We start from the raw sequence: 72089 nt of genomic DNA, 5'->3' as shown, positions 1-72089 counted from the left end.
TCGAGCGGCGGCTGGCTTGACCGGGGTTTTGCAAAAGACAACTCACTTGACCGCAGTGGTTTGTTTTATTGAATGTTTGGAGGGCTTGTGATAGAGACAGTGAGTGTGTGTGTGAGAGTGGGCCCACAAGTATATTTCTAGTACTTCATAAAAGTGTTATTAAGAACTCTTTTTGGTGTTTAATATTAATAGAGGTATTTTATGGTACAATGAGTTTGCGGTGAATAAAAACAAAGTTAAGGAACAATACATTTAATTCAGTGATCTGAGTTAGTTCTTGGGAATCGGAGGGTCGCCGGTTCAAGTCCCGGCACGGACCAAGTCCGGAAGTTGGTCTGGTAGCTGGAGAGGTGCCAGTCCACTTCCTGAGCCCTGCCGAGGTGTTTATATTCTCAGTAAGACCACAAAAAGGAGGTGCATGCTAATCATTTCACTTTGGAATTAAAGGTGTACTGTCACCAAGTTTAAAAAGTCTCTAAATTCATAAATAGAGGGTTAACTAACATACAAAAGGGAATTAAATTTACAAATCTAGGGTTCTGCCTATTGAAAAGGGTACAGAAAGCACTACATGAGGTACAGGGATGAGGAAGGGTAATCACAATCACTGGTGTGATTGTGATTATTAATTTACTCTTTGGTTTAGTTTATTAGTTTGCAGGTTTTGTATTCATACTATTGGTGGTGGTACACTGTACATAGTTCGATTCTGGTGAATTTGTGATGGGAATATGCATTATTGGTGTAATTATTAGATAATGGCATACAAGTAATAATTTTATATATTATATACTACTGTATAATTAATACCTATTTATTTGAATTAAAAGGGGTAGGATTAGATACGTTTTAACTTCTTCCTACTCCTTTTCGGGCATTTAAGAGCAAATGAAGGATGTAGAATTTTCTTATGTTGTGTATTTATTACAGCATTTCTTCCTTGTGTGTTTTGTTTTTTTACATGTTTGAAATAAAACAAATCAAATACAATTATTTAGCACACTATCGATGTCACTGGTATTCGAAACAGAAAGGTGTTTGTATCCATATATTTCATACATATGTTTTATGAACTTTATGAGGCTTATGAGCATCTAAACAGTATAGGCGTACAAACCCTCAACATAAGTTTTAAAGAGACCATGACTACAATAATCTTATTTTCCTAAAAATGTTTCTGTATACACCCATATATAAACACTTAAACACACGCGCACACACACACACACACACACACACACACTTAAACAAACACACTATTCTGATTTTCATTTGCATAGCTCAGCATTGTCATTTATGTAAACCTCACCTCGTGTGAGGGGCTGGAGGGGGGCTTTCCCACATGATACTGCCAATCTACGACAATTCCTGGCAGTTTCAGACAGTTTAGTGGGTTGACTGTAAATTCCTGTTTATTTCAAATGCCTCTGCAATTACCTGTGACAGTTACTGTCAGAAATCCCACTTTTCATGCAGTGAGATAGAAAGAGATCCAATACTGGACATACATCAGAGGGGAATAAAACTTATACAAATACAGATGCACCTGTCAGGATCATTTGCATGATTTGCATGGTTCAACCAGCTGACCCATCTGTGGACAGCACATCTACTGACTACTTCACTTCAAATAAATCTCTCAGCAGGTGGACATTTCTAATCAATCAGTCTCTCTTTTTCTAAATCATGTTCTCTTTATTTCTTACAGAGAAAGGAGCAAACTGAACGGACTACAAATATGGATACTCTTGCAGTTTCAAGTGTGTTCAAAGGATTTTCTAAGTGGACACTGAATGATGATCGTACAACGAGGAATCAAACTCACATAAAATCCCAGGTAAGCTGACATCTGTTCGTGTTGTATAGCAGTTTTGGGGGAAAGATCATGTGGGAAAGGACTGGGGAGCTTTAAAAGAACCAATGATGCTGTTGTTAGAAATATCCACCCTTACAGCTAATTCACACATACTCCGTCACCGCCACGGTTTTGCTCCGTCGGGCGGCGCACACCCATTCACACTGGATCCGTTTCTGGAATGTCAGGGCAGCGGAGCGCACCCATGATCAGCTGTACACACATCACAGGAGAACTACAAGATCCTGCGGGAATAAAGAGAAAAACGTGCAAACAACATGTTGCGTTGTCTTTCTGAGGACGATTTGGTGTTCATTCGGTGCCGGTTTTGACATAATGTTGATAAAGTGATGAACTAGCAGATGCGCCACATTTACGGAGGCTGTCCTATTCCAATGAGATCATCCTTTAGAGGTGGACAGGAAGCCACACTTGTTAGGGTAAAGTTCTAGTGGGTACAGTTAGTCTAGATTTCTTGACGTTTAAAAGCCAACAAAACGGCCTGTTTAGTAAACGACTAAACGACTCTGCATTGTTCCTGTTCAGCTGAAGAAATGGTAAGATTATAGGTGTTATTGAACTGTGTGAATGAATGTATGTAAACTTAACGGGGAAGCAGCATTAGCATAGAGTTGACGACGATAGCTGTGCTAATATATTTTATCGATATTTTATATAACACGTCCTCACAAAGGGAGCTGCTTCATCTTGTTTGTTGGGTTTAGATTGGAGTCATTTTTTCTTGCCGATCGGACATTTTGTATTATAAGATGTCGGAGGGGCTCTCCATGTTGCTCATCAGGCAGAACACAGTAACGTTAGAACTTTCAGTGAGGCAGCCAGTGTGGAAAAAGTGTGTATTCTTTTACTTTTAATTCTTGGATTTGGAGCTTTAGTTCATTAGTGTGAGAGCTGGCAGATCGTATCATGCTGCAACCTATGGTCAATTCAGAAGACACTCTATATTTTTCATAATGTGCATAATCAATTGACTACTGTAACTCATCAAGTCTTTACCCATATTATGCCAAAATTAGTGCAGACATTGGTCAGACAGTCGACACCCCACATATCAAACTTCTTAAAGAACGGTTAAACGATAAGCCTGTAAGGACAGTAAACGTTTTACTGTAATCAGTACTGTAGGCAAAACATTTTTTATTTCGCTTAATGTTTGATCAAACTTCACCAAATTTGTCAACAGCTCTCGGGAAGGCATCATGATATTTTATGATTTTTTTCAGAATTTTAAGAGTTTTCAGGGGTGGTTCTAGACCACTTTTACTGAGGGGGGCAAACTGGGGCCAGTTGTTTTGTCAGAGGGGAACATTAAACATTAAAAATGAACAAAGCTAATTGCTTTAATATATGCCAAATAAATGCGCACATCATTAAATAACCACAACATAAAATACCATGATTTATATTTGTTTCAGTAACAGAATTAAATATAGATTGTGAGTCAAATACTGTGTGTGTTATGAGGGGGGCTCTTCCTTTTGGAGGGGTGGCCACAGGGGGGCCCAAGCTCAGTTTTACAGGGGCACTGGACCCTGTTGTAAAAATAACTTGTTAATAATTTGGTAACTCTTCAGATTAATGTCACAATATTCACCATTTACTAGTTTTTATTAGCATGCTAATTCGTAGCATACTAAGAGTTTGCCCTCAATACCTCCTAATGACTGCTCATTGATAGTAAGTTAGGCAGTTTTTGAACATGAATTAAGATCTTAATGTGCTTTGCTTAGTATGGTCCCTGGGGGACAATACAGTATTTTACTGTAAATCACAATTATTGTCTTCCTGTTTTATACTCAGGTTCAACCGATACAGGCGATGATCCTGAGGCTGATGATCCTTGGAGGCGATCCCGTAGTCTATCCCGAGGAGGATCCTGAGGACGATCTTAGAGGCGATCTTGGAAGCGATCCTGGAGATGATCCCGTGGGCGATCTCGAGGAGGATCCTGAGAGAGATCCTCAGGGAGATGATGATATATGATGATGATGAATAATGAGGGTGATTACGCTTATTATTATTATTTTTTTTTTTAAACAATATTTGTACTCCAATTTTTATATTATTCACATACTACTGAACTACAATAAACAAATCTTACACACACATAAATACAAACAGACATACATTTACATTAATAAAAACTCAAACCAATAAAACAGACAATCATGTGCTCCATTGACCAAGACATTCCAATTAAGGTTTCCACACACTTTTAAATTCATCGTCATCTCCCTAATACGCTTATCAAAGGCACATCAGTTTTCCTCCAGGATATGGCCCTCATCCTTCTAGCCCGTAGGAGTCCAAAGTCAATTAAAGTCAATTGCTTTGAGTTGACGATAAATTATTTTGGAAATATTCCTAATATACACATCTTTGCTTGACAGGAGACTGTTATTCAAACCATCTCAGAGATGATATGAACAGGGCACTGGTGGCACAGTGGCGCAGTGGTTAGTGCGCGCACCCCATGTATGGAGGCTGTGGTCTTCCAAATGGGCGGCCCAGGTTCAACTCCAGCCTGTGTCTACTTTCCCACATGTCATTCTCTCTACTCTCCCTATATTTTCGACTCTATCCCACTGTCCTATCTCTCCATTAAAGACAAAAAAAATATATATATATATATATTTTGAACAACAGTATTGTTTCAGTTTTGAACAATCCCATACACAGTGAAACAGAGTACATTTTTCTACTGAACATTTCATACAAGTATCTGGAACATCAGGTGACCAGCAATTTAGCTTGACCGGGGTGATATAGGTTCTCATCAACCATTTGTATTGTAATAATTGTGTGATTAACCTTTTAATAATGTCTATATGACCAATCATTTATATGGGCATTGTCGTCCATTGTTCAAACTGCTCCATGGTTTTATTAACGAGTGGGTCATAATTTGCTGGTACAATTTTTTTAATATCTGGGATGATTTTAATACCAAGGTAAGTAAATCCCTCCACATTTATAAATTGTGTTTTCATGATTGGTTTCAATCTCTCTTTGTTCAACAATAGAAATTACGATTTTGAATTGTTAATCTCATTGTCATGATTTGGTCTGTTTAGTTTTGTTTTTCACAGTTTAGATGTTTTTATCTTTTAGGTCTCATTGTTCCCTGGTGTATGTTCTAGTGTGTCTTGATGTTTCACTCTTGAGTTTAACAGTGTCTTCAGTGTTTCATGTATTTATTTTGTAGATGTCCTCAGTGTTTCTTGTGTTTAATCCTGCCTCTGTGTGTTTCCCTCCATGTTGATTACCCTCATTGTCTTCACCTGTGTCATTAGTCTCACCTGTGTCATTAGTCTCACCTGTGTCATTAGTCTTACCCCATGTCTATTTAGTCTCTGTGTTTCTTCCCTTCTGTGTCAGTTTATTGTTGTATGTTGGTCCTTGTCAGATGGAAGTTTTTGCTCGTTCTCCTGTGAGTCCTTGTGGCTCCCTTTGTTACCTTTTGGTTTTTGTTGATTAGTAAGTCTTGTTTTTGACTTTTTGTTTAAATAAATATTTTTAGTTATTCTGCACTGGGGTCCTTCTCCCTTGTTTTCCCACAATTGTGACACTCATCTGTCATGGTGTTAGTTTCGTGTTCACCTGTGACATACAGTATGAACACTCAACCGACTACCTGACCAATTAACCCAAATGATCAATTATCACCACCTTCAAATTAAGTAAATATATAAACCAAACCCATTGAAATACAATACATAAAAACACACACACTGAATTGGCTCCTACAAAGACCATACTCATTGTTATGTTACAAAAAGCAGGTAAAAGGCAGGCTGTCCACCAGGCCTAAGAGAGCTCAGGAGCTACCAAGAAAATATGTGGTTAGTAACTGATTCTTATAGGTGTCACAGCCTGTAGAGCGGTGTACTTCAGGGTTTAAGGTGCAATTAGAGTCCCCTCCAATAATATACATTCCTAGCACAGTGGATAGAGTAAGGAAGAGATCTTCAAAATCTTTTGGTTGTCCTCATTCGGCCCGTATACACTGATTTAGTTTAGCATGAGAGAGGATGTTACCATGAGCAATGACATATCAACTGGGTCTTGGATTATATCATCCGGTATCATTTTTGTGAACATGTATAATTACACCTCTTGCATAATTATTGAATGTTGCTATATTACTTACACAGGCCATCTATTTTGTATCAATTTAACATCTGTAAAATTACATTAATAAAGTTATGTTGCTTTTAGTCTAGTGAAATTATCATATATTATGGAGCCTGAAGTGGAAAGATAAATATCAACCCATGACATTCAAAATATAGGTTGATAAATTAAATGCAGGTTGAGACATAAGCTGCCCTTGTGGCTATTAATCAGGAAGGTTTATTCAAATAACTGTGACTATAACTTTATTTTTTGCTTCTATTTTCTGTTTAGACTCGTCCCAGTGTTCATCACTCTCCCCTTCCTCCGGTCAGTCTACCCATTCAGGACGACCTGTAGACAGCTGAGTGAGTTTCTTTTTTATCTTTGACATTTGCTAACCTGGAACAATATGCAGTAGATGCAGCACACGAGTACAAGTTATGATGGCTTGATTTAAAATGATCTGCATCTGTTTTCTAGGAATAAACCAGTCTCTGTGGGATAAGGACGATGATGGGTTCAGGAGGAGTTCAATGGCCTGAAAGGGACACACACTTTGGGTGTAACATTCAAACTCTCTGCCTGTGGTCACACAGGAATTCTTCAGCCTGTTGTCCCAGCTCAGGTTAAAGTAAGTGTGCATACAGAAAGACAATATACTGACTGATTTTGTTCCTAAATTTTCACATTTAACCCCTATTATCGACATGTGATGTTCTGTGTGAGATACCCCTGTGTGAAAGTTTATGTCACTAAAACTAGATTTTTTTGCATCTGTGTTTTATGTCTAGATGCTCAGACTCAACAAACGATGACAGCCTGGGCAGTGTCTGACGTTGCCTTCGCCCAGGTGGTGAAGAAATGGCTCCCTTATCCACCGACGAGTCATTCTAAGGTAGATAAACAGAATCCAATTCAATCAGGCAACGGGAAGATAAGACTCTGTATGAAAAGTGCAGTTAATAGTTAACATTGTTACTTTCCAGTAATGGTTATTTCTTGATTTAGTATTTTAATTTCTTACATTCTGTCTTCACTCAACCAGAAGGTCTGGGGTCAGACCTCAGCTCCTGCAGACACATGTCCTTGGGTAAGACATTGAACACCAAGTGGCTTAGCCAACGGTGTGTGAATGGCTATCAAGGGGTTTAGTTAATACTGCACAGCCTCATCAGTGTGTGAATGTGGTCTGAACGGGACGTGGTGTTAAAGCAGCTTTGAGTAATCTAGAAGACTAGAGATACTTTGTTAGTCCAAGTCCCCATTTACTACTTTGGGGCGGCTGTTGCTCAGTTGGTACAGACGGTCGTCTATCAACTGGAAAGGCGGGGTTTTGATACTCAGATCCTGCAGCTTTGTCCACGTGTCAAGACACTTAACCCATGTTGCTCCCGCTGCTTTGTCTGCGGTGTATGAATTTGTATGAATGGATTAGTTACTTCTGATAGTCTCTTTACACAGCAGTGTAAACCATCAGTGTGTGAATGTGTAGGTGTGACCTGCGGTGTAAAAGAGCTTTTAGCAGTCAGAAGACTAGAAAAGTGCTTTTTAAAGCTCAAGTCCAATTTGAGAGTTAATCTTCCCATCCATCCATCCATCCATAATCATTACTGCTTTTCCCGTTCGGGGTTGCCGGGGGGCTGGAGCCGATCCCAGCTATCATTGGGCGGGAGGCTGGGTACACTCTGGACTGTTCACCAGACAATCAAAGGGCTGGCATATAGAGACAGACAACCAGCCACACTCACATTCACACCTACGTCACCCATTAACCTAACAAGCATGTTTTTGGACTGTGAGAGGAAGCCGGAGTACCCGGAGGGCCCAGAGTTATTCATACCTGTGGTAAAAGTGGGAATTAGCATTCCTACCTTTACTATTTAAATAACTGACAATGCACAAGACCATATAGCCATATCTCATAATATGCTGTTTCCTGTAAGTACATGTGGTGCACTGATAACTGAGGACAGATGAAGAGTTGGTGTCCTTTATGTTTGATCTCCTTTGTTCTGTTATAGTCAAGATTTTAGACACAAATCAGTTTTATTAATGATCGACTTAATTAGTCCTTCATTCTGTGAAACTGCCAAAAGCATTCTAGCCATAAGGTCATTTGATTTCATGATAAGTTAATGGACCGAAGTTGATCTCACACGGCAGCCATTTGGAAACTCTGCCAAGACTTCAGAACATTTAGACCTGCCGTTACTCATGAGGGTGAGTACAAATCAAATAAGTGCAGAGGAGGAAGGAGACAGGAGTGAACTCTTCCACAGACAGGTGTCTCGTTCAAGCATGATGATGAGATAACGGTTATGAATCAGTGTTGGAACTCCAAAACTGCAGACCATTAGCTTACGTAAGAAGATAATTCAAGAAATCAGACAAGGAGATGATTCTATAGAGTAGAATCTCTTTACTGTATGAATACACCTGATCAGTTCCATCTACACAGTTTCACTGATTTATACCTGCCATGTGTACCAAACAAGAGCTCTGTGTCTTAAGTCATTGCATGTATTCTGTTAAGACTCAGCACAAAAGTAAGGACCCAAAAGCAAGACTCTTAACACACAAGCACAATTAAACAGTTTTTTAAAAGTGCAACAAAACTAATAGTGCAAAAGGGGACAAGGCGGAGGAGTGTCCAAATCCTGTCGGGGAGACGGTGAATGCAGGCAGACAGGCACGAGCATGTATCACAGGATCACTGAGGCAGAGAGACACAGAGGTTAGAGTTTGAGCAAACCAGCGACACATGAGCATGAGTTGACACAGAACTATAAGTTATACAGAGAGCCAATATGAGTGATAATACCTCAGAGAGATATAGGATACTCAAGCGACGAGTGGTGAAAGACCTGAGTGGATATACTGCTTGATGATGAGGGGTAGATTATCTGCACCTGGGCAGTCTGTAGAGATAACCACACCCACCTGCACTCATGCTGCATTCAGGTGCTGCTTGGGTGTTCCAAGTTTCTGAGTTTGGAAGTCGTTCTTCCGACTTCAGTGTGTTCAAGTGATTTCAGTTTGGAAAGTCCGAATGTTCCAACAACAGCACAAAACAGTGTTGATGCCATGAAGAAGATCAGTGAAATGTCTCTGTTAAAAGTGATATTTGAGCAAAAAGTTGATGTGCAATACCTGAATTAATAAAAAAGTATGTTTACATCAACAAAACATATTTTCCCCCCATGAGATGATGGTTGTGACGTCAAGTCGGGAAGTCGGGCACCTCATTCTTTTCCGAGTTTCCGAGTTGTTGTTCCAACTTGAGCAGGTGTTCATATGTGCATTTTACAACTGGTAAAGTTGTTTTTCCGATGTGTCCGACACTACATGAATGCAGCTTCACACACACATGGGAGGAGAAACAGAGGGTTGAGACAGACAGAGGGAAACTAATGCTGCATTCAGGTGCTGCTCGGGTGGTCCAAGCTTCCGAGTTTGGAAGTCATTCTTCTGACTTCAGTGTGTTCAAGTGATTTCAGTTTGGAAAGTCTGAATGTTGTGTTGTGTGGTCTTTTTGATTCTTTGATTTTCTGAAATTTTCAAAATCCAAAACAAAAAACACCAACCAGAATTGACAGTATTTAAAGCTGAATACTGAATGTCATACAGTATACAGCTTTAATGTCATTCCTCATATAGTTTCAAAAATACCAAGAACATGTCCTGTACATTTTATTTTATTTAATCCCTGGTTCTTCCCTGGAGGTTTTAGGGTGACATTTCAAAGTCCCTAAGAAACTGAACTTTTCAAAAATACTTTATTAAATAAAGTCAAGATTCGATTCAAATCTTGTTATAGGCTACATACAACAACAACAAGAGGAGATGTGGCAGGAGACTTAAAATTCAAGTTCATGAAGAACAGAAATGTGCCTCAGTTATTAGTAAATAACATTCAATAATGTGACAGGAGGAAATTAAATAGTAATACTAAAGTGGTGGAAGTCTGGTCATTATTTTGATATGGAATTTTTGGGGCCGATACCGATATCGGGGAGGAAAAAAATTGATACAGATGTATTGGCTGATATATTTCTTTGAGATAGATAGATGTAGCATATATATTCTGTTAATCCCTTGAATGCAGTTATCAAACACTTGTGGAAAAGATATATAATGAAGGGAAGATGGTCACTCAACTGGAAACTAACTGTGCATGTACATGCATCACCGCTCGACACTCTGGAGAGTGATGATAATGATTGTTGTAATGCATATGGCGCCCTCTGCTGGTGACCACCAGAAAGAGAACTGCTAGTGTAATTCAATGAAACTCAAATAAAAAACTAATTGACTGGTGAATAACTCTCATAATATCGGCGCATATCTGAAATAAAATTAGCTGGTACCAATCGTCACTGGATATGCTAATGCTAATCTGTGGATATTATTGGCAGGCTGGTTGGGCGAAGACCTCTGGTCTAAATGTTGTGATGAATTCAAACTTTTTGTGACATGTTAAGCCTATTTTATTTTCTTCCTTTACTTTTTATCTGACCATTTCATTTTATGGATATGGAATCCAAATATTGCTCAATCAAAAAAAAAATTAAAGGAAAATTAAAAAGACAGTTTTATAATTTGACATTTGAAATGTTTTACAGGAAGATGTTTGGAAGGAAGTTTGTATGTTTAAATACTCAGATTTTACTTTATTGGAAAATCCATTTTATAAATAAATGAAAATCTAACACAGGAACGCTGGATTAAAACCAGGATTAATCATTAATCGATTAATGATTAATAATCAATTAATGCACAAAATGCACATCTTTTTCTCAGTTTATGTTTTATTGAAACCATTTTAGTAGCACAGTAGTTACTTGAAACATTAATGATTAAATACAAACAGTGATAGGGGAATATATGTGTGAGAGGGGGATTACTTGTGTGTGTGAAGGGTTGAATGAATTATGGCTTGTACAGCCCCTCATACTGCTTAGTAAAATGCCAGTAATCAGTATTAACTAAACCCACTGATAGCCATTTCCACACCGTTGGCTAAGCCACTTGGGAGCCGTTTGGTGTTCAATGTCTTACCCAAGGACATGTGTCTGCAGGAGCTGAGGTCTGACCCCAGACCTTCTGGTTGAGTGAAGACAGAATGTAAGAAATTAAAATACTAAATAAATAAATAACCACAAATTTGGAAAGTAACGATGTTAACTGTTTTGCGCACTTTTCATAAAGAGTCTTATCTTCCTGTTGCCTAATTGAATTGGATTCTGTTTATCTACCCTAGAATGAGGCTCACAGTTTGCATCGTCTGTGTCAGGCACAGCCCTAAGGTGAGCTTAAAGACCCCACCCAGGGGTGCTGTGGTGATGAAATACTCCCACAGTCATTTAACCTAATAACCTAATAATTGTGTTGTGGTCAGTGGATATAACAGAGTTAGGACTCCAGGCCATTAAGTCAGTCTTCCAGCGCACCCTGAGGTCAGAGATTCTCCAGTTGTTACCCATCACCCTGACGCGTAAGGACTTTGAAGTCAACAATTAACACTCTCTGGTTGTGCTTTGGGTAGAAAAATATTCCCCTGAATGTGTCACTCTCTCAAGAAGACTTTGTTTCCATTTAGAAAAATGTTTTTGTAGCTGTGATCAAAATGTAATTATCAATCACTCTATCTTTATTTCCATAGCACCAATTCATAACAAATGTTATCTGAAGACACTTAACAGAAAGAGTCTGTAAAAGAGCTTACTCTTTGTTATATGATCTACAAGGACCCGCCAGGAATCCATCATGAGCTCTAAAAAACATTTAGCAAAGTTACAGTGGAGAGAAAAATACTTCCTTTAAGAGGCAGAAACCTCGAGAAGAACCAGACTCATGATGAAAAGACAGAGCATCAACAACAACAGTGTATAACTTTAATGTCAGTAATAATGGTAAAAGTAAAAGTATGTTTAGTGTTAGCCGTAACAGCTAATCATCCAGCCCTAGGAGAAAGTTTAACTCCTGCCTTTTAAATGAAATGCAGGTGAATTGATATCCTCTTATATCCCATGAATAACATTTGTTATGCACTTATTTCATTCAATAATTTATATCTCCTGAATATAACCTTCACCACGCATATCCAATCAGTTCAATTAGAGTTCGGTCCAAACACACTCATTATTACTGTTAACACTCAGACAAGTTTATTTTCAGTCTTCGCCCTTCATACCAACTTTCACTAATATCAGTGACGACTATTCAGTTAAATTTTATATTTGGGGCAGTTTAATAAATAATAGAATATTTTTGCAGTTCTTGTTAAGTGTTCAGGTAAGAGCAGGATTACTTCTCCAGGAATCACAGGGCATATTGTAGCTGATAGGCCCCTTTTAACCACACTTCCTCCCACTCTTCATGTTTCAAAATGCTTCTTCTTTTTTTTGCAAGGCTGCAATATGACCTTGCCTCAGGTTTGCACATAAATGATAATTTGTAAATTGATTTTAATAACGTTGAAAACAGGAACAGAACTTAAGGGGAAGAGATGTTGAAACTGCAACTCGGGTTCGATCCCCAGCTCCTGCAGCAACATGTCTGATGTGTCCTTGGGCTTCAACAAGTTTCATTCACTAAATGATATTTCACCATTTTGTTTCCGTTACCTAACTTACTGAAATAGCCATCATAAATATTTGTCACCATCAAACCCTGTTCCTCTGAAGGTTAGACAGACAGAGACAGTGGATTACTTCAGCATGACACCAGAGATCAGATTAAACAGCTGGTATGCTCGGTATGGGTGTCATGAAGATGTGAATCACTATGAGAGGAATTCAAGTTTTACCTTTTGAGACTGTGAGTGAAAACAGAAAGAATAAAGTACATTATGCCCATATGCTACACCAAAGACCTGCCATAGAACTGCCTCTCATTGTCCCATACTGTCAGGATCATTTAAGGAGAGAACTTGACAGACAACTCATCAAACCACACAGACGACTTGATTCTTGTCTTTAAAATAAACACACAGCAGTATTGTAAGGGTGCTGGGATCTGTTTACTATGACTAATAAAGAGTCCTCTTGTGTGCACCTTTTATCAGACTGATGTTGCTCGTGTCTTGTTCTGTGGTGTGCTGGGAGAGAGGAAGCCCACACAGCAGACTAAAACAGAAACAAGCTAATTAGGAAGGCCAGCTCCATCATAGGGACAAAAGAAAACAGTTTTCAAGAAAGACAAAACACAGCATGATGGAAACCTTCGTCAAGAATCACGTCTGCCAGTATCTGAGGAGAGACATCGGAACCAAGAGGAGGGGTCTCCATCCACCTTCGACCCCCTCACCAACACCAACACCTGTGAAGTCTCATCGCCCTGGCCCCCTCGAACCCCGATCAGATCATCATCTTCCTCCCTAATCAGCCTATCTCCCTCCTCCCCCCACCTGGAGTTCACTGACCAGATGAAGGAGCTGGTCAATGCTGGATTAAAAAGTACCCCCCGCCCTTCTCCCTTTTTCTCTTCCATAAACACCAGACGGCGCCCACCATCGCCCATTCCGAGACGGCTCTCACCCCCCCCGTCCCTCCGCGGGTGCGTCATGTTTTGTCTCCTCAGCTTGATAAGGATGAAATGCAGAACCTTCAGAGGTCAAACTGATGTGTTTTGGGTCCAGGCTGCAAGGATATCAGCAGTCATGACTCTCTCCAGGATAAGCCGGGGCCCTGCACGTCAGTAGGTTCCAAAATCTCTGTGATGATAGGTAATAGAAGAATAAAGGGGACTCAACTGAGGGGTCTCAAAGGGGACTCAAACTGAGCCACAACCTGTCCCAAAAACGTTAGCAGATGAAGCCTGTAGGACCCTAAAGCTGGCTCTACTAAACATTAGATCACTGGCAGGGAAATCATTTTTAATCAATGATTTTATTAGTGAGCACAAGCTTGATTTTATGTTTTTTACTGAAGTGGTTAGATCAAAATAACAGTGCAGCTGTTCTTATCGAGTCAACCCCTCCCAACTTCAGTTTTGTAAGCGAGGCTGGAGTGCATAAGAGAGGAGGAGGAGTTGCAGTTTTGTTTAATGACTCCTTCCTTTTGCTTCTTTTGAATATGTGGCCCTTCAGTCCACCCCCAGAGCAATGTTCCTAAATATTTACAAGCCACCTAAATACTGTGCAAACTTTTTCGATGATTTCACTGAACTGCTGTCTGTGATCTGTATTGACTTTGACTGTGTTATTATTGTTGGTGATTTTAACATCCATGTTGATAACCCCCAGGACAGAGGGACTAAAGAACTGTTTCACACTCTTGATAGCTTTGGGCTGACTCAGCACGTGACAGACCCCACACACAACAGAGGGCACACTCTGGACTTAATCATCTCCAAGGGCTTGGACATCTCCAAGGTTGTTGTTTCAGATGTTACCCTCTCTGATCACTCCTGTGTTTTATTTGAGAGTACTATGTCAGTGTACAAAAGTATTCAAACAAAAGTGATCACAAAACGGTGTGTCACTGAAAACACCAGTGAAATCTTTAACCAGGTTTTCTCTTCCACACCTGCCCTGTCCTGGGGCTCAGTCAGTGAGTTGGTAGATAACTTAAATTCTAAAATCACAAATGTTATTGATTCCATTGTTCCCACTAAGGTGAAGGTTGTCTCTGGTAAGAAAAAATCTCCATGGAGAAATTCAACACTGGTAAGAAACGGAAAAAAAGGGTTGTCGGAAAGCTCAATGCAGGTGGCGTAAAACTAATCTCCAGATTCATTATGACATCTACAAAGAGAGACTTCACACTTATAATTCACAACTGAGGAATGCAAGGCAATCTTTCTTCTCTGACATCATCACCAGAAACAATAATAATGCTCGTGCCCTGTTTGCTACTGTCGACAGGCTAACAAACCCTCCTGTGTCAATAGCATCTGAATTTCATTCTACCAGGGCCTGTAATACATTTTCCACCTTCTTTACTGAAAAAATCCAGAAAATTAGACAAACTGTCAGTAACTCATCATCAGGATCAGGATATGTGCTGTGTCCATTTAAAACCAACTTAAGCACCATGACACAATTTAATCAAATCAACCTTCAAAATCTGGAGGACATTATACAATTAAATTCCTCCTCCTGCTGTCTTGATATTCTGCAAACAGGTTTTTTCAAAAAAGTCTCCCAAGTCATGGCTCCAGATCTGTTACAAATTGTAAACCTGTCTCTTCTCTCAGGTGTCTTCCCACAGGCCCTGAAAACAGCAGTCACTATTAAAAAAGAACAATCTAGACAAGTCAATAATGAACAATTACAGGCCGATATCAAATCTTCCTTTTTTAAGTAAAATAATCGAAAAAGCTGTTTGTCAACAGTTAAATAACTTCTTGACATTGAGCGACTGTTTCAATGTCTTCCAGTCAGGTTTTCGACAGAATCACAGCACTGAGACAGCTCTGGTTAAAGAGTTTAATGACATCCGTTTAAACACAGACAGTGGCAGAACCTCAGTCTTAGTTTTACTTGATCTCAGTGCTGCGTTCGACACAGTTGACCACAATATATTACTCGACCGACTGGAAAACTTGGTGGGAGTTTCTGGCACAGTACTAAACTGTTTTGAATCCTACTTAAAGGACAGGGACTTCTTCGTGTCTATAGGTAACTTCAAATCTGAGCAAACAAAAATTACTTGTGGAGTTCCCCAAGGTTCCATCCTGGGGCCTCTTCTGTTTAACCTCTACATGCTCCCACTAGCTCAGATTATAAAAAACAATAAAATAAGTTATCATAACTACGCAGAAGACACACAAATATATATTACAATGTCGCCAGGCAACCATGGTCCCATAAAAGCACTGGGTAAATGCATAGAACAAATCAATGAGTGGATGTGCAAACATTTTCTCCAGCTAAACAAAGACAAAACTGAGGTTGTTGTTTTTGGAGCAAAGGAGGAGTGACGAAGAGTCAGCAATCAGCTTCAGTCAGTAAGACTTAAAACCACAGACCAGGTAAGAAATCTGGGGCGTAGTGATGGACTCAGACCTCAACTTTAAAAGCCACAAAGCCACATTAAGACAATTACAAAGTCAGCCTACTATCACCTGAAGAACATATCAAGAATTAGAGGACTTATGTCCCAGCAGGACCTGGAAAAACTTGTCCACGCTTTTATCTTCAGTTGTCTTGATTACTGTAACAGTGTCTTTACAGGTCTGCCTAAAACATCAGTCAGACAACTGCAGCTGATCCAGAACGCTGCTGCTAGAGTCCTCACCAAGACCAAAAAAATGGATCACATCAGTCCAGATCTGAGGTCCTTACACTGGCTCCCAGTCTGTCAGAGAATAGATTTTAAAATACTGCTGCTGGTTTATAAAGCGCTTAAAGGTTTAGGGCCAAAATACATTAGTGACCTCCTGATTAACTACGAACCATCCAGACCGCTCAGGTCGTCTGGGACAGGTCTGCTCTCTGTTCCCAGAGTCAGAACCAAACATGGAGAAGCAGCGTTCAGTTTCTATGCTCCTTATATCTGGAACAAACTCCCAGAAAACTGCAGGTCTGCTGAAACTCTCAGCACTTTTAAATCAAGGTTGAAGACACACCTGTTCACAGCTGCCTTTCATTAAACAATTTTAATAAGATTTTAAATTTTAACTCTGCACTGTAACTTTTAACTCTTTATATTTTTACTTCATTTATTTTAATGAAATTGATTTCATTTGAATTATTTTATTTGAACATATGTTCCGATTTAATAATTCCAATTTTTTTTTTTTTTAATATTCTATTTTAATGTTTCTTTTCTTTCCTCTGTCATGATGCTTTTGTTGTCTTGTGTGAAGCACTTTGAATTGTCTTGTTGTTGAAATGTGGTATATAAATAAACTTGCCTTGCCTTGCCTAAAGGTGAATCACATTTCTAGTCTAGTTTTTAAAAACAGATCTTAGAATTTTTGATGTCTTGTTTTTATGTCTGAATGGTCTGTGTTCAGTTTTTATGTGGTGTCTTGACTGTGATTACAGTTGCTGCTGTGGCGTTGTAATTTCCTGCAAAGGATGAATAAAGTATCCATCTATATATCTCTATCTGAGTGAAGACTGTTCACAGCACACACTCCCTCTGAGAGCTGAAAAAGAACTCATGATGATGATGAACTTCTCTAAAATCTGGAAACATGACAGGGTGGAGTCACAAAACTCTGATTTGTTCGTTTGTTGTTCAACCAGTTGGAACACCCTAACGAATCTGTCAACAGCACATCTTTATCAACGTGATTTCTCTCGGCAAGACATTAACCACCTGAAGGAATGTCGGTAAACATGACGAGGACTCTGGGATTTTTGAACGAGGTAAATGATCTTCATTTTTCAATTCAAAGTCTGTTTTCGTGCGTGCGTTCGTGCGTGCGTGAATTTGCCGTGAGTTATAAGTGGTTACTTGTGCTTCTCTTTAATAACTTATATTTAAGAGGATCAGATATAAGGGTTGGTCCATGAAGATTGTAAAGTCAACATGTGACTCAAGTTCAGACATTCAAAGTTCAGCTTGCGAAAACTAAACATTCAATCTCTCTTTTTCTAAATCATATTCTTTTTATTTTAGTTAGGTTTAGGTTATTAGTTTGCAGGTTTTGTATTCATACTATTGGTGGTGGTACACTGTACAATCTACGACAATTCCTGGCAGTTTCAGACAGTTTAGTGGGTTGACTGTAAATTCCTGTTTATTTCAAATGCCTCTGCAATTACCTGTGACAGTTACTGTCAGAAATCCCACTTTTCATGCAGTGAGCTAGAAAGAGATTCAATACTGGACATACATCAGAGGGGAATAAAACTTATACAAATACAGATGCACCTGTCAGGATCATTTGCATGATTTGCATGGTTCAACCAGCTGACCCATCTGTGGACAGCACATCTACTGACTACTTCACTTCAAATAAATCTCTCAGCAGGTGGACATTTCTAATCAATCAATCTCTCTTTTTCTAAATCATGTTCTTTTTATTTCTTACAGAGAAAGGAGCAAACTGAACGGACTACAAATATGGATACTCTTGCAGTTTCAAGTGTGTTCTGGGGGGCTTTCACTGACTCACTCTCCCACAAAAACCATCTTTATTTTCTGGTCTTCAAAGGAGGAAGTGGACACTGAATGATGATCATACAATGAGGAATCAAACTTATGAAACAAACTGGTGTGAACACAAATGATCAGAAATCTTTAAAACCAGGACTGCAGTTAAAGCAGCTCGGCTGAAGTGAAGTGAAGCAGATGGGATCACAAAAAAAGTGAAAAAAGACTTTAAATATCATGGATGAGACGAAGACACAAAGTTACATCAAACATCAAGATGAAGACACAATGAAAGTGTTTCCCAGTCACTTCTGTCATGGGAACATTCAACAACGTCTGGATTTGTGGCCACATTTTCTTCATGACCATGTATCTCCAATCCCTTTGAAACCACAGAAGATAATGTGTTTTATAAAACGTACAGCTCAACATCTAAGGTAAGCTGAAATCTGATTGTGGGAAATGATTGGGGAGCTTTAAAAGAACCAAAGATGCTGTTGTTAGATAATATCCTTATTCAAGCCTAGTGGTTAGTGGATGTGCCCCATGTACAGAGGCTGTAGTCCTCAAAGCAGGCTGCCCGGGTTTGTATCCAACCTGTGGATCCTTTTCCCACATGTCATTCCCCCCTCTCTCTCTCCCTCTCCCAGATCTCTGACTCTATCCACTGTCCTATCTCTAAATAAAGGCATAAAAAGTAAAAAAAATAACATAAAAAAAGAGTCAGTGAGAGCTGTAAACGCAGCTCAGTGTCTAAGACGATTCATGAATTTATTGACCCTACATGAGCTTCAGTTTGTTGCCTGTATGGATCCAAAGCTTCAATAGTTTAGTACGATGACAAACCAGGAAATGAAATCAAAGGATGGTTCCTTAGCAACTTTCCTATTATCACATAAGACAACACGTCATATCAGGTGATCGGGAGGCCATGTTTATTAGTTTACCTAGTAGCTCCTGAAGTCAAAAAGCCAAAGAAGGCATTACGTTAGTAAACAAGACTCCGGCTGTTGAAATGGTAAGATTATAGGTGTTAAAGTATATAAGTATATATATATAAGTATACCTGTTTAGGTGTTATAGAACTGTCTGAATGAATGTTTATGTAAATTTACCAGGCTAATAATTTATTAGCCTGGTAAATAATTAATAATTAATGCTAATTGCTAATATTAGCATAGCATTGACGACGATAGCTGTGCTAATGTGCTTTATCGATCTTTTTGTAAAACGTCTTCACAAAGGGAGCTGGTTCGTCCAGTCATTTAATGAGTCAACACTTAATAAGGGCAACGTGTTAGTCTGGCTCGGAGAATCAGATTGGAGTCCTTGCCGGTCGGACATTTTGTATTATAAGATGTCGGAGGGGAGTCTCCATGAGGCTCATCAGGCAGAACGTTATAACTTTCAGTGAAGCAGTTGGTGTGGAAACAGTTTTCTTTTACTCTTTATTCTTGGATTTTGATCTTGTGTTTATTTCATACTGTTGACTTGTGTTCTGTGTTTATATTTTTAGAACTGGACATTTTTATAATATTAACCCTTAACTAGCTGTTAGCAGAGGCCTACTAGCTGTTAGCAGAGGCCTACTAGCTGTTAGCAGAGGCCTACAAACTGCATGACCATAATCTATAGCTAACAGGTCATTAACTAAGAGTTTTCCCTCCTAATGATAATCATTGATAGTAAGTTAAGAAGTTGTCGAACATGAATTATGATGTTAATATGATTTTCCTTACTTCTACCTTATAAGATCATAATTCATGGTAAACAACTTGCTAACTTCCTATCAATGAGCAGTCATTAGGAGGGCAAACTCTTAGTTAATGACCTGTTAGTTATAGACTATGGTCAGGTAGAATAAGGTACTAATAGGTGCTTAATAATTACTAATAAGAAGCCAGTATGCTACTAATTAGCATGCTAATAAGCAAAATGGGAAAATGTTTAACATGTTAAATGTTACCAATAATTATAATATAAATCACAATAATTGTTGTGCTGTTTTTTACTCAGGCTAGACCGACAGAACCCGATGGGTTATCAACTCCAGTGAGTATGATTACACACACACACACACACACACACACACACACACACACACACACACTCACATTATAAACAACTGTATTTGATATTTGATATATTATTAAAACAGTATAAAGATATCTGTCCTCTCATTATCATATGAATCATGTTTGATCTCCTACAGGTCCAGTGTGTCGATGACCCTGCTGGTTTGAATGGAGTCGTGGTGTTTGGAGAGAGAACATATCCATTACCTAATGTAAGTGTTTACTAACTGAAATGAACATTGATGCGATACAGAACATTTTCTGTTTGGTATCGCATTGTACTTTTAAAAACAAAAACGTGTCCACTTCTGGACACTTTTCAAACTTGTCAGTGGCTAAATACCTCCGACAACGACACTACTTCTTTTTTTCTTCTTCTTGTATTTGAGTTCAATCTTCTTGAATTGTTTGTTTCTTAAGGAATAACAGGAAGTATAAATCAAGAAAACCTTCGACACACGACAGCATTTATAGCCTAAGCTCATTTGCCTTGTCCATCCCTAGAGTTCAGCATTTATCCTGCGTGCCGTATAGAGACCCTCTGACTTTACCTTTCTGTCCCCTGTGCTTGCTGCAGCCTCAGTTTGGGAACTATCATCCAAACCATGGCGACGACTATGTGGGAGGAGTGTCTGCGCATCAGCGGCGCTCAGGTAAATATGGATAGTTCATCTTTATAATCTATGAAATGTGTTCTACTTGTGAGTTTTATTTCTAAAATCAGAATTTAAACTGTTTTCAGAGGAGGTTCTTCACCAGGCAGAGATCTTTCTGCTCCAGAGACGCATGACATCTAGGGGAAGATCGAACGAGCCCCTGAACCCTTGTCCACTCTGCCATAGTGACACCACCAACAGAGGACCCCAGAGCAGGTACTTTCCGTCTTTAAGGTCACATACTATGCAAAATGCACGTTACCATGGTTTTCTAACACTAATAAGTGTCACTAGTCTGTCTACAAATCCCCAATGATGAGAAAAGTCCATCCTCTCCGTCTTCTGCCTGCTCCACTTTTCCGAAAATGTGTGCTCAAACAGGCCGTTTGGAGATTTTCCCTTCATGACATCACAAAGGGCAGTAACCCCTCCCCCAGGTGGGTGTTTGTTCTGCCCTCTGTTTCTGCCTTTCCACCGTAAACAATAGCATTATTACTTAGAGAGTAAATGCATGTAAACACACTATCAGCTGATCAGCAGAGCATGGAGACAGAAGGAGAGGTAGAGAGGGAGTGTCTTCCTTCTTGAACTTACACTGAGCTCCATATATGTTACTACAATCGTAACTTTAACCACCCCATATTTGAACACTTACATTAATAGTTTTTTAATGTTTTCCCACCCAACGGTCTGGGGACTTTTATGAGAATCAAACAGTCTCATTATTATTAAAGGGGACATTTTATGATAAATCCACTTGTACAGTGTTTTTGAACAGATATCTGGGTAACCTGAGTGTCTACCGACCTACAAAATGTGAAATAAACCCATCCAGTCCTTTGTTTGTGGTCTGCATGAGTCTTACAACACAGAGAAAAATGCTCTGTTTCAAATGTGCTCTCCTTGTGATGTCACAGTGGGATTCGGGTAAAAAAAAAATCCCCTCCCCTCCCCTGATATCTCCACCCATGGACTCCACCCCCAGCCTAGAACAAAACTTTTATGCAGGTCGGCCATTTTTATTCTCGCTACAGAGGAGTGATGTCTACGGGGAAAACTCAGGGGGGGGTTCATTTCATTTAAAGAGACACACACACCAAAACGGAGCATTCTGAGAAAGCTGGTTTATACAGGGTCACAAACCTCCTCTGGTGCTTGATTCATGTTATATTTTCCCCAAAGCACAGCACAGATGTTTCATTTAGACCAGAGGGGACTGTTTGAAAAGGTGGAGAAGGGATATAATATGTCCTCTTTAACAAGCAAATGTCAAGTTTCAGAACTCGTAAAATACAATACACAAAACAATGCAATGAGTGATTTGTATCTGTATCTGTGCCTCTAATTTACTACTTGTTTATCATGATTTGTATGTCAACTTATCCTTTTTAAATTGACAACTCTGTACTCTGAACCAAACCGTCACTTTGAATGTACAAATATTATATATATTAATTTAAATGATCAATCTACGCACACTCTTAATGTAAAACTGAATACTCTACCTCATGTAAATTAACCCATCTGTCACATAACTGCATTTTTTATTATGTTACTTCAGCATCTTTTGCAAAAAAAAAGCTATGAATGATTTAACTCATCGCACCGGAGCGACGACAGACAGAGAGACCATTTTCTTGGCTCGTGCCACTTCAGCTAGTGCAGCACGGATAAGGTCTACCTGCTGAAGGTGTTTACAAACTGATGTCTTATTGTCTTCAGTCTAAGATGATTAAAATAAGTTGGCTGTGGTTCTTACTCTTGGGCAGAGGAGCAGCTGCGAATGCTTTTTCTCCCGACAGGCAGTCAGAGAATCTCAGCTTCTGCTCCGCAAAAGCTCCGAGCAATAAACACATTTAATTCCGGAACGTTTTTCACAATAAAAGTCCCTTATTGCCATCTCTCTGATGTGCTTTTATTTTGAAGATTTATCAGGAAGTTGGGTGTTATAAGCTGCAGCACCTTAACACATCTCAGATGTGCGAAAATGAAAATACTTCAAACCAAACAGACTAAGTTAGAAGCTTCAGTAGCCTGCATAGAGGTAAACACAGCTCATTTTTAAAACATCTAATACAAAATAAAATAGGCTCATTTTAAAACAATAAATGGATTATCTTTCAGCTCAAGTTTAGTTGCAGCCTTTGAGGACAATTTGAGTCTAAGCAGCCTCAGAATAATAGAACTAAAAACACCAAAATACGCTTCACACTGTTTAAAAATTTGTTTTTTCTTATTATTAAATACAGGCAAGCAACATCCACATAACAGTATACAATTTGACAAACCACAACAACAACAACAATAACAAAAAACAAACAAAAAGAATCAATCTGACAGTTGGACAGAAAAAAAAACAGAATAGACTAAAATGTAATTATTAGGATCCCTTCAGTATTCATAAATTCAACAAAACATTTTCAATCCCAGTACAGTTTACATACAAATCTGCATGACATGCAGATCTAGCCCCCAGCTAAAGGAGGCTCTGCACCACCCGAGACCCGTCAGCCCTCAGCCTCAGTCAGTGGATCCCCCTCTCCATCTTTACACTGTTCATGAGTGAGACAAAGACACTTTTAGTATTTTCTTAAACAGTTTAAACATTCCCTTCATAAAACAGCTGATGACTTGAACATTACAAGCCTTGATTATTAAATTATCATGTGTAGTATGTGTGCGTGAAATAAAATCCATGACTCGTCTGAAGGCCTTCAATCATTTTTAGATTTGAAGTTTGATGTTTATCCTAAATGATCCGAGTCAGAGGCAGGCATTATTAATACAGAAACATTTTTCTCTCCTCTTGTTTGCAGCTGGAGTCTGAATAGTCCAATGATGGCTGCTTGGATCCCATTGATGCTGCTGATACTTTATGAATTATTTATTCATAACTAATCCAATCTATCAGCCTGCCATATTGGAGGGAACTTGGACCTGTTCATCTGGACCCTTTCTTGGTGTTCAAACACAATCTTTGTTAGCTCAGGTGACCTCAAGAGAAGAAGGAAAAAAAACGTTTTAAAGGCTAGTTGGATGAATGGAGGTCAGATTGTTCATTTCTGATGCATTCAATGAAATCAGGATGCCTGAATTACTGAAAAGCTGTACATAATAGTATGTATTTATCATGTGTGTATTTGTTTTAAATTATAATTTTATTATTTTTTTAAATAAAGTAAATTAAATCCATGTTTCTCTTATTGAAATCTATCATCTCTGTTGGTTTTGCACTGTAAAATATGTTGTACTGATTTAAAAACACATGTACAAGTACACAAGTAAATGGACTTAGGAAACACATCACGTCACACCTACACATTCACACACTGATGGAAGACGCTGATATGTAAAGTGACCATAAGTGTTAACTATGACATTCATATACATTCATGTTGAGGAAATTAAAACAACTTGACGTCACACAAGAAATGATTCAGTGACACTCGTGGCTTAAGTTGAAATGAAGATTTATGAAAGACTCCGAAGTCAATTCTGCCAGACTGTCCCAAAGGCTCTGCATTTATCCAAAAGTTATTATTAACGTCAAAGTCATATTGCCTCACCTAAACTAGGATGTTATGTCTTAAGACTATTTAAAGCAGACACTGAGCCGAACAACATTGCAGATATGAGAGACCCTCTCACCACACTGTGACAGTAGTGAATGTCCTGCGTTCAGACCTTAGCCTAATGATGTAGAAATATGTCAGTATTCATCAAGAATATGTTTTAATACTCATAGTATTGGTAGTAAAATGTTTCCTGTGAGTATCATCACAGCTGCATTAATGTGTTGATTGATATAGCTGTTTCAGGTTGTTGTGTGTGTGTGTGTGTGTGTGTGTGAGTTCAGAACAGCTGGCAACAACAACCTGCAGCCACAGGTTGGATTTGACCCTGGGCCGACCGTGTTGAGGACTACAGCCTCCATACATGAGACGCGCTCACTAACCACTGTGCCACCAGCGCCCCATCTCTTTACTTTAAATGAAAACAACAACAACAACAACAACAACAACAACAACAACACATGGTCCTTTGACACGAGAAGTGGGAGGAGATTATCACCATCATCACTCAGTAAAGAGGAGGAGACACTCAGGCCTCGTGTTTACCTGACATTTTTTCTTCCGGCGCTGGCTGAGCGCTCTTGAGCGTTTGGGTGAAGCGTTTGTCCTCCGAGGAATAAAATACATCCGTCCTGTTTCTATGTCAACAGTCTGTCGACATTGGCCGCTGTATGACCGACACTGCTCCGTTGCTTTTCTACTCTTTTCTAATCTTTTTACTGTATGCTTTTTAATTCAGATCGTTTATTTTCCCGATCAGACACGGAGCGAGGAGGATGTGGGTACAAGACAAAAAACTACAGGAAACATCATACATTTGGAAAAGAGCGCCAGTGACGTCAACAGCGCCTTTCTGAACAGTTGAAAGATTTTCAACTTGAGGGCTCAGAGACGCACAAAAAAAAGCAGAGCGCTCAGAAAAAAATACTCTTGGTGCTGCACTTTTCCTCCAGGCGGACGCTTTCTTCTGCGAGCGCTCTCTCCTCATTGAAAACAATTTGAAAAAAGACGCTGGCACTCAGAAAAACAACGTTAAGTGGACACGGGGCCTTACAGGTTATTTCATTTGAGTATGTTTTACATTCCAGCAGGTGATGACGGTTGTGTTAAAAGCTTCAGTCTTAAAAAAGCTTGAAGTAAATCGCTGAGTCTGGTGTTGATTTTGATCTGGTGTATTAATGTATGTTTGACTCCTGATGTACTTAATGGATGCATTAATAAAATTGTTATTCATGTGCTTTGTTTATTTGTATCTTTTATGAAATTATGCAATATCATACTTTGATTTCTCTTTATCTGATGTACAGACGGATCATCCACCTGTTTGTTCCTCTGTGTCTCCATCCTCTCATGTGTGAACTCAATAAATGGTTAACTGGATCCTCGTGTTTCCTAAAGCCAAACTTAGTTACATAAGCTTAGTTGAAGTGATATTCTTTTTTTAAAGTACCAGCCCACGTGCAGCATTGAACCTTGTACCTGATATTTTAAGCCGCTCTAAAACAACACAATGTTCACCTACGTGTGTACTTTAATACAGCCTGAGCTGGATCCCATAATTTCCTCCAACGCTCTCTTGGCACCAAAGGAGAACATTTTCTTCTTTCTTTGTGGGCGGTGAAGACGCAGCCAAGCAAACTCCTCCTCCTACCTTTCACACATGATACAACACACTTCTCCAACATCACTTTCTCACTTTATTGGTTTAAAGGAGCAGTATGTGACTCTGACACCTAGTGTTTAAAATGGGTACTGCAGTCCAAATTAAAAACATTGTAGAGAGCAGAAGGTACATAATGTTATATGTCGTTTCACTGTTCTCTTCCATTCTTCACGTCTTCTGTAACACTACAGTCAAGGTCAACGTTTTTGACACTGCAGGCAGATATCAGCGTGAATCAAGGACACTCTCCTGCTTCAGTGCAGTGAGGATGACATGATCAGGGAGAGTCAGGCTAGAGAGCAGGGGTTTCCAACGTGTGTGAAAGTGAGTCTCCCCTCAAAGAACATTATATCTGCTGCCCCCCCTTTCAACAAAACAGCAAAGAAGCAATTATTGAACATCAGAACATCTCTGTCTCATATTTAAACATTTCAATCAGGTTCCTTAAGGCCCTGACACACCAAGCAGACAGCAAGGAACTAGTAGCCTCACGTCTTGCACTAGAACACACCGCAAAGACTACAGCCGACGGCCGACCACCAAGTATGTTCTGCGCGTGCGTGAGGGGCGGCGGTATAGCTTGTTGTTATGATACGAGAAGACCCTTTTCACACCGCTCTCGTTCACCACTCGTATTATAGGTAGTCTACTAATGGAGAATAATGTCTGATGAAAAGTAGAAAATGGCGCTGCCGTTGTCAGCTCTTGGTCTTTTAGTGGAAAAAGAAAAGAAGAGATGGAGGAGACAGATAAGGAGAAACCGCACTAATGGGTGAAAGCATGGAGACTACAGCGGCATGCTCAAGGGGCTTTACTGAACCTGTGAGAGCTGGAGAGAAATGAAACCTCCCAACAGCCAATCAGAGAGATTCCTCTCACAAAAACTAGGGCGACGGTCCAACTAGGACCGACGGCCGACGATCTCCCTGGTGTGTCAGGGTCTTTACATTTAAATATTGCAAGATAATAAGTTCAACCAAACACTCAATGAATACTTATATATTTAATGTTGGCTGGACGCTATGCCTGAACAGCTTTTCTCTTTCCACCTATTATAATCATCCTTAAAGCTGTAAGCTCTGTCGATGTATCATATCTATGATTTATGAAGTGTGAGGTCACATATGTTTATCTTTCACAGGAGGTCCATCCATCTGTTTAAGTGAACAGAGGGTTCAGCGTTTTCTTCCAGATCCACTTTTTAAGATTTTGGTTGAACTTGTCTTTAGGTCCTGACAGAAATTAATAACTCATGTTCTCTGAAAAAGGAACAAAGATAATCCATCATCTGTATCAGTTTGTAAGTCTGTAAAAACCAATGTCTGCCACGAGGTACCAATCTGATGAACCAATCACACGCCTCCCTGTCTCCCTGATCGCTCTCTTTGAGTGCTCTAGCCCACACTTAAAGAATGATCTGAGGTCTGCTTCTGGATCAACGGTGCTCGTGCATGTAAGTGAGGGGGCGTGGCTTTTGAGGGAGCACAGAGGGGAGGGGGTGAGTGCAGATGGAGCACTAAGGGAATGCTACTTTCAAAATCATGCTAGTTTTCAAAAATAACCAACCCTGCCTTTAAGGAGCACGACTGGCTAATGTGTGCACGGGATGGGACATTGTAAGGCTTGAGCACTTAAATACACACTTGAAGCCGAGGTCCTGTACAGCTGCACGTGTGTGATTAGTTTTATGGTTGCAACCCGATTGAACAGAGTGCAACTACAATGCAACCTTCAGACCTATCTCCCTCAGGCTGAATGAACCAAAAGCACCAGAGCTAATAAAGAGGAAGCTGGATTTAACATTTAAAATACTGGTAATATAAAATTTAAAACTCCTGCTCATTATGGTTTAAAATCTGGCTGAAACACTTCTTAGGAGGGACTGTGAGTGATGAAAGCATCGCACATCCTTCAGCAACATGGCAAGGTTCTGATGAGAGCACAGATGAAACTTTTGAACCCCGCTCTGCAGGTGTTTCTGTTCTGCTGCCAGGTTTCACTGAGGAGGCCTGTTCTGGATGGAAAAAAAATGCTTAAAAGTTTGTCATTACACAGTGAACACGGGATGCTATAGACAGCAAACACCTTGGTTTTAATTGGACAGCAGCGTCTTAGCCGGATGAATCATCACTCTTCACATGTCTCTGTAGCTTTCGCACCAAATGAGATTCTCCTCTTGCTCCCTCAGTGCACATTTACTGCGACAAAAACCCCCGTCACAACAGTCGACTTGCTGTAATTGGTTCTTTAAGCCGGCTCCTTCCTGTGCTGAAGGAGACCAAACAGTCTAATGATGTGTTGCAAGTATCACCTGTGTAACTGTGGAGGTCACATACAGCGGTTACTTTTCTTCATGAGCATGAGTAAAGGATGTCTGCGCCTCATCATGACCACACATCGTATCAATCTGCGGGGGTTAAGGGTGGATGTCAGAGGTTTGTCATTAGGCCATGCACACAGACATGAGCCGTTTCCACATGTGCACACTAACTGCTCCTGAGTCTCCCTGAGTGTGATGTTCACACATGCGCCTCACATTGGGAGAATATCCTTGTGGGACAGGAGGGGGATGGGGTTAGGGTTAGGGGTTAGTTAGGGTTAGAGCTGGGTGTTGTCCACAACCTCACAATTCAATTCGATTTCAATTCTTTGCTTCACTATTCGATATTGATCAATATGCTTCGATATCGATTTAATAATACACACAGATGAGAGTAATACCCAGATAACTACTCACAGTACCTTCTTTTATTTGTTAAATAATTACGTGTGCATTGTTTGTAGAGGGTAAGAAGAAACTGACTCAAAAATGTATTTTATTGTCGCATTATTCTTTAATAAACAAAGAATAAAACATTAACATACAGTATGATCTAAAGTGCACATTTGTGCCTGATCTGAATTCACAGTGCCCCCAGTGGAGAAGGGCGTCATTATTACAAAATAAATCGATCTCAGGATTAACCAGACCTAGTGGATGACGAAGAAACAGAGTCTCATATACCAGCAGTTCCCAAACAATTCTAATATTACACTAATGGGCCCTTCACAACACTTAGAACAACACAGAAGAACACAACAGCCTGAACACTGTGATATTATTCTAGTAATTGATTTCAGAAATGCTAGAAGAACACAAGTCATCTCTTGGACTACTTTGTTTTTTGTATATATTTTCACATGTGTAAAATCTGCAATCTTAAGTCATTTTTTATCCTGCTAAGTTCTCACATCAGCCCACCCGGACTTGCTGCGGAAAAATATAGGAGAAACTCAAGGTAAAGTCCAAATGGAAAACTCAGTTGTTTGCGTTCACACTTACAGAATTATTGTTTCATGAAGTAGGTTGTCAAAAACCTGAAATATTGGGGTGGACAGATGTGCAAAAACTGGAATGGCTGTTTAAGTTTGATAATTTTGTCTCAAAAGCCTGGAAAAGAATTCTGTTTCATTAGGGTTCGTCTTGCTTTTTGTATTCTCTTTTTGTTTCATGACGATGAATAGACCTCTGCACTCTGAATTTGGAACGTTTTCATTAATGGGGTCATGTAAGCTCATGCTGGCTGGGCATATAAATGTATGAATGACAAAATGATGAAATCAACGTCATACAGCTCCTCCGGCAAAGATCAGGAGTTTTCTGAAAGTGTGAATGCCTGTTAAGGTTGGCTGGTCTCTTATGTACAGTATGGGGTGGGGGAGGGCAGGTGGGGGAGACAGGGATGTAAGACAGAGGGAGAGAAAGGCTTGGAAGAAATTCTCACGCGTGAGAGACAGAAACCAGGGGAGCAATAATTCAGCCAAAGTGTTGGATGATTTAATTTCAGTGTAAATTGTTTGTAAGTGAATCCCTCCTTTGAGAATAATTGTGTAAGCACAGGAACTGTGTAAGCACAGGAACAAAAAGACGGAGGGAAGAGAGGAAGAGCAAATACCTAACAAAGTCAAACATGCATGCAGGCTATATCTGCAGAGAGAAAATATTTGATACCACTGGAAGCTAACATCTTTGTTTTTATTTATGCCTTTCTGTTCAGGAACAGCAAACTTCAGAAACAGCTAAGAGTCTTTTTTTTATGCTTCGCATCCGTCTAAATGCATCCAGCAGGAGAACAACAGATACAAGCTGCAGGCTGTGCACTCAATAATCAAAGAAACACAGAATTTAAGAAACAGCTAAATGCAAAAGAGAGCATGCACAATGAGTAACTTGGCTGTTGTGACACAATCAAGACGTAACATGTATTAAAGGTTCTTTCATATTTGGAGCATGATGGTTATTCTGCCAGTCAAAATAAGAAGGATATATGAAGCGATTACACAGATAAGAGATCCAAGCCAAGCCCGGCGAACATGCACCATGTTCAGGACTACAGACACTTCAAACACACTTGAACTGATGTGTGTTTGAAGTGATAAGACAGCAGCATCCTGTCTTCTTGAGGAGGTAAAGAGAGAAAAGCGGCTTGAGTCTAATTATTCACTGTGCTGTAAACACTCAGAGAAACTCTCATTAATTCATTTTTAACATCTGTCAAAAAAAGGCAGAAATGTTTCCAGTGAGTAGATATAAGTCACAGCTGGTAAGATATCTAAACGAAGACGACTCAAAGTAAAGGAGCATTTTCCTTCACTTGCTCCATAATACTTTTTAATAATTGTACATTAGCAGCCAAGCTTCCTAGATGATCTCTGTGTTGTATTGGATGTTATTTTAACGTTGGCTTTAAGTGACTTAAAGGGGACATATTATGAAAAATGTTTTGAACATGTATTTTGGTAACCTGAGTGTCTACTGACCCACAACATGTGAAATATACCCATCCAGTCCTTTGTTTGTGGTCTGCATGAGTCTTACAACACAGAGAAAAATTCTCTGTTTCAAATGTGCTCTCCTTGTGATGTCACAGTGGGATTCGGGTAAAAAAAAATCCCCTCCCCTCCCCTGATATCTCCACCCATGGACTCCACCCCCAGCCTAGAACAAAACTTTTATGCAGGTCGGCCATTTTTATTCTCGCTACAGAGGAGTAATGTCTACGGGGAAAACTCAGGGGGGGGGGGTTCATTTAATTTAAAGAGACACACACACCAAAACGGAGCATTCTGAGAGAGCTGGTTTATACAGGGTCACAAACCTCCTCTGGTGCTTGATTCATGTTATATTTTGACCAAAGCACAGCACAGATGTTTCATTTAGACCACAGGGGACTGTTTGAAAAGGTGGAGAAGGGGGATAATATGTCCTCTTTAAACTAGTCCATTCATGTGTTACCTCCATGTTGGATTATTGTAGTTCTTTTCTATCTGCTGCCCTAATGGTTCACTAAAGACATTTGCAGCTCGTGTACTGACTCTATGAAAAAAGGTTCCACATTACTCCTGTACTGTCTTCTCTGAACTGGCTTCCTATAAAATCTAGAATTGTATTTAAAATCCTTCTTCTCACTTACAAAGCCCTTAATGTTCAGGCACCATCTTATCTTAAAGAGCACATTATCCCTCTCCATCATCACGCCCTACAGTCTCTAAATGTAGTATGGGAGGTAGAGCATTCAAGTATCAGGCTCCTCTCCTCTGGAATCATCTTCCAGTCAGGGTCCGGGAGTCAGACACACTCTGTACTTTTAAGAGGAGACTTAAAACGTTCCTTTTTGGAGTCGCTGGTTAGTTTGAATGCGGCATGTACAGAGGATACAGTCATCAGCATAAGACACCTGTGTTCAAACTAGAGGTGTGACTTATAAACGATTAAACACTAAACGTATAGAAAAACATTTACTGAAATCGCCAACCGTTTAAACGTTAATTAGTTGTTTTTTTCAAACGTGGTAACATGTCTCTGCACGAAGCACTCCACAACAGTGGTGCATATACAAGAGGGACCTTATCGCTCTCCCTCTCTCTCTCTCTCTCTCTGCTGATGTGATTCTGCACTCTTATCCCTCCACAGGAGTCGAGAGGGAAGTTCTTTTTTTAAACGGGAGCCGTGAGATCCTCACACGCGTCAGCACTCTGCCGCTCACTCTCTCCCTTGCTCTCTCTCCACCCCTCGCTCTCTCTCTCTCTCTTTCTCGCTGTCTCTCTCACTCTCTTGTGCACGCTCTCTCTCCACCCCCTCCCTCCATTTGGGTCAACGTGTAAACATTTAGCAATTTGGTCACTTTTGCACACCACTAGTTCAAACCTGACCTGTGGCTCCTTTCCTGCATGTCATCCCCCCCCCCCCCCCCCCTCTCTCTCTCTCTCTCTCTCTCTCTCTCTCTCTCTCTCTCTCTCTCTCTCTTTCTCTCTCTCTCTCTCCCTGATTTCTGACTCCACTGTCCTATCTCTCTAATAAAGGCATAAAAAGCCCCAAATTACTTAAAGAAAAAGAACAAGTCTCTCTATTGGATTTCTCTTTTTATCTCCGTTCTCGTAATGAGTGCACAAATCTCTGAAACAAGCCACACAACAATCCACTAAACCTCAACACGACTGCTATGATTGATAAGGACATATTGAATTCATCTTGTATATTAACACATCAGTAATATACCCGTTCTGTGGACAGATTATGTCTTTGTTACACGACCGGACGAGTTGAAAGAGCATCTGTTCTTCTTGTTAGGGGGAAAAGAAGGCGGTCGGGATACAGTTTGTACTTTTAATAGAGGACGGACTATCTATTATTCAGACGATGAATATGGGAAAATCAATGCTTTAGCATATTAAGTCAGGGATAAGAGGGATGTCTGCGCTCATAAAAAGTGAGATTAAAAGTTTAGAGAGGAGGAGGAGTGAAGGCTGCATTCATCCTGACAGTAAAAAAGAAACGCAGTGCAGTGCTGACAGGGCAACGGGAGAAATTACAATGTTCATTAAGCTGTCTCTAAATCCTCACTCAGCTGGGAGCTCCACCTGACACACTGGTTAATGACGCTGTACATCACACACACACACACACACACACACACACACACACACACACACACACACACACAAACACACGCACACACACACACACACACACACACACACACACACACACACACTCATTTGAATAGACATCATTTTTGGCCTTTTGCACAATATGACATGAAAAGCAAAGAGCACAACAACCCACAAGCAAACGCAGGCAGGATTGAATTGAATGAATAATAAATAAACAGCAATCATTTTTAATAGTTGTTTAAACCTGTAGGTGGCGCTACAGGAAACATTAAAGAGTTTAAATGTGGAAATGTGCTGTGACAGTGTCTGGACTGTAACAGTTATGTTGAGTCTCCACGACATGCTGCTGTTTGATATTTACAGAAGAGAGACTCAACACTACGACTGTCACCTCCCATCCTGCAGCATATTGATTCTTTGCCCCGTATTACTCCATAAAAAGCAGCGCAGTGGTAGGGCTAAACGGAGCACAGCTGGTCCTAATTCTCTCATCGTCTGCTGTCCATTTAACCTGCCAGTCACTGAATCACCTGCCACTCAGCATCCTGTCATGCCCTGATGCCCTCAGTGTGTTCCCATCAGCTGATCCCCACAACAACAAACACACCTGAGCTCCAATAGTCACAACTCTTTTTCCTGAACTCCTTTTCATGACAATGATGGAAAACCTCATGAATACAAGATCTTGTAAGAACTTAGAAAAAATGTTTTCTATTTCTAGTTCTCTGATCATTTTTAAAAATTCTGCAACTTTGAATTCAGCTGACTTTGGGTCCCTGATTTGCACCTCAGTTGTGTCTTCTCTGCCTCAATGTCCAAGTCACAAGGTATATAGGGGGCTAATAAAATTCAAGCGCAAACCAAGCGGCAGCCTCAGGTGTTGAAAAATTAAGCCAGTGCAAAACTGCAAAATCCTGCAGTTTGTCAAGTGTCCACTTGAGGCTGGCTGCAGAAGCACCAGTTTGGTCTGGTTCAAAACACGAAATAGGCCTGAGTAGCTCATGACTTGTTTTGCGTTATTCACAATAATGCACGTAGCTGACCTGACTGACAGGCGGGCGGGATGTGGATCAGAGGTAACTACTGGAAGGTTTGTCGTTCAATCCTCCTACGGCCACATGTCCGATGTGTCCTTGGGTAACCCTGAGTATCTCACCTCCCAACTTTGTTGAAACTGATGAACACTACAGCAGCCTCTACCATCAGTGTGTCAATGTGTAGGTGTGACCTGCAGTGTAAAAACACTTTGAGTAGTCAGAATGCTAGAAAACAAATATACAGTACAAGCTCATTCCCAACAGCTTAACCCAACGTATTCAAAATGAAAGTGAAGTATATAAATGACCAACTAAATGACCAACTGACCAACGCACACAGCATTGCTTTACAGATCTTCTGAACAGCCAATTAAAATAACAAGATCCATCATCTGTTTTAATAGACCTGCTCATCAACCATTAAGCTTTAAACTAAGATTTTTACTGATGAATACATAGCTAGCTGGCTTGAATCTAAATGGTTTAATTCGTATTAAATTATATTGTAAGTGAAGCCTAAATAAATGTTGTCTTAGTTTTAGGTTTTTTTGGAAATAGCTGCACAAAAAGTTACACATAATATAAAAGCTGCATTATCTTGAACATCATTTTATTCAGCTTTTGAATGTCAATTTATAATCTGACCCTCCCACATAATAAAATGCAAAGTGTGGAGTAGATTATAAAAACAATATCATGTGAATCAGGGAAAAGTTTGAATCAACAATCCATGTTGAATCATAGCGTGACCCCAAAAAATCAAAAATCCTATCCACTATGGAGATACTGAACGAGTCACACGTGTGAAACAATCATCTCGTCAGTATCTCCACGGTGATGTCAGATAAGCTGCACATTATAATACAAATGTGGACATGAAAATGTCAGCCGTCTTCGCCATCCATCAGCGCCATGCTGATAAATTGGTCTGGTTTGAAAGAGACTTTCCTGCAGCCTAAGGACACAGTTGTTGCACCCAGGGGTGCTATTTTCATTTGAAGCCAAACCCGCCAGGCTGGAATAAACTGAGCCAGAGCTCAGCTTGGTCTCCTAATCCCATGTGGTCACCAGTTTTGTTATATTTGGATTAGCCCTTAAAACCGCTTTGTTTTGGGCCCTTTATCTTAATGGCTCATCTATGAGTGAGTGTTATATAAAAAACTTTTTTTTTTTAAATATCAGAGTCTGTGATGGTTAGATGAATCAGAGTAGATAATAGACAATAATCAGGAATAAACGGGCCTCTAAAGCTCCAGGATGACGTGTTGCATACTTTCCTTTACAGCTGTGAGAACAAACAAGGAGACAGAAATCTGTGTACTTGTGTTTTAATGTGTAAAGTTTGTTTTAAACAGCGGGGAAGCCAGTTCAAAAGCCCACCCTTCAGTTTGTGTGAGAACTATACTGACTCCGTTCTGTCGCTCATGCTGAGTGTTGACTTTCATACTGACGTTTCCTGTTTGACATATTTGACACTTTTCTTTGGTTTAACAAAGTTACATGGAGCTCCAGGGCAATCGAAACCTCCTGCTCGCTTCTTAAAAACACCAACAACTTGACACATTTCAAATCATCTGGAGTGAACTGTCACATACGAGCGTTCACACTTTGAGCTTTGACTCAGCAGGTACCAGTTTGATAGTTTTCCCATGCAGCAGATAATCCTCATTCAGTAAACAGTGACACTACACTACAGCACAGATTTGCAGAATTGACCTTTGCTGGTCAGGATTAGGGACATGGTTTTTACTGAATAGTTCTGTTTAGACTAAAATATCAGTTTGATTGTTGAAAATTGTATTTTAACGCATGAATGGTGTTTGGGTCTATGGGTGATCAACGTTTATGTTTAACTCAAGAAAAAGGTTAAATTAAATATTTAATCACCCTCAAACTTAATCTCTGACAGTAATCAGACACAAGACCAACTCCACATGAACATTTATTACAGTAATTCAGTTGAAACTTGTACCACACTACATTTCTTATTCTATTTTATTTGTCATCATAAAGACTGTGAGACATTTAAAGTTGAAGTTAATACTTTGTTGAAGGACAGGGTTGTACACTTTTTTACCCTTCAGCAGCGTTTTTGTTGTTGTTCTGTTAACTGTGTTTTGACCTTGTTTTTGTTTTCATGATTTATATTCAGAATAAACGTTGCTGTGTACTCACATGTAATACAAACTCTCACTCTCACTCATTCTGTAGATAAAACAAGTGAAGCCACAGTTCTTCAGGTACCAGACACTTTTTTAAATCACACTCCAGAGTTCATATTTCTCTACTCTTGTACTGAACTTACCTCACAAGGTCAGTGGTTTAAGACCTTCCTCTCAGCTTTGTCAACAGTCACTAGTGAACAAGGATGTTCAGACAAGATATTCACGCAGGGAGATGGATTGTGAGGATGACAGAGGAGCGGAGAGCTGCGGCCCGAGCTGCTATTAATGAGCTGTTGATTGACTTGAGAGACAAGCAGCCAGCAGGAAATGGAGGGCAGGGTTCTAGAAAAGGCTCCTCTAAAGCGAGGTTTATCAGCCCGGCTCAGAAGCGTCCGTGTGAAGAGAGCAAGGCGAGGAAGGTGTGCTTCTTATCTTTGACAGAGGTCAGCTCTCGCAAGTAAAAAGCCACAGTGGGGACGAGACAGAGAGGGATTAACTCCAATTCTAATTATGGGACGCCCGGGAAATTATGTCCCAGCCAATCAATGCGGGAGGTCACAGTAATTCCCGTTTGTGTCACAGCAGGACATCAAAGAGGAAATTGCTCACATGATAGTGCACCTCCAGCAGACAGCAGCAGTGTGCAGACATGTTTTAATCATCTGCTTTAGAATGACTGTAACGTATAGAGGACTGACTATATATGCTCACTGAATGTATTCATATGAGGAAGTCTGTGAAGGTGACATCATTTAAATACAGGGAGCAAAACTGTCATCAGCCTCATGCTGATGTTAGCTTTTGTAAAATACTAAGGCGCCTATGAGAACCACAGAGCAGCAAGCACGGCTCTAGATTCTTAGACTTGTTGATACGACTCCCCTAAAGGTAAAAACATTTTGACATCGTACAGCCCCACACCTCTGGAGTGAGGTGTTGGCAGCTTGTATTTCTCACAGGGATTGCAATCACCTCCCTAAGGCCTGACTTGCTATGCTGGTCTCCTTCTCTCAGAAAGGCCTTCATCGTCGAACTCACAGTACCCTGGGAGGACTCAGAGGATGAGGCTTATGAGGGGAAACATCTACACTATGCCGAGTTAGCTGCGGCTGGACTGTAGTTGGTCCTGTGGAGAGGGGTTGCACAGGGTTCGTGGGAACATCTACCATGATGTTGCTCAGAGACCTAGGAGTCAGAGGTTAGATCCTACGGGCAGCGACCAAAGCTATATCAGAGGCAGCGGAGAGATGCAGACAGTGACTATGGATGAAGAGGCAGGACCTCTGCTGGACCCCAAGGTAGAAGTCCAGGATGACACAGAGGAAGGTGTTGAACTCTCCTGAGACGTCGTGGGCTCATCAACAAAACGTTGAGAAAGTAGGGTGCCCACTTGAAAACCCCTCTGTGTCTTCATTCCCCAGCCAGGTGCACTCTCTTACTAGGTGCTTGCACATAAAAGATTTTTTTGTTTTACATCTTGTGCTGTGTTTCTGAAATCTCTATCTTTAATCAAAGTGTTGAAATAATAGTTACAATTTTGAGAAATTTGATTCATTGTTTCATTTAGGAAAGGAGATGAGAACATTGATAGCCTTGCAGGAGCGTTTCAAAAAGGCTGGCCAGGGGTGGCATCGCCCCCCCCTAGAAATTTGACTGGCCACCCCAGGTGCCAACCTCCAAAAATACTGAACTGTAATTGGCTATTTGCCATTTCAGAGGCGGGACTTACAGTATAATAAAAACCAACTATTAGATCTATTTTTGCAAAAGGCTGCTCGTATTTTTTGGTATTTTTCAAGTATCAATGTAGCATATTTACTTTTGTTTGTACTTTAAATTGTAAATAAAGCTTTGCACATGTATTTCTTAAGACAAATATTTAAGAAGTTTGAATTGTGTGTGACTTTAAACATAAACCTTTTTTTAGTTTTATTATTAACTCGTGTCATTAAAGAAGATCTGATTGGTGAAGTAAAAAAGGGTAAATCATTTATATTTATTTGTGTGATTTAGTGCGAACATCACATTTCAGGCCACCCCTGCAAAGGTCAGTGCCCCTCTTGGGCGACCCCAGTCGAAAAAGGTCTGGACGCACTCCAGTAGCCTTGCCTCACAGATCAGAGCTATCATCATGATGAAGTTAACGGACTCCAGCGCACATTTTGGAGGCGGGGATTAAGCAAACAGCCTCGCTCTGGTAATTGTTTGATTTTAAATTTGTTACTCTCTAAACTAGAATTATTTTCACTAAGCTCCAGCTCCATCTTCCTTCTCCATTCACAGGGAAGTAGCCAGTTGTGTTTGACACCAAGTATTCAAAATCCTATTATTAAACCTACCACATCATTAAAGTAGCCAGAAATGTATAATAACTGGAAGCTTTAAGCAGTAGACTGTGGCTTAGTTGGGGAAGGTCAGGGGTTTGATCACATGTCCGATGTGTCCTTGGGCAAGTTGCTCCCGCTGTTTAGTCGGCGACGTATGAATGTGTGTAAATGGGATGAGTTACTTCTGATGTTAACTTTCCACAGCAGCCTCTACCATCAGTGTGTGAATGTGAAGGTGCGACCTGCGGTATAAAAAGTACTTTGAGTAGTCAGAAGATTAGGAAAGCACATACAAGCTAAAGTCCATTTACCATTTAGAATACATTGATGAGACACGCTTCCAATGTCACAAACGATTAAATGGCGAGTTATCTGTAGTTTAAGTTATAAAACATCTAAAACACAGAACTGACAGCTGATCATTTCCTGAGCTGGCTACCAGATCTACCTGCTCAGGTTAGAAACAAATACCCTTCAGTATAGTACTGAGTTCATAGCCCAAGCTTTGAACTATTTCTTAAATTAATTCTTCCCCTGAAGACTTTTGGATTCATCTTTCTACGCGTTATTAACAGAAATGTTGAAATGAGTATAAAAAGAAAATCCTCCTGAAGTTCACCTGGAATTCACCTGAGGAATGGCTCTCCATCATTCAGACATTACCTGCTAATTATTTGCAGGCTGGAGAGCCACATGCAATCCTCCAGGGTTGCCTAATAATATAAATGGTGTTGATACTGTTCCTCGAAATGAGTTTAATCTAAAAAGTGATTGAATTTCAAGTAAGTAATTAAAGCAAGTAATTTGAGGAAGTCATTATCCTGATATTGGGGCCAATTATTTGTGGTGTGCAAGAAGCTTGTTAATCGAGGTGCAAGGGAGGCGAGATCCATAATCAGTCTGAACAGTCTGCTTTAATAAGGAAGCCAGAGTTTGGTTACAGCGGGGCCTAACACTGGAGTGACAGAGGAAGAGAGTTTGAAGCAACGAGCCAATCACTATCAAAAGAAAAACTAATGTAAATCCAATTCTTAATGAGACTAATTGAACCAAGAAAGACTTCTTAAAGAAATATTTGTAGCCTATACTACACCATTTTATAACATGGCTGTTTTAAATTCCCTATTCTGATTAGTTAATAAAGTTATTCTGATCTGACATTTCTCGAGAGCAGACCGCATGCTATGAGCAACATACTTTGAGAAAAACAAATAGAAAAGGGACGATAACCCCCAATTTCCACATACTCCGGGCGCTATTGTCAGCGCTGCGCTAATCTGTTTTAATTACTCTGCAAGTCTCTTTTCGACGAGTACGCGTCAAGCTGGACAGAAAAGAATGACCGGGACGGGAAGCTAGACAAGAACATATACAGAGCGTCCGGTCAATTTCAAAATAAAACACAGTATACAGACTCACGATCGTATTTTCCATCCCTTTATCAACATGATGTCAAAGCAGACACCGGATGAACAACAAAGCATCCTCGGAAAGACAAAGCAACATGTTGTTTTTCATGTTTTTCTCATGTGATCTTGTAGTTCTCCTGTGATGTGATTAAAGATGCTCATGGCTGTGGAGCAGGGTGTGCACCATCCAACCGAGCAAAACTGTGCTGCTGACGGACTTCACACAAATATGCCTGCTAACCCTGTGCAAAAGAATGTGCAAACACGTCTGTATATGCAAATTTTGTGCAAGAGACCTCAGTAAAGATTTCATCAGCAATTACACCAGCACCTGACCTGTGTCTGTAGTCTTCGAAGCAGGTGGCCTGGGTTTGAATCCCACCTGTGGTTCCTTTCCCACATGTCATTACCATCTCCCTCTTCTTGATTTCCAGCTCTATCCACGGTCCTGTCTCTCTAATGAAGGCATACAAGACATTTTTTTTTAATAATCTACCCTTCCATTGGGTATATCTACTTAACAGTATACCAACAGTTTTCTTTAAAAGCATGATTTGAGAGAAAGGCTGTTTAAAAGGTGGAGCAGCCAGTCTGGTGTGCACTGCCAGCTGCGATATACTGACAAAGCATTCTGGGATAACTCGCAGCACGGACAATTTCAAACAGCTTTTCTCCCTCAGTATGTCAAAATCAGACATTTAGAGAAAGCAGTGGTACACTGTTTAGCTAATAAACCGTATGGAAGAGCGTTTTTCATTGAAAAGACTCCTCAATTTAAGACAACAAGTGAAAGCGGTGGAGCTCAGCTGTCAGTGTAAAATTACACATCAACATTACGCTTTCTGAGATCAATATAAAAGTACAAAGGCGTCATGACGGCGAAGCTTTTGTGGCTGCACTTTGGTGGAACTGCAATCTAAAATGTGTTTTAGTGAACAACAAACAAACAAGGGCGGTAGAGGATGGAGAGTAGATGTACACATTCTGTGAACTTTTAATAAATGGATGTAAAGTTTGCTTATATGTAAAAGTTAAAGTCAGGGTTGGTAATTTTCAAAAACTAGCATGATTTTGAAAGTAGCATTCCCTCAGTGCTCCGTCTGCACCCTCTGTGCTCCCTCTAAAGCCACGCCCCCTCACTTACATGCACGAGCGCCGTTGATCCAGAAGTGGACCTCAGCTCATCTCTTGCATTGTGTAGAAACTACATTGTCTCATGTCTCATTCAGCGGTAAGTAAACACTAAACATTATCATAATACATGGTGGCTATTTTACTACTCACAACAATAAATGGCAAACTCACAGTATAAACTCTGTCATCGCTTTGAGTGTGGGCTCGTGCACAGAGGTAGAGAACGAGCAGGGAGACAGGGAGGCGTGTGATTGGTTCATCAGATTGGTACCTCGTGGCAGACATTGGTCAAAGTTTTTACAGACTAACAAACTGATACAGATGATGGATTATCTTTGTTCCTTTTAGTTATTTAGAGTTATTTATTTCTGTCAGGACCTAAAGACGATTTCAACCAAAATCTTAAATTGTGGATCTGTAGAAAATTACCAACCCTGCCTTTAAGGACTGAAACTAAAGCTATTCAGGGATTATACCCAAGTAAATATTATGTAAATGTGGCAGCAGCTCACCCCGGCTGGTAGCAAATACAGAAATTAAGCGTTGTCATGCGCAGACTTTGCTATTAGTTCCTCATGTATCCTCTGTAACATGCTCTGGTGAACACAGTTCAGAGTAGTGACAAAGTCTGTGGTAAACAATATTTCTGGATGACTGCAGTGCCAGCTGTCTGAGTCACTAACACAGACCCTGAAGCTCATTTTATTTTAGATCTTTATCTGTGTTTGCAGGTCAGAATGAGGAAGAGCCACAGGAATACAACAATCAGCAATATTTTCTCAGTTTTGATTCGAGCTGAGTCATGAATGATAGCTTTAGTCACAGTTGATTCATATTGATCATCACTGACCGGATGATCATTCTTACAGTGTGAAAGTTTTCTTCATCATTTTGATTATTCCTGTCTCATGTCACACATCACGCTGCATCATGATTGAGATGTTTCATTCAATAATCAAAATAACTTAATTGATGTTTTTTTTGTAGAACGATCTAAATCAAACTAAAGAACAAGAATCAGAGCTACGTTCATCCGATTAGATTCACATTGAAGTGAAATTGTTTTAGAGTTTCCAGTGAAAAAACCTCCATGTCACACTCTTCTCTCAGGGAGACAAAGTGGATAGAGTCTGAAACTTGAGGAGGGAGAGAGTGGGGAACGAGATAAGCCACAATGTCGGATTTGAACCTGGACTTCCCGCTCTTGAGGGCTTAAGCTTCTGTACATGTGGCGCGCACACTAACCGCTAGGCTACTGGCGCCCCAGTTGTTTGTTTTTAGTGTTCCTGTTATTTAACCTGATATGACTTTGATTTGATAATACAAATGTGAATGTGGTGAATAAAGTGAGATTAATGAAACTACCTTTTCTATGGTCTGTTTGTACATCAGATAATTAGTCTACAGTTTGAACGAGTGAATGAATGGAGCCTTTATTTGTCATACACGAGAGCATGAAAACACAACACCTTGACAAAAGTCGTCGACAACACTGAAGGACAGTGTTAGGGGTTCCCAGGTTCTGGTTTAGAGGGAACATTTAAGGAAAGACTGCAGGTAGATTAAAGTAACAAAAATACTTTATTGATAAAAACAAAGGATCAGGCGGTGGAGGCAGGGAGCTGGCTGGCTTGTAGAGTAACCGCTAGTGAAGAGAGGTCTGAGTTCTCTCATTACATGTGGGCTGAGGCCTAGTCCACAGGTAGGCGGCTATTTATGAAAAAAGTTGCTTTTTCTGTCTTTTGTACACACAAACTGCTTTTTTAGGTCTTTCCAGGGTGAAGTTTTTCAGAAACTCTGTTTAAGGTGTTTCAGTGAGGCAGAGCCGGCCCTAACCCACTTGGTGCCCTAGGCAAGATTTTAGCTGGTAACCCTTGTATTGCAACCAACTCCACCACCAATCACAATATTAATACACTTACAGAAAACTGGCATACAGCTTTATGTTTCACAGCTTTTCTGATAACTAGTCTGCCCCCCTCCCCTACAAAGAGCAGTATTAAAAGTAATAGTTAAACACACGTTTCCTTCTTTTTCTTCTTATTTTCCTCAACTGTTCTTCCTCACTCATTTTGGGTACCAGGATGCCCCCCCTATGGACGGCAGGCGCCCCCTAGCATTTGCCTATACTGCCTATGCCACGGGCCGGCCCTGCAGTGAGGAATCCTCTCGTCATAGATTTAACCATTTATTGCACTTATGGTTTGTACAGTTGTATTTGGCGGTATTTGTTCTGCTCCTAGCTCTCAGCTGTATCAGTGCAGCATGCCACAGCTTTTGCTGAGAGCGCAAACCTTTAATTCCCCCCATGGGGAAATGCAGGACAGAACCTGAATGTGCATTTAATGATACTGACATCTTGCAGACAATTTATCCTAGAATATAAAATGTGCTGACTGAAGCTGGTGGAGGTCGGGCTGGTGGAAGGAGAACTTCACAGCAGTGTCTAGCAGCAGAGTGGAGGTGATGCAGGAGGAGTCAGAGGCAGAAATAGGCCGCCTTGTTGTCAGAGTTTGATAATGATTGGTTGGCATTGGGGCGGTTTTCAGATCAGCTGATGGCCACTTGCGGGCAGGACTACTGTATTCCGCCTGAACTAACACAAGGCTCCATTTAAGTGAGGACGAGGAAGACTGAGTTCTGGACTTGTAGTGTCTCACCTTGAGCCGGTTTCTCCTCCGTTTGATGTCACTGTCACTTTTGTTTACAGGAGATCAGTGCGATGGCAGATGTAACCAAACGAGTATTGGTGTTAACGTTGCTCACTGCACGTTTTACATGCACACATACACAGGTAGTCTCCCACTATGTTGACGAGCAGAGACGCCTGAATGGACGACTTTAATGAAATGAAATAGTCATTGAGAACATTTTGGCATAAACATGACGTTTTTGACTTGGCGTGCTCATGACAGCTGTAACAGTGAGTTTTTTATTTTCATGTGGACGAAGAGGTTTGTAAGAACTTAAGAGTGTGTGGACAGGATTATTTCTTACAGGAGGAAAACAGGCTTTTATTGTCAGGTTGACGAGCAGAGTGGAAACTGGTGAGCCTCGTCTGCTGCTGAGAGAAGCCAGCCACACCTCCTGACACACACATACCTGCAGGAGAACGAGAACCGAGAGGGGAGGGGAGATGAAGAGAGAACAAACAAAAAAAACCTTCAACTAAATCAAACAGAATCATAACCGACAACATAAAACAAAATCTTTTTTTTTTTAAGTAAAATACATAATTTAATTTAAGGTCTGTCAGGTAAGACATGCTGCACATTTGTTTCCCAATTGTCTTGCTGCTTAGTTTAATAACCTTGTTTTATTTGTACAGACAATCCCCCCCCCCCCCCCCAACACTGAAGACAGAAGGTCGACACACTTTCAATGAAACTTCTGTCAAACAATTTCAACATAGTGATGTTTAAAACCATAAATAAATAAAACTGGTAACTTTTGTCAGAAAATAGAGGCGCTGTTGACTCTTTGCAAATCTTACATTTATGTTATCGTTCCACATCAGGTAGTCGTCAATACTTATGCCCCGACAAACTGACATGGAAGATGGCAAAGGACAGAAACCAGTGTGATGGTGAATGGTGTTTTGTTTGCAGCGAGTTCATCCATCTGTATCCACACAGGACTCTGTGTTAGAGTCCTGTAAAGAACCTGCCATTTGAAAGTCCCTTAGTAATCAACAGCAAATGTTTCATTTTTGGTGTTCTCACACTTGGTAAATGTACTTGAGCTTGTAAAGTGCTTTTCTGTCATTTGACTACTGAAAGCGCTGTTACAACGTATAACACACCTACCTGTTCACACACTGATGGTAGAGGCTGCTATGTACAGTGACCATCAGTATATCAGTTTGAAGTTGAAACATACTTTTATCATACTGTTGGTTCTTATCAACTTCCTCCATAGAGCCTGTTAGCATAGCTTCCAAGCAATATGGCGGACGTTAAGTTTCGATTCTGGGAGTGAGGTCACACCCACTGATTTGTGATTGTAGTTTCACCCTGCTAACCGCAACATCTTCCAGTGACGCAAAATGATGATTTTTGCGTCACTGGAAGCTCCTTTTCAGACTTAGAAATACAAAGATTTTCCATCTCAGGGGAAAATGAGGGCGACCATTCAAAAATACTACCAGGTTTCTAATGATACAAAGCTTAATGCTAATGGGTGAAGTATCCCTTTAAGTGTCTTGCCCATGGACACATTATACATGTTGCTGCAGGAGCTGGTGATCGAACCCCCCAACCTCCCGGTTGAGAGTCCACCGACTCTACCAGCTGAGCCAGCTGCCTGAAAATTCCAGGTGGGAACACAAGCAGCCAAGTTTTTCACTCTGACTTTGCATAAAGTAGGGTGAGCTGATGTGAGGACACAGCAGCAGATATTCAGGAATATTCACCTTGGGTCAGCGGTTAGGGGGTGGTGACATTTATATCCTGCAATCAGTGCACAAACTTTTGACTGAATGCACGCGACCACTGTAACATATTGAAACAGCTTCATTATTTTTGCTGTTCACCTGGATGTTGTATTCCGCTCTCTTGATGATATTAAGTGTCAAACTACAGGAAGCATTCATGTAAGGCAAAAATTCTCCGTATAGCGTCAGAGTCTGTTCTCGTCCGTCTCTTCCTCTTTCATGTTCTGCCTCCTGAGATCTCCCCTCCCATTGGACAGGGAGATTCTCCCGCTGTGAGGTACATGTGTGAACAAACAACTCAGATTTCAGGGGCAGCCTGCCTGACGTTTTCAAGACATCTTCAGAGTTCATGTGTAAAAAAACTGCTCTTGAAACAAGTTTATTCAAAACTTTGTCCAGAGAATCAAACAGATTGCTCAAACTCTCTTGATATTGTTGAACAATTCTCGAGTTGATTTCCATGTTTGCCAGATTAATCAGAGCTGTGGTACTCTGCCGCGACTATCCTGCTCCTGTTTGCAGCGGCTGAGGCAGCTCACGGGGAAAATGAGTATGTCAGCTGAGCCAATGTTGCTCCTCTAAAGTGCAGGAGCTGTGTGTGTGTGTGTGTGTGTGTGTGTGTGTGTGTGTGTTTCCCTGCCAGCCCGTCCACTGTGCACAGGCCAACAGGGAAATCACATCCAGAGTCTGACTACATCCAAACACAGTGAGTAAAACAGACGCCACAGGCATGAAGCACCTGGATCTGCAATAAGTATCAAGGTTAAGTGTTTTAATTTAACACAATAGTAAAAATAAAGTTTTGGTGCTCTGATTTAAAAGTCAGGGATTATTTTAAATTCTCAGACCTGGTGCTGTGTGTCGTATAACTGCAGATGTGATTGAAGATTTTTTCATCCTGTTCAGTTGCTCTTTCCTGTGTTTTGACCTTTGTTGACAAAAGGACAGCATCTTAAAATCTTCTCTCATTCTCAATAATTAAAAACAAAATGGAGCAGCAGTAGCTGAGTCTAAAGGGATTTGGGTTGTTATCCAAAAGTTTGCCAGTTCATGTCCTGGTACAGAGTTAGTATGGAGTTGAGACTGGCTGCTGGAGAGAGGCCAGTTCACCTACTGAGCTGAGGTACCCTCAAGGTCAGATGTTCAGGGTGGAAATCCATGTGAACTGATTACATACAGTAGTTCAATATACGCCATAGGAGGGGTATTCAATTCAAATTCAAAGAGTTCTTATTCGCTCAAGCATAGATCTGGACTTTCTTAAAGGGGACATATTATGAAAAATCCACTTTTAGTGTTTTTGAACATATATTTTGGTAACCTGAGTGTCTACTGACCCACAAAATATGAAATAAACCCATCCAGTCCTTTGTTTGTGCTCTGCATAAGTCTTACAGCACAGAGAAAAATGCTCTGTTTCAAATGTCCTCTCCTTGTGATGTCACAGTGAGATTCTGGTAAAATAATCCCCTCCCCTGATATCTTCACCCATGGACTTTTACACAGATCCACCATTTTTATTCTCTCTACAGAGGAGTGATGTCTACTGGGAAAACTGTTGGGGGGCTCATTGCATTTAAAGAGACACACACACCAAAACGGAGCGTTCTGAGAGAGCTGGTTTATACAGGGTCACAAACCTCCTCTGGTGCTTGATTCATGTTATATTTTGACCAAAGCACAGCACAGATGTTTCATTTAGACCACAGGGGACTGTTTGAAAAGGTGGAGAAGGGGGATAATATGTCCTCTTTAATGTCAAACTTTGGATATGATACACCACTACATTTTGAAGTAGCCTCGTAGCCAGGGGTGTGCCCGATGTTTTCTTTTTTAAAGATTTGTTTTTGGGCTATTTCTGCCTTTATTTAAGAGAAAAGACAGTAGATTGAGAGAAGAAGGAATGAAATGTGGGAAAGGGAGCAACAGGTTGGATTTGAACCCGGGCAACCCACATCCAGGACTCATGGGGCGCACATTCTACCCACTGCGTCACTGCGTCATGTCCAGATGCTTTTGCCTTCCTAGATGATAAGAAGAAGCATTTACTGACCCTCTCTGTGTCCACTGTTCGTATCCACGGTAACTATTAACATTGAAGCATCATACAGATGTCGCATTCAAGTTTTTAATGTTCTTTAACTTTAAAAAGTAAAAACAAAAGAGAAAAAGAACAAACTGACTCATGTCCCCACTCACAGCTCACAGGGATATTTGTGACTTTTCCCATGAATGAATGATGATTTGGCTTCTGGTCTTTAATTCATGCATCATAATTATCACGTTTAATCACAGTAATCAACAATCACACCAAGTAAACAACAAAAAGGCCAAAAGCTCACCCCCCCCCCCCCCCCCCCCCCCGCTCTGATAGCTCAGGTGTTCATCTTTACTTTCTTGAATATTCTTCCTTTATTCCCCGCTTCACCTCACATCAAGCCAGTGGCCAGATAGACGTCTCATTTAATCGAGTGTAACATTATAGCAGGAAGGGAGCAAACAGGTCATGAATAAATGTTTACAGGAATACTGGAGAGAAAGACAAGGCGTGACAGTGGTGAGAGAAAAACAAAATGCTGAGCATCTATTAGAAATATAATACTTACAAAATGTCTTCCTCGAGGCTCATGACTCACAGTCAGGACATCCATCACAGGACAACAGCCTTCACATAACACTTAAATAACTCAGTATCAGAATTTGTACACACTCCTCTCCTGACCTTTTCTGAACTTTAACATTCAATTGAGTCAAAACAGCCCGAAAATGTAAAGCAAGAGACCTTTTTTTTTTTTTTTTGCAAATGGCAAAGTTGACCCTTTGCTGAAGCACAGACCACTTCCATTGATTATCATGTGCTCACTCAACACAACAAACAGCTCAAGACAGAAATAAATGTTGAATTAGATTTGAGCTCCTTTGCAGCCTTCTCAACTGGATTAGCAAAGTCGAGCAGGAAAAGCAAGAGAAAACTTAAGATAAACTAGTTATTGAACTTTCCATGAATGGGAGTGTTACTCCAAACTGACACAAGAACACGTAGTGCTGAGAGATCTTCGTCCAATGGGGGAAAAGAATCCTTTCCCCTAGCCACCAATAATGCAAACGTGCTGACTTACGCTAACAAACTGTCATGTCATCTTTCAGTAGTCAAAGAAACATATATTTATAAACTGAACAGAATAGGAATATATTGTTGTCTAAAAAGCTTTAAAAGACGAATGATCCAACTTCATAATAAAGTGTCATTCCCAGAAATCTTTTCTACCTGGTTGAGATCACCTGGTCAGACACAATATCACATTTGCTGTAGATATGATGTCGGTCCACGGCTCCTGATGTGTCCTGGGTCACGAAACTGGACCTGGTTTTGCTCCCACTGCTGCTCAGGGACAATGTGGCTTGAAGGGTGAGGTTGATGGTCTCTCGAGTGGAGGGTTCAAGAGTTCGGTCCCCGACTCCACGTATTAGTGGTCGCGTGTGATCTTGCTGGTCTCGTCAATTAGAGCCCCAGCTCTCTGAGAGGCTCTGAAATAAAGTTTTTCTATAGGAGGGTTTGTGGCACATTGACATTGGATGGATCTCAGTGTTTCTTTGTCACTGATTCTGAGTGTTTGTTGTGTTTTTGCTTGTTTGACTGTGCTTGTAATCTCTACGGCATTGGAAATGAGGGAAACCTCAGTGTCCTTTGAAGAATAAATAAAGGTTTGAAATGAAATGAAATGAAATTATAATACCGCAAATTTGTTGTTGATGGTAGTGATGATATGTTATGAGCTAGCACCGGCTGCAGATATAAACACAACAAAACGCTAGCCCTAACCTGAAGTGTGACAGAGCGGTCAAGAGATGACAGGGACAGAAAGGACTGGTTCTCAGGACAGGGAAAACATAAGGCTAGGCCACCTCACCTACACGCTGGTCTGCCGGGTCCCCGGATCGCACTGAGCGGCTTTGTGATGAGCGACGAGCCCAGGCGATGGCATTGTCTATGAGTTCAGGTTTTTTGTTGTAGTTGGATCACATGAGATACGACTGGTTTCAAAAACAAGTTGATGGGTGTGGGTCGGCAAGTCAGCGTCCATACTGGTCCTCTGCCAGCTGCCGCTTCACCTGAGTCTTATTACATCATTTAACAGCGACACAGCACCGCTCTGTGCGCACCTCAAGACAACCCAGTAACCACAGATTAAACCCATTCTCTATTCTCTCCATGAAAACCAGTCCAAAGTCATTTACTAAACAGACGAAGATGAAGAAGATGAACCTTACTGTTTCCTAACAATGATGGTGGCGATAATAGTGATGATGTGGACGATGATGTTGTAGATGAATATTGTAATCACTGCTAAAACCTCAAGTTACTAAAAAAAAAAAAAAAAAAATCCTTACACCAAAAGAAAAAAAATAGATTTCATGAATTTCATTTAACATAATGTCAGTACTGGACAACCATTAACACTAAATACAATAGCATGTTTAAGTTCATCCAATACACCTGCTTATAATTATGATTAAAATGTCCATGGGGCGCTGAGGTTTATCACTAATCTTAAAGCCCTTACTCACCACTGCTCTTTGTCTGCCCGTAGACTAAATCACTGGCATAGTTTTGTTTATAAGGGTATTCTCTGTCTGCTTCCATCCTACCTACAGAGCTACATACTTCAAAAAAGTAATGGAAGTTACCATCTTCACTCGCAGGATTTACACCTTCTAACCATCCCTAAAGCCCGTACTGAGTTGGGAAAAGGGCGTTCAAGTATGCTGCTCCCTCTTCTTGGAATCGGTTGCACGATACTTTAAATCTTGGGGAGCTGGTTTCCTTGAATGTTTTTAAAGGTCTTCTTAATGATCTGGAGGCAGAAATAACTGACTGTAGATGTTTGAGCTAACTCGTATTGCCCTTTTTGATCGCTTTGTTGCTGATGACTTATGACAGATTCTGATGAATGGTTCTGACTGTGATTCTTTTATTTATGTTCATTGTTGTTTAGTGTTTTATGTCTGAAAGCCTGTAATTGTGCTGCTGCCTGTCTTGGCCAGGACGCTCTTGTAAAATAGATTTTTAATCTCCATGAGACTTTTTCCTGATTAAATAAAAAATAAAAAATATTGTTTATGCGTTAACTGTTCAGTAACTACTCAGTTTGCAAAAAATGTAATGTAGTTCACTTATCTTTTAACTATAGTCCGACACTGATGGTCCCCCTGAAACAATCTTACACAGTTTGGATAAGGTGAACATAATGTTTAAGATCACTGTACTGAAGTGCTGCTCACTACAGACATACACAATATTTGGATTTTGGATCCCACAGGCGACCAAGCTTGTCATCCCACCGGATTGCTCGCAGCCCTAATGTCCTCCTACTCGGCCTCGTGCTTCAGTTGGGTAAAATATGAAACTTTAGATTTAGATTTTAGAGTTATTTGTTGTGCAGAAGGGCACACACAGCAGGTCTTTGTAATTGTGTCTAGTGGTTTGTTTTCCTCCTCAGCATGAATGGGGGGGGGGGGGGGGGGGCGTGGCCCCTGAAATATCATTGGCCACCCCAGTGCGCAATCGTATAAAGTCTATGCTATTTTCTGAAGAGACAGCTGTGAAGTCTGATCGACCCATTACTACATGATGACTTGATTGTGAGGATAATGCAGCACAGAGAGCGGGTTTGTATCTTTGGTCCGTACTTCGATATCTGCTGCTTGGTTATAGGAGGTACGGTCTCCCATTCTCTGCTGTGTGTGTGCATTAAGGTTTGTTATTGTCTTATAGTCGGAGAAGCAGAGAGAGAGAGAGAGAGAGAGTGGGGAATGACATGCGGGAAAGGAGCCACAGGCTGGATTTGAACCTGGGCCGCCCGCTTGTAGGACTACAGCTTCCATACATGGGGCGCGCTCTAACCACTGCGCCAACACAGCCCCTTTTTTTTAATCGTCATTTAAAGTTTTTAAAAGATAATAATTAAGGTCAATGACACTTTGTTTACATTTGCATACAGGGGACAGTCAAATAAAAAGGTGTCCAATAATCGATTAATCACATGTGTTCATGCGTACACTCTGACAGCCATAGTTTTGAGCGGCTTTAAAGGAAAGTTAACGGTGATGCCAGTGAATGCCTGAGCAAGGGAACAAAACTACGCTGTTTGCTGCTGAAGCTGCTCTTTTGTTTACAAAAGCACAAAGGACCGCAAACTATTGATGCTGCTGCATGTCTTGTATTTATTGATCGTGTTGTGTTGTCGGCTGCTATCCGCCCACCACGTCCTACACAACAACATTGGCCACCGCCGAGCGAAGAACATCTGCAGCCTGATAGAGCAGACAAACAACAGGGCTCCCCTCAGGAAGTACAGCAGGCGCTCAGCTCTCTCGCTGTTTTAGCTTGATTAGCACGTGTCCTGGAGTTAATCCAGTGACGCTTTCAAAGGCAGATAATCAAAGAGCATTCTCTGATCTTTCAATAAATGGCAAGAGTCGCATGTATCAGTCCGTCAGCTGCTCTTCAATCTATACTTCCACGGTGACTTCAGGTGAGAGGTGTTGGTAGACAGCCCAGCAGTGTGTGGCACAGGGATTGATAGAAAAGACCTGTTGCTGACCTTCACGGCTGATGGGTTTCTTGGGTTTCAAAATACAGCTCTTCTGCATGTGGTCCCTACACTGAAATCAATGATTGTTCCACAAGTGTGTGTGTGTGTGTGTGTGTGTGTGTGTGTCTCTATGTGTTACTAACCTGCCAGCAGGAACATTGAGTGATTTGATTGAAAGGGACTTTAAGGATTAAAGACTCAACAGGTTGCCAGCAGCAACCGATTGGAACGCAGATTGAACACAAACAAATTGTGTGATAGAGAAGCCAAATGAGTGTGTGTTTACTGCTCTCACATTCACATGCTGCTCCACTGCTGGTGCAAAGACATGTTTTTTTTAAAACGCTCCCTGGCATTAACGAATGACCAGCTGCATTTTTAAGCCCGTATTTGTATTTGTCTATACATTTGTATGCTCTTTATTTGCATTGCATTGCAAAAATCTTAACCAGATGTTGAAAATGTGAGAGAACCAAATACTGAGAGATTAAACTGTTTTGTTCCCGTAATGTGTGCTGTGTGGTTTTGAACACATCATTGTTTTCCCCCATAATAACAGTCCTGACTTTCAAAGCTGGAAATGTTGCAGATCGTCTCACGGTCGAAAGCGACATTAGAGAAAACAAATATGGCAGGGGATTGGCAGGAAGTATTTGCGATAGTTTTGGGATTACTTCAAAACTGAAGATTCACAAAGAGAGACGTTAAACTATGGACAGAGGGCTGTACATGTTTGAGCGCTATCTATAGCTGGAGGTGAATAAAAATCAATTCGCTGCGGTTGTTGTGCTTCGCTTCTGAGACATAGTCCAGCTGCTACTCTGTGTTTAAACCAGACCTCTGAGTGAAGAAGGGAAAGAGGAGGACTTTTGGAAGGTATGATTATACTCAGATTGGATTTGTGTTTTAAAGTATGTTTGCACAATCCTCAGTGTAAGACCTAGAAGCTTTAATTAGCCGAGATTTGACAGAAATCCAGAAGGATCACTGCTTTCCCAAAAGCACGGGAAGTAACATTTTAGCAGGAAATCATTTTCAAAATAAATAAAAAATCTGTCCTCATCAGACACCAACATGAAGTATTCTCTGAAAACAAATGAATAATGAAATGAATAAATTAGGGAAAGCTTTTCTGTCCTCAATGTGTGTGTCTGTAGACAAATTGACAGACAGCTAACAGACTTCAAGAAATGAGAGGCTGGAGTAAATTCAAAATGCTTTCCTGTTGTCGTCATACTCATGAAGCTTCTTTCATTGTAAAACTTAAAAATACAAAATAAAACAAGCACAAATTAAAGGATGCTATCTTAAACATTAGCATTTTTAGCTTGTAAATGATCTGTCTTTAAACTATACAAAATGCATCAAATAGTTTGTATGTATAGATATAAAGATCTGTTCTTGCTAATTAACTTACAAGGGATGCTTTCCAAGGCACACAGGCAGGAAGGAAAGAAAAAGCTGGCTTGTGCTGCAGGCCGACCACATGGAAAATGAATGAAGCCCCTCCTAACTAGAGTCTCATAACTGAGTCACGTGACTTAAAATGACCAATCAGAAAATACAGTGAAAAATAAATAGCAAAAATTAAATTATCTCAAATGACCAGCAGGGGGAAACAGAATTAAAATGAACTGAAACATTCCTGCTATACATGACAGAAGCTATGTAACTACGTATCTGTCTGCTTTTTATTGCAGCTCATGAGTGATCACTTAAGCTGAGGACCAGTGGAAAGTCAAATATGGAGTCATAGCCATTCTTGTTGAGGGGGAAACCACTGAGTCTTATTGTCTCTTATGACCCTGTATAAACCAGCTCTCTCAGAACACTCCGTTTTGGTGTGTGTGTCTTTTTAAATGCAATGAGCCCCCCCTGAGTTTTCCCAGTAGACATCAATCGTTTTGAGCGAAAATAAAATGGCGGACCTGCCCAAAAGTTTTGCTCTAGGCTGGGGGTGGAGTCCATGGGTGGAGATACCAAGGGAGGGGAGGGGATTTTTTTTAACCAGAATCCCACTGTGACATCACAAGGAGAGCACATTTGAAACTGAGTGTTTTTCTCTGTGTTGTAAGACTTATGCAGACCACAAACAAAGGACTGGATGGGTTTATTTCACATTGTGTGGGTCGGTAGACACTCAGGTTACCCAAATATATGTTCAAAAACACTGTAGAAGTGGATTTTTCATAAAATGTCCCCTTTAATTTAACGGATGCAGTGTGGACAGCGAGCATGCGAACATACAATCATGCAACGTCCAACGCTCGATGCAAGTTTCTCACTGAATATCATAAGGATTGTCAAATAAGAGTCAAATAACCAAGCTGTTATTGTACTTTCTATTCTATTCATGACAGTATAAAGTAATGATGAGGTTCAGGTTGTTTGCCAGAATAACTGAGAGAGAAGCAGCTAAACATGTGAACAGCTCTACTTACCTTCTCCTTTCCAAGTGGCCCATATTTCCCCGAATCATTGGTCAAAGCAACATGCCAAACCTTTTGTTCAGAGTTAAACACTCTGACTTGCATCATCAGAATATGTCCGATAAACAAAGAGACAGGTACACCTCCCACCCAAAAGGGTTTTTAGTTTCATGCTGTGCTGAGAACTCATATTGCATGTGTCTCATCTTAGCTCCTCTCTGAATATGATCTGTTTTCCTTTCAGTATGATTCACATGTAATCATGTGTCCCGATCAATTCGACAGAATACCATTTCAGAGTACAGAACACCGCTGAGAGTTGCAGAATTATTGATGTTCAAAGAATAGAGACAGTCTCACCCCCCACTGAAGAGAAAAACAATCCTTTGCTCTCCATTGAGTTTGTTTCGCCTGAAAGAACCGCTTTGTCACTTTCGTCTGCTAGCAGATGACAGAACACTGCCAAAAAAGCTTCTGTGTGTACAGATGCACTACAAACAGGGTAAAGAACCCAAAACTACTTTTTTTTATAACATCTAAGCAAAAGGAAAAGTTTTGAAGAAGATAGAAAAACACAGGATGGAAAAACTGCGGGATGCTGACAGCGCTGGACTGCAAAGACAAAAAAGTCATTTTTCTGGAAACGGCCCCTAACAACCGGTCAACCACGACGTAACTGTACATCATCCAAGTCTACCACATCATTCCCACAAACCATGACAAAGCTGAGAAGAAAGCGCATCAGGGCATTTTCAAATTAGGCAGGGTTGTTTTGTACAGTGCCCGACAACACTGCTCCATGTCATGGTACTTTTTACCATGTTGCTCAGTTGGTAGAGTCGGTCATCCCCCAACCCGAAAGGTCAAGGGATCGATCTGCAGCTCCTGAAGCAACATGGTGACGGTTTTAGTGTGCAAGACTTTTAATTAAAATTTTGTTTGGTTTCCGGGGTGCCAGCCAGGGCTGTCCCTGGCCAAAAATTGTTTTTTTTTTGTTTTATTTGTCATAAGTCACCACACTTAAATTGAAAAACCACCGCAAAGGATGTAAAAGCATAAAACTCACAACCTTATAATCATAATAATACTAATAATAATGAAACAGAAATATTCCACTATGTTTGTTAAAATTAATTGTACTTGTATTAATAAAACACATCAACCACCAAAATATATCACCAGCAAATTTTAAATGGACAAAAAAAACATTCGCTGTTGACACCACAGGCGCTCTTTTCCAAATGTCTGATTTTCCCCGCAGAGCCAGAGCTTTTCTGCCCAAAAAAACCACTAGGTGGACATGGGTCCATACTTAAACATCCCTGAGGTTTGACTGCAGAACTTTTCCTTGTAATGGAGTACAACCACAGTGTGTTAGGAGTACTTTCAGAACATCCCTGACGGCAAAGCAACAGATTTAACATCAAGCAGCTTTTTCTAAAACTTGAACAGAACCTTTAGCTAATGTTAGGAATATTGGTACCAGACAGAGCTGATTCTCTCACTGCTTGGCCAGACTATCATTAGCATCATCTAAAGCTCTAAAGATGTTTGTAGGCTCTCTGCTTCCCTGACACACCTGATCACATGGCTCTCTGCCTGGCAGTGTCACACACATCTCCACCTGTAGCTTCATGGCAGTTTGTACTGCAGTAGCAGGACTGCAGAGTCCTTTTACCATCTTGATTAAAAGTGTTTTGAATTTAAGCTTCATTGCATATCCAAGTATTTTTGGTATGCAAGATCAGAAGTCAAGCGGGGACGCTGACATTTTTAGCCAGATAAAATGAATCTATGCAAGGCCTAATTTGATTTCTGTAAAGTCATATAATGATATAATGAGAGATTGTCAGTGTAATTTATCCTTCCTGGGAGACACAGGGTTATGAAATAATCCTTTAACATGCACATGTTCAGTCATTTAGTCAGCTTTTCAGCACTTGGCTGCACAATGTGGCGTTTACTTTTTTGCGGTTGTGGTGGACATGGTTTAGTCTGAGAACTTGTTGTGCCATTTCTAAATCCTTATAAGAAAAATGGCTGTGTTCATCTATGAAGTAAAACGTTCCCTTCTGATTTTCCAGGATCTGGACCCTGACAAAAACTGTTCATGACATGTCATTTGATTCTTCAAGCTAAAGTAACTGAAGTGATATAACTGGAGGATTGGACTTCATTTCCTTCAACCCCTTGCTGCTTTCATTACCTGAATATGAGCACTTAATTAGAGAAGCTGAGTCACATTCATATTTCAGACTTTCAGCTGCTAGCATCTTCGGTGATGACTCATCTGATATTAATGAAAGCTGTGTGAGATGGAAGACTGAACATGGAGTGCACATGGCTTCCTTTCACTGGTAAATGGACTGCATTTACCGTATACAACTTGACTTCTCAAAGTGCTTTTACACCAGGGGTGGGCAAACTTTTTGACTCGCGGGCCACAATGGGTTCTAAAATTTGACAGAGGGTCCGGGCCAGGAACAGATGGATGGAGTGTTTGTGTGAACTAATATAAATGACATGTAAAAGCCATTACATGAAAGGATTTGGCCTTTAACAGGTAGCAAAGCATGAATATGCAAGGCTCATTGTACAAATTGATTTCCAAATGCATTCATTTTATTAAATTACATTTTAATGAACACAGTAGAGAAACTCACGTTCAGTTTCAGTGGGAACAGTGTTGTTGATCTCCCTTTTTTGGCAGTGCATTAAAGTCTGGAGTTAGTTTTGTAGTGGTAATTCTCAGGATAGATCCGAGGTGTTGGTCAGTTAACTTGGATCTGTGAGGGGCTTTGTTGATGTTCATGACGCTGAATGTCTGCTCACATACGTAGGTATATCGCTTAGCTCAGGAAATTTGTCAGATTTCCCCATTAACTCCAAAAATGCGCTGATCTCCTCTTTCAGCTCCCACACTAGTTGACTCTTGAATCGCAGTTTGTTGGTGAAAAAAATGTTGCTGAGTCTGTAAATTAGCCTTCAACCTCTGAGCCGTAGCCGCCCGTTCTTGCGTGGACTGCTTGCTAGAGTAGTTAGCATGCTTCGTAGCAAAGTGACGGCTGATACTGTACTCTTTGAAAACTGCGACAGTTTCTTGGCATATCAGGCATACAGCCTTTGATCGGACTTCAGTGAAAAAATATTTAGTTGTCCACTCTGTATTAAACACTCGGCATTCACTGTCCACTTTCCTTTTCTTTGATCCGCTCATTTTTACAGAAGGGCTCATACGGGTTCATAGGGCAAAGTGAAAAAGTGAAGAAGGGCGTAATACACCACACTCTGAAGTGCACCATCTATTGGGGAAACGCGGGCATTACTGGGGAAAACGAATGAGGTTTAATTATAATAAAATTTAATTTAATAATAATATCATTTGAACAAGTTCGGCGGGCCGGACTAAAAAGCCCAACGGGCTATATATGGCCCGCGGGCTTTTTACACTATATGTAACATCCACCCATTCATACACTGATGGGGGAGGCTGCTACACAAAGTGCCCATCAGTAATAACGTTACACACCCAGGTAGCTGTGCGACACAAGGTATAAGGTTTTTCCCTTACTGATCCCCAAACCAGACGGAACAACGTTTTCTAATTGTAACAAATGGATTATTAACAATTAATCAAAGTATGACTACAACAAGGTTAAGCAAATAATCGCTCAGGGTTAACGATGGCCAAAATACCAAACAAACTATCTCTGGGGCGGCTGTGGCTGACTTTACCAACTGAGAATGGGAAGTTTCTTGCATCTTTCTAATGCAGCCGACAGAGTGAACCGGTGAAACTCATCGTTCTACTACCAACCCTCGAAACATCAGCTTTGCAGAATTTGCAGATAGTCGTAGAAGTTGTTGGCGTTATTAACCTTGAAATGCATCCATACTGCTTAGCTCTTGTTGTTAGCTTCCTTCATGCTCTGTTGGATCTGCCTAGCAACATGTGGAGGCCTAACCATTGCACTGAACAGTGTAGTACACGCACGTGTTCCCAATAAACACAGAGTAGCATAGAACTGAAGTGAATAGATCTCAACAAGCGGTACCATGGAGCGGCCCATTGTCACTAATACCCGATCTAGCTATTTGCGTCAGTATCATACCAATATCCCATACCAGGATGGGATTGTCGCATCCCTAGTGTAGACCTTGTCTTTATTGTATGCGGTCATGCTGATGCTGGACTAACTAACACTAACCACTCTCCACCTGAGAACGTACAGTACACACATTCACAAATTGTTGGCGGGGAGAGGTATTCAAAGTGCCCATCAGTAAGAACTGATCCCACTCATAACATTCATATCAGCCTGGCTATGCACTGGGAATAATTTGGGGTTAAGTGTTTTGCCCAAGGACAATTGGACATATTGACTGCAGGAGCTGGGATCGAACCACCGACCTTCACCCACTCTATTAGTGATCAACAACCCGCACTTCTTACTTTCTTCCTCGATGGGTTCATCTAGTTTCCTGTTTCACATTGCAAAAGGGTTCATTTTTATCAACCCCTGCCTATTAGTATAGTCTCTAGCCCGTTAACCTCAAACATGTTGTGGTTGCTAAAGTTTCACAATTGTGGATGTTGATGTGTCTCCAACAGACTCTCCTCGATACAAAGAAACCTTCTGGGGCAGCCCAGTATATAGTCTAAGAAGAAAGAGGGTTTTTCCACTTCATGCTCCTCTGACTTTTGCTCAGCTTCTTGAACCTAACTGCATACTGAATGAATCACCCGTACGATCTACCCCACAAAACATCTTTTACTTTGGACTTTATTTTCCTTTCTGACATTTGCAAGTATAAAAAAATCAATTTGAAAAGTGTGAGTTTTTTCTCTTGGACTCGAGTCACCCCCACAAGTGTGTTTCTGTAGCTCTATAGTGCTCAAGGCCATTTCTGCAAAACAATAACATAGCAGGTTGAAACCAGCAGCAGCACAGAAGGTTTTGTTCATATGAAAAGAATAGCAGGAACACAATGGACACACCGAGGCTAACACAGTGTACTAGTAGTTTGGTGGACATTTCCAGAGAAAATAACTTTAATTTGGTTGAAACACTGGTCAAATTGGGTTGAAATTAAGGACAATAATCTTGTAATACATATTGGGTTTTGTTTTTCCACAGCTTTTCCCATAGATCTTGTCAGACTATTCAAAGTGCTTTTACTCCGCAGGTCACACCTACACATTCACACACTCATGGCAGAGGCTGCTATGTAAAGTGTATTAATTGATCCCCTTCATACACATTCCCATGCCGCCGACTAAGCAGCGGGAGCACCTTGGGGTTAAGAGTCTTGCCCAAGGTCACATCAGACATATAGCTACAGGAGCTGGGAATTGAACCCCCGACTTTCCTGTCCATGTACAGGTCAGTTCTCAGGCCCTTTATAGTCTTTATGCTGATGACGCACTTATCTATGTTTATGTAACAGTCCTTGACCCCTCACAGCTCTTAAAACTAGAGCACAACTCACACACAGTGTAAGGAATCCATCTCTGGATATGTAACAACCTTTTACAATTGGCAGCAAACGTCTGCTCCAGCCAGGCGTGTATCGATTGGCATTAATAATTCCATTAATCTTCATGTCTGCACCGTTTGCCAGACTACAACAGTCAGAATTTGGAAATACTTTTGATCCATCCATTACTTTTGAGTAAGTATCAAGTTTTTCACAGAACTACCTTCCATCATTTATAAGACAAAGCCAAGAAACCTCCTGTTTTTTTCTTTTTTGAAAAGAGAAGCTTAAATACTTTAATTGCACCCCTGGAGTGAACTACTGCAAGACTTCTATCTGGTTTCATTTCAACACAAATGTAGTTTTTCATTTGGTCTGATAGCTAGGAGAATACTGCAAACTCAAAAAATGTTAATCATTCAACATCTATACCGCCTATTATCCTATTGCAATATTAACATCAGTTCATACAAAAATATAAAAACAGCATCCTTATTGTTGAGTACTGGGTGTTGGACAGAACATGTGCAAGACAAAAAGAAGACTAAGTCTACACACCAGAAGCTGCTCCAACATACATTTAATGGAATTCATCACGTCTTTGTGGCATTTCAGGACCTCTGATGGAGGGGTAAGGCTTCTGGTGTGCAGACTAAATATTAACATTAGTACCTGCACTGTTTGTTTACCTGTGCAGTCTCACTGTTGTGTATGGTAAATGGACTTGAGCTTGTTTAGCTCTTACTTTTCTGACTACTTAAAGCGTTTTTACACTGCAGGTCACACCTACACATTCAAACAATGATGGTAGAGGCTGCTGTGTAAAGAGACCATCAGTATTAACTAATCCTATTCATGCTCTGCCGACGAAGCAGCGGAAATTGGGGTTAAGTGTCTTGCCCATCGGACATGTAGCTGCAGGAGCTGGGGATCGAACCCCCTGACTTTCCGGTTAAGAGACGACCGATCTTTCCAACTGAGCCAGATGTCATGCTCTGACTTGTAAAGTGTGATTTGTAATTCAGATGAACTAAAGTTGAAGATATACCTTCTTGTAGCTGTAAACAATTGAATGACTGAATTATCCAAATGTAGCATCAGATACTCTTTACAGGAAGTATGTTATTGAGTTATGAGCTCCACTCTGGAAGCCCAGTGAACCGCTCATAAGCTGAGCCGAGGCACAACATTTTAACTGTTGTCAGTAAGCTGCAGAGGAAATTCTGAAGTTACAATGCAATTGATAAAAAAAACATTGATATCCAACTTCTTAGTGGAGCAAGCCAGTTGCAAGCTCTTGCCTCAAAGATATTTTGGGCTTGTCTAGCTACGTTTGCTAGTTACGTTGCACAGGATCTGACTTAACTAATGTTCTGTGAGCTCAACATAAAATAAAGGTAGGCTGTAAACATTAGTTCACTTATTTTCTCTGCTGGGATCCGTGGTTGTTTTCTCTTATGCGTGCACAATAGACACTGGGCAGTATTATTTAGGTTTATTTATTGCTTTTCAATCATTCATTGAGAGATAGGACAGTGGTTAAAGGTCAGAAATCAGGGAGAGAGACAGAGTGACATGAGGTAAAGGAGCTATAGGTCAGATTTGAACCAGTGCTGCCTGCATGGAGGGCAATAGCCTCCGTACATGGTGCACAAAAACTAACCACTAGGCTACCATCACCCTGACACTGGACTCTTATGTGATTGTCCGTGGAACTCATGGTAATGTACAAGAATTATATAAATCCAACTATCTGTTGCATGACAGTGTGTGAGTGTATGTGCTTCTACCTGTGTCTCTGTGTGAGTTACACAGAATGTGCATTGGAGTGAGCGTGCATAGAGGAGAGCTTTGTGTTGGTCACTGTCGCTCAACTCTCTGTCCCGGAGTGGGAGTGGGTTGTGAACTCGCCCATATGGACATCTTTTTATAGCGTTCTTTACATTTCAGGAACATACTGCACCACAGACTTTAGACCAGGTTTTAGGTGGTCTAAGGCACAAGTGATTCTGTGTCCTAAAGATAGGAGCGCACCACCTTTGCACCTGACCACAACCCCCCCCACAACCCCCCCCCCCCGCCCCCCCCAGATCATTTGCTAATTGAACAAACTGAGTGCTGGGGGTAAAAGTAATAACTGCAACAGGAGAAAAATTTTAAAAAGACACCTGTGCTGCATGCCAAGACGATTTGCGCCAGGTGTACGATAGATCCATTACAGGAAGTAGAGTTGCCGTCACCTTTTAAACAGTATGTCTGCCAGTCTTTGCAGGAACAGACAACGTGTAGCATCTCCCTTACATGAAAGTCCAGCCACTCCTACAGCATCGACTGAGACATTATGACAGATTATGACGCAGTCTGTTTGCTGAGCTCATGTGTCTCTGTCTACTTATCAACAATCAACCAAACCATTTCTGCAGCACACAAAAAATGAAATAGCATATTTTAGAAGCTCTGCAAGAGAGTTCACTAAGACTAAGATTGTTTTGTATCTCTCTAGCAGAACTGCAGTATAGCTAAGGGCCAAAGCTGTTGCAACAATGTGTAAAGAATATTACTTATGCAATGAGTTTTTAGCCAAACTAGCTGCAGGGGCTAAAAGAACAGGAATGATGATGGTTTGACAGTCAGCCCATCATTTTGGTCCCGAATGGAATAAGTCCCAACAGGATAAATCTGTACAACTTTACTGATTCTCTGACTCTTATATATGGTTAATAAGCTGTCTTTTTTTAAAGTTACATCCATACTCACATCTTCAGATCACTTGCAAACCCCATTTTCCTCGCAAAGATCACTTCTCCTTTCCTAATGCTGTGTAAGCTGAGTTCGTCCTTTGAAATAAAGGCACAGAACAATATTAAGACCCTCCTCACATCCCACTACTGAGGTCAAGCACCAAAAAGTGTGAAAAACGTCTGAAAAAAGAGACGATCTCAGGGAGCAGGTCAAAAAAGACCACACCAAGAAAGATATTCATTTAGAATTGTTTACCGTAATATGCGAGATCGAAATGATGAGCTGATGGAATAATACAAATGTTTAGGGTGAATAGATAAAGGTTAGGACGGAGGGATGAAGGTGAGGGTTGGATGAGGGGTGAAGGTAGGGGGGGGTTAAGATTTGAGGGATCAATCAATCATTATTTGCATAGCGTCAATTCATAACAAGTGTTATTTATTAATCCCCTTCATACGACCCTATTTTGTAAAAATATGACATCGCGGTAAAAAGAAGAGTCCACTTTGGAGCGATATTTAGCATCTTTCCCAGCGAGCTACAGTAACATATTTGATATCAACAGATTCTTTGTAAACTGTCAATTCATATGAATTAAAGTGAAGTCAGAACTGAGAAGAACTATTATAGCCTAATTTTAAAGTCATGCTGAAAGGTGTGGTAGAATCTAATCCACATGTATTGTATGTTTACAGTTTATCATTAATGCCAGTAGAATTTTTAATTCAATAAGATCACTTTAGACAATAAATGCCTTTGGAACATTAACTATAGCAAGTTATTAAGTAAAATAATGCTGCTGGAAATGCTTCAGATGTCTGAAAGGTGCATTATGTTACAAAGTTTAAATTATTTTTAAACTATGAGGAAATATTACAGTGATTATTTATCTTTCTTTAACACAATTCATACTAACACCTTTTACTTACAGATAAAAACATTTACATCTTTTTTTTGCCTACATGCCCCTCATTGTGCCCCCAGCCTCACATAGGGCGACAGTAGCTCAGTCTGTAGGGACTTGGGTTGGGATTCAAGTCCCAGTGCGGACCAAATAAGGAAAGTTGGTCTGGTAGCTGGAGAGGTGCCAGATCACCTCCTGAGCACTGCCGAGGTGCCCTTGAGCAAGGCACCGAACCCCCTCCCCACCATCAGCTCAGGAGCGCCCGCTGTGGGCAGCCCCGTCACTCTGACATCTCTCCATTAGTGCATGTCCATAGGATCCTGTTTGTGTGCATGTGTGTGTATATTTCAACCTATGTGTGTGTTCATGATCTACAGAGTGTAAAAACTGAAATTTCCCCTTGCAGGGATCAATAAAAGTAAATCTTAAATCTCTTAAATCTTATAGTTACATACAGTCATAGACTCTTTTTGATCTTGTGCTGAGATTGCAAACTATTGAGGACACTTGTTATGATAATGTGTTCCAGGAGGATTTACTTCAGTGTCTTTAGCGGTAGGTGTGGTTAGTAGGAGGAGAAGCAGGGTCAGTACTGATGACACACCTGAGGGGGGTGTGGTGGCTCTGTCTCTGTAACCTTCATTAGCAGCACCTGCGGAGGAGCCGGCGGAGAAATTGGTTTTGAGTCAAAGAGACGCCAAGAGGGAGACGCAAGGACGCAGACACCTGAAAGACTGAATCTGAAGTAACGTTTGTTTTTATTTCAACACTTCACGAGTTCTTTTTACACATGAACTAAACTGATATGAAAGAGAGGGCTGGCGGAGGAGATCATATCCCAAGTGGCTCCCTGGATCGGGCTGTCCGAGTGAGCTGGTCTCGGCATGTACGAGGATCTTTGGGTTGAGTCACCTACACACACCCCTCAAACAGACAGGACAGTTGCAGACACATTCAGGTAAGGCAGGGTACACATTAACGTTTACGCAACACGTAAGGAGAGGCATTAAGTTACAGGCTCACCGGCCTTAGCGTTAGGCGCTAGGATAGCATTTAGCTGTGAGGCTGGTTAGCCTCGTAACAACACTATTTTCAATGAAGTTGAATGTATATCATATCTCTCTTTCACCCTACTTCCCTTTCCTTTAAATCTATTAGTATGAAGTAGATGTAAAACAAAGAGAAGAGGTCACACACTATCGTGTTCATTAATACTCGCCTACAGGTTTTCTGGTTGTATCACATCGTTCTTTCGTTCAATAGATGGTGTAAATATTGGCATCACTCCCAGACCTCCAGGTGAGAAGTGATCCTACCATCCTGTCTGCCATCTATCATTTGTCCTCATCTCAATGCGGTCTTCCATTATGTGAGTTTCTAATGGACTAGAAAAGCTGGAGGTTGATGCATTCTGGGAAAGACATGAGCTGTTTTCCACACTCATGGCCCGTATAGCATTATTGCTGTTGACACTGAGAATGGGGGTGTTGGCAAATGTAGTGACTTTTATTTCTTAACCAATCATCCCAAATGGGCAGCCATTGATGCAGAAGAGCAATAATCCCAGGATGCATACTTCTTTCGGAGAGCAGACATAAAAGAGATAAAGGACGTAAAGCGGGGAGTCCGAGTGTGGACTAAATATTAACGACAGTATCGACAAATGTGCCAGAGCAGCAATTGGTATTGATCAAAGTTTCCACAGTGCAGTATCCTTTTTAGCAAATGCAGATTCAGAGACAATTACCATTTATCCACTTGTAGTATCAGCAATTATTCCTCCACGTTATCGAATAAGAATATCAGTGTACTTTAGATTAGAATTAAATGTCAACACAAATAGAAAGCAGTCCTACAGGATAACAAAGGTAGAAAGTTGTCACAGCCCTGTTGTTCCTGTGACATGTAAACAAAGGAAGATCCCTTTCTGAGGATGCTGTCATTTTCAGAACAGAGCTGCATGGTGATGCTTTGGTTAGACCTGTTGCCTACCAACCAACGAGTGGGTTTCTAGTTCGAGTCCCCCGGTGGGCGGGGCCTTTCTGTGTGGAGTTTGTATGTTCTCACTGTGCATGTAAGGGTGTACCTGCAACTCCTTTAATGACAGCTGCGATCAGCTCCTTGTCAATGTACTGATGTGCAAACTTTGATTTAAACTTTAAATATTAAAGACTTAAAATAATTGATTATATGATCCTGGTTTGATACCAGCCTGAAACTGAAACTGGGGCTGCAGTAGCTCAGTCTGTAGGGATTTGGGTGGGGAACTGGAGGGTCACCGGTTCAAGTCCCGGCATGGACCAAGTCCAGAAATTGGTCTGGTAGCTGGAGAGGTGCCAGTTCACTTCCTGAGCACTGCCGAGGTGCCCTTGAGCAAGGCACCAAACCCTAAAACTGCTCTGGAGTGCTCGCTGTGGGCAGCCCCCCTCACTCTGACACCTCTCCATTAATGCATGTCCACAGGATCCTGTTTGTGCATGTGTGTGTATTTCTACCTATGTGTGTGTAGCATGTTCATTAAACAGAGTGAAAAAACTAATTTCCCCTCGCAGTATTAATAAAAATTATTATTAAACATGCATTGCATCATCCCCTCTCTCTGTCTTTGTTTCAGAGTTAACCCTGGATTTTGTGACAGTGGTTCAGGTTTGCATAACCCCTTTAAAACACACAGAGTGTACGCCAAGGACTGGCCTCAGGGTGAGAGATTCCCACTAGGCCTTTTGTTAATCCAAAATTAATTGCCCTCTGAAATATTCAGCTAAGGTTGCACTCTGCACTGATGCAGAGGGTGCACTGCAGAATGCATCCTCGACATCGTGTCAGGAATGAGTGTGCTTTATTTAGAGTTAAAAAACAAAGAAAGGCAGAGAGGCAAAGCTTTTCAAACAATATCTGGAGTGCCAACACAATTCTTATTCAGCTCTTGAGTATGCAATGTTCCCAGAGTCTTATTGCTGCAGACATTGCCACCCAAACATTTCAATCCACTTCAAACACGCCTAGAAGAGCAGGGGATTTAACTGCGTTGGACTTGTTCTTTTAATGACTTTGTCTGCCATTGTCTTTCAAGTTAATTAAGTTTGACCACGCTAAAGCTGAAGGGTAAGGACTTAACATGAGAGCCCTGTAAGAGCTTAGTCTCCACGGCAAAAACAAACACTGACATCAAGCTCCATAATGGAACAATCTGAGGTGTTTTTGGTCTATAATGACAGGTGATAAATAATCTTTGACTCAAAGAAAAACATGGCCAAAAACCACATGTAGCTCTGTCAGAACACAGCTTTACAAAAAGAGCTTACTCTTTGTTATATTATCTACAAAGACCTAACATAAACCCCTCATGAGCACTAAACATTTAAGCATTTAGCAAGGTTACAGTGGGAAGAAAAAAATTACCTTTAAGAGGCAGAAACCTCGAGCTGAACCGGACTCATGATGAACAGACATCTGCTGAAACTGTTTCAATATGAATCTGATATATATTGATTGGTGTCAGTATGTTGTAGCCAACAGGTGTATTTAAATTGTGGTTATTGTATCTGGGCATGAAACATTGGTAAAACTAGGATTTTGTATAACAAGTGTAATTCCAGCACTGAACACTGGGCGGAGTCTTGGTTAAGTCCAGGTGATTGGCATCAGGCGTGGAATCGGAAGCAGAGTGAGTTTATATGTTCACTTGTATTGGATTATTGGAATCAGAAATCATTCATGCATGTAATGGTTTGCTTGAAACTTTCAATGGATGGATCAAAATATTTGAAGAGAAAATTTCAGTGCAGTGCTTTGACCAGTGGCCTTACTTTAGACAATAATGGGTTTGTTGGAAATCAGTCACAACACACTATATCCTCTAATTAGCATTGTTTTAAAACTAGTTACATGTCCAGTTGTAACCTACATGCAGTGCACAACATACAGCCTTTTTGCATTGAATGAGTGCAAAAGAAAGCGGTTGTGAATCAGGATTGATGGAGTTAAGTTTGAAAAGTCCTCTGGTGTGAGGTACTGATTCCTTAAGTAATGCAGAAATCAAATAAAGCATTCAACAAGTGAAATAACAGATACATTCAGCTAATGTAGTCCAGGTCATTTATCAACTTCCTTCGGACAAAAATAAGAATACCTGTCCTCAAGTCAAGTGTCTTTATTGATCTGTATTTTTAATATGTTGCATCAGGAGGAAATTAAGCCACCAGGGAAGTTTAACATTTACAAATCAATGGATGGATGGATGGATGGTTGGGTGGATGAATGGATGGATGGATGGATGGGTAGATGGATGGATGGATGAGTGGGTGGATGGGTAGATGGATGGATGGATGGATGGGTGGATGGATGGATTGATGGATGGATGGATGGATGGGTAGATGGATGGATGGATGGGCGGATGGATGGATGGGTAGATGGATGGATGGATGGGTGGATGGATGGATTGATGGGTAGATGGATAGATGGATGGATGGATGGATGGGTGGATGGATGGATTGATGGGTAGATGGATGGATGGATGGGTGGATGGATGGATGGGTAGATGGATGGATGGATTGATGGGTAGATGGATGGATGGATGGGTGGATGGATGGGTGGATGGATGGATGGAATGAACAAACGAACCAAAGGACAGCACCTAGGTCAGGATTCTGACTGCAGTCCGTCATTTGGTGATGACTGGTATAGGTAGAATACCATAACTGAGAAGTGTTGTACAAGTGTTTGTCCAGCGGTTCACCATCAAGCATCTAACATTATGGCTCGTGGTGGTTGGCATTGCTTCTGCGATGCCGTGATCACACACATTTTGTTTCCTGTTTCAGTCATTAAAAAGTTTTTTTACTTCAAATGTTTGGTTCTTAAGTCTGAGAAAAATCCATATCACAACTGTCTTAGAGAGTCAAGTTACATCATGTTGTAGTACCATTCACAAATGCTCTGATTATCTCATTACTGTCTCTTTCTGCATTGGTGTTTCACAACAGCTGTAATGATCCAGAGCAATTATCATCCAGAGGAAAGTACCAATGTATTGACTGTTTTATAGAGCACTGAGAACTTTAAGTGTTTGAAAAAGACGAGGATTTAAAACCTGCACATCCTCACATTTACACCATACTTCACACATTTCATTACCACTCTTATCTCGAGTGGCATATGGTAGCATAGAGGCCGCTAACATTCACAGATCTGTTACATTACAGGCAACATCTAGTAATGACTGTAGGGGTAAAACACTCACTCCAGGTCACCATCTGCTGATTTTCTGTCTGTCTGTGCAGCAGATACAGCTTCAGGAGAAATGTAGCTGAAAATGAAACAGGCTCTCTCAGCATCATGCTGACCTCCCGGCATCACAACCCAACTGTTCTCTTCTCACATTTCCCTAACAAACAGCAAGGCATGTGCCTCTCGTATCGATTGCAGCGATTTGTGTGAGAATGATTCTCTCATGAAATCTCAAAAGTAATAGCTCATGGCTGAGCAGCTATTCTTCTGATGTTCATTTCATCATTCAGTTCCTTTGTTTCAGCAAGTACAACAAACTTCCTACACCAAAGTGTATTCAGTTTTAACTGGATATGATTTATTTCCACTGGATTTAAATATTTCAAAATGAAAACAGAGAGCAACTAAAGCTGAGACAACACTGTGATGTTTCCTTTCCAGTAATGTTTTAACAGCTGTACTTAATGAAACAAGTGCAAAGTAAATATTTATGATTGAATGTACTAAAAGAAAGTGCTTCACTGACCTGAAGAAGAGCCTGGATCGTTGATTTTAACACAAGTCCTCCCTCTGGTAAGGCAAACTGGACTCTGACTTCACCTGAAACACAAAAACAAAACTTCCTCCCAGAGGCTTTGTCATGTGACATAAACAGACAATAACAGAAGGAATCCAAGATAACCAACTTAAAAATGCAAATTAGAAGTGAACCATCTGAATATCAGGCGAGCAGAAGGTTTAGTCAGTAAACAAACACAACACAGTTCACTTCAGTTGGTGTAGTCAATATGGTGTCCATATTTAAATAACATATTTGATCATAATAGTAAACTAAGACAGACTCCATGCATTATTGATGGCATCTCGAGGCTATAAAACCTACAAGCCACACTTGTATGAGTCGGCCTCACAGACTTATTGTTGAACAAGCTGGAAATGAAAAACGGACTCATCAGACAGAGCACAAAACATGTCGAGCCAGGACCTCAGACACAAAGCTGTCACAGTCTAATGGCTTCAAAAGATAGAAGGGGAGAAGTGTCTGTCTGATTTGGATATGTATGAGGCTCCATGTGGAGATCCCTTTAAGAAGTTATTCATTCTGAAGAACATAAACAAGTTGTTATGAGCGCCGTTATAGAGCCAGAGAGATGTGAACGATGATGGTGATGATAAAAAAAACTTCTGCTGCGGGGGAAATGAATAAACGTGTCAGAATTGAGTTCTGCATGCTTCCAGTTGTCTAAGTGACATTACTTGTAATAAAAGAATCATGTATTCTATTATACTCTAGCCCATAATATGCTTTTGTTAGTCCTCACATTGTATCTGATGAGATCCACACAATGAAAGTGGTTTCTAAATGGAAACTAAACACACTGCTTTCTATCTTTGTTTGCTCTGGTTGCAGCCAAGCGGCAAAAAATGAAGCAAAATGTGAGATTTAAAAAAACTGCGGTTCCATGATTGTCCACTTGAGGCAGAAAGTCAAAGCCCAGAGACTCCTTTTATCACCCATGTTAGAATACTTACTTTGACAGCAGAAATAAACATGTTTACAAACTGGTTCCAGGATACAGTTTTGGTCAGAATATATCATGTACACACTACCCGTGGTGATTTTAAGTGTTTTCCATATATGGGGGGGGGGGGGGGGGGGGGGGGGGGCGGTCTGTGTTGTAGCTGTACGCCAGGAGGCTAAAGACCCACCTCAGCTCCACTTCTTTGCCTTTTGCTAGGTTGACCAAATGTTGGTGTGGGACAGCATATTCAATATGGCAACCTCCATTATTGGGCTTTATGATGATTTGTCAGAAACCACTATGACATCACTGAGAGTACGTCCATGTTTTATACAGTCTATGGTTTCAGTTTACAACCTCAGTTGGACATGCGGAATATTAATGCAACGATTAAGATCATGCATCAGAGCAGATATTTACATTCACTTTATTTAGTCAATGGGATAGTCTTCCTTTGGATGAGGTGGGGTTGTATGAGGTAGTGTTTAATAGTGTTTTTATGACCCAGTGGATGGCAGTCAGTATGGCTGCTGTTTGGAGAAACTTGCCAGAGTACGAACATGAGGAGCCATGCTATGTACTGCCGTGAACAGTATTCGGAGCAACAAGTACTTAAAGCCAATTTAGTCCTATTACTCCTTCCCTTTGCAGTCAGACACCACTTTGACTAGGCACTGTATTTCACAACCACAAAAGCATTATATCCAAAGCATGCTGCACACTGTGGAACAGGATAGATCAATAGTTAAAAAAAATGTTGTGGTGAGCGCCACTACTGAACCCAGCCATCAGGAAAGATAGTGGTAGATCAAAAAAAAAGTAATTACCAAATGTACAACATGTATTTTTCTACTCTCTCATGGTCAGTGTCTCTCTATAAATGTTATTCCTCTAAAAAACCTTTTTTCCTGACAAAAGTTCTGTTAGGAAGCAAGGGGGAAAAAAAATCAACATACAGTTAAAGTGATTAAATTTTTTTTGGGTGGATCTTTTTGAAGTTGCCAAATTACCATTCCTCCATTCTCTATCCTGCTTATCCCATTTGGGGTTGCGAGGGTCTGGAGACAACCAGGGACCTTCTTGCTATGAGGCGACAGCTAACCACTGCACCGCCATGCAGCTGCCAGCCCAATGACAATCAATCAATGAATCAATCTTTATTTGTATAGCGCCAATTCATAACAGATGTTATCTCAAGACACTTTATAAAAAGAGCAGGTAAAATACCTTACTCTTTATTATTTTCTACAAAGACCCAACATCATCAGCACCAAGCAACATTTAGCAAAGTTACAGTGGAGAGGAAAAACTTCCTTTAAGAGGCAGAAACCTCGAGAGGAACCAGACTCATGATGACCAGACATCTGCCGAAATGGTGTTGGGCTTGCAAAGTGGGATAGCGGAATAAGGAAGAAGGATAGGGACAAACAGTGGTGGTTGGTTGAAGGAATAGTGGTGGGTTTGTGTGATGTATACCCAATGGTCGGCACCTGTTTGGTACATTACCAAACCCTGCCCAGCAGTTCATATTTGAGGTTCTCTATTAAAACTTTGGACAGTTTCTCCAAACAGCTGCCAGACTATTGGGCGTACATCACACAAACCCACCACTTTTCCTTAAAATAATTTCCTTTAAGATGTTGACAGATTTCAAGTTCTAGAGTCAAAGTCAAGAAATATTTTAAATCATTTATTCAAACTTTTTAAATTACGCTCGCAGCTTCACTTCTTCTTCAACTTCGT

The 72089-nt window shown here is 40.6% G+C and overlaps 2 long non-coding RNA genes across 2 annotated transcripts; one reads left to right on the top strand and one right to left on the bottom strand.

The window, feature by feature from the left end:
• Window positions 1-15408: 15408 nt before the first annotated feature.
• On the bottom strand, window positions 15409-16530 carry LOC132978640 (uncharacterized). Its single transcript, XR_009673965.1, has 2 exons — window positions 16373-16530; window positions 15409-15691 (listed from the first exon to the last, which is right to left on the bottom strand). It is a non-coding gene; the product is annotated as an uncharacterized LOC132978640 (long non-coding RNA).
• Window positions 16531-17165: 635 nt separating this feature from the next.
• On the top strand, window positions 17166-23989 carry LOC132978639 (uncharacterized). The gene is made up of 7 exons (XR_009673964.1): window positions 17166-17312; window positions 17983-18479; window positions 20059-20094; window positions 20255-20329; window positions 20695-20770; window positions 20860-20989; window positions 23590-23989. It is a non-coding gene; the product is annotated as an uncharacterized LOC132978639 (long non-coding RNA).
• Window positions 23990-72089: the final 48100 nt, after the last annotated feature.

Source organism: Labrus mixtus, chromosome 8 (genome assembly GCF_963584025.1).
Source record: "Labrus mixtus chromosome 8, fLabMix1.1, whole genome shotgun sequence".
In the NCBI taxonomy this organism is placed as follows: domain Eukaryota; kingdom Metazoa; phylum Chordata; class Actinopteri; order Labriformes; family Labridae; genus Labrus; species Labrus mixtus.
Note: the sequence above shows the minus strand (reverse complement) of the source record. Positions and strands in the feature narration are given on the sequence as shown.